This window comes from Schistocerca serialis, chromosome 3 (assembly GCF_023864345.2).
Source record: "Schistocerca serialis cubense isolate TAMUIC-IGC-003099 chromosome 3, iqSchSeri2.2, whole genome shotgun sequence".
Taxonomy (NCBI): Eukaryota; Metazoa; Arthropoda; class Insecta; order Orthoptera; family Acrididae; genus Schistocerca; species Schistocerca serialis.
Window position 1 is genome coordinate 243259989 of NC_064640.1, and position 72089 is coordinate 243332077.

The window sequence follows — 72089 nt, forward strand, 5'->3', positions numbered from 1 at the left end:
TCCTGTTAAGAATGGTCTGTCTGATCGTAATGCCCTGTTAGTTACAGTATATGACATAACTCCATCCAATAATGCAAAACAATCCTCCAAAATAGTGTGTTCAGTTAACAATTTAACAACTGAAAGTTTAGGGAAAGCTTCCAACAGTTAGACTGGGTTGAAGTGTACAGGGAACTTGATGCTAATTTAAAATTTAACCTATTTCATGATATCTTTGTGAGTATATTTGAAAACAGTTTCTCTAAGAAAACAGTGAGATATAATTGTAACAAACCATGTAGAAAACCATGGCTTACTAAAGGGACAAAAAAATCTTGTAAACAGGAAAGGAAAATGTATCTTATAGCTAGGAGGTGTAATGATCTCAAAACAGTGAAACATTATGAGAACTACTGCACTGTGTTAAGAAAAGTTATTAAAGAGTCAAGAAGTATATACATTATGTCTGGGATTAGAACAACTGATAATAAAATTAAAACAATTTGGAATATTGTTAAATGGGAAACAGGGAAACTACGAGCACAGGAAGACTGTATTTTTATCAAACTCAATGAAAAGTTTGTTAACACGAAGTCAGAAGTAGAAAACATTTTCAATAATCGTTTTTAAGTGTTTTAGAGAAAATAGGATCCAGCTATTCATTAGAAAATGCAAGGCAGTATATGAAAGTGATAATACCTATGCAATTTGACAAAATTTAAATTCAGCCTATTGAAATTAAGAGTATAATAAATTTACTTAAAAGTAAAAGCTCACAGGGAATTGATGGCATTTCCAATGCAGTGCTAAAAGCTTGCTCCCAAAAATAAAGTAGGATTCTGAGCCACATATGTAGTAGCTCACTGAAGCAGGGCATTTTTCCAGAGGGATTAAAATACATTATTGTTAAACCATTGCGAAAAAAGGTGATAGGTCTGATGCTAACAACTACCGCTCTATCTCACCTCTGACAGCTTTATCCAAAATTCTTGAAAAAGTAACATATTCAAGAGTAGCATCACATATTTGTAAAAATGAAGCGCTAACAAAATGTTAGTTTGGTTTTCAGAAAGGCTTTTCAACAGAAAATGCTATATGTCCTTTCACTGATCAAATATTAAACAATAACTGAACATCATCCATTGGGATATTTTGTGTTCTCTCAAAGGCTTTTGATTGTGTGAATCATGAAATTCTTCTAGATTATCTTAAGTATTGTGGTATGAGTGGGACAGTGCACAAATGGTTTAATTCATATTTAACTGGAAGAATGCAGAAGGTTGAAATTAACAGTGCAGATAGTCTACAAAAATCAGCAGAGTCCTCTAACTGGGAAGGTATCAAGAATGGTGTCCCACAGGGTCCAGTCTTGGGTCCCTTATTGTTCTAAATATATAGTAATGACTTGCCACTCTATATTCATGAATATTCAAAGCTAGTTTTTTTGCTGATGATACAAGTATAGTAATCACACCCAACAAACAAGAATTGACTGAGGAAATTGTAAATAACGTCTTTCAGAAACTTATGAAGTGGTTCTCTGCAAATGGGCTCTCACTAAATTTTGAGAAAACACAACAATTGTGTAGCGTAAATAGCATAACAGCATTGATAAATATAGACTATAAACAGATGTCTGTTGCTAAGGTAGAATATTCAAAATTTTTGGGTGTGCACATTGATGAGAAATTGAATTGGAAGAAACACATTGATGATAAGCTGAAATGCTTAGAGTCAGCTACTTATTCTATTAAGGTTATTGCAAATTTAGTAAATTAGCCTACTATGCCTATTTTCAATCACTGCTTTCATATGGCAACATATTTTGCGGCAATTCGTCATTAGGAGAGAAAGTATTTATTCTACAACAGCATGTAATAAGAATAATAGCTGGAGCCCACCCAAGATGACCTTGCAGACTTTTATTAAAGAACTCGAGATATTCACAGTACCTTCGGAATACTTATGAAATTTGCCATTAACACCCCATCCCAGTTCAAAAATAACAGTGAAGTGAATAGCTACAACACCAGAAGAAAGGATGATCTCCACTATTCTGGATTAAATCTCACTTTGGCACAGAAAGGGGTGAACATTGCTGCCACAAAAATGTTTGGTCATTTGCCAAATAGCATTAAAAGTCCAGATAGCTAAACAACATTTAAAAACAAGTAAAAAGAGTTTCTGAGTGACAACTCCTTCTACTCAATAGATGAATTTTTAGATATTATGTAGTAACTGTGTGTGTGTGTGTGTGTGTGTGTGTGTGTGTGTGTGTGTGTGTGTGTGTGTGTGTAAAGAAAACTTATGTTAAAGTGACGCGTTCCCACATCATTACGAAATGTCGTATTCATGATCTATGGAGCAATATTAATGTATGTATGATGTTTCATTTTCACATTATCGGATCTGATCCATATGTAGCTCCATCAAAATCCAAAAAGCTTCAGTGTCCGAATAATTCTTCTTAACTACGGTATTCGATGACTTTTTGCATGTCAAGTGTCGATGACTGCTCGAAATTTAATTTAACCAGGTTCTGTGTACTCATTTTTTTCCCTTGAAATCGGTATTGAACACTAGCCTACATAGCATCTGAAAGTGGCAATCGGCATTCTCGTTAACACAGTTGTCTTCTACACAAGCTTGAACGCTGAAAGGTTTATGGTTTAAAATACGTTTCCGTTCCTTGTGTGTACAATGCCTACGCATTCCAAAATGGGAAACGTAATCGGTTCATCATCTCCTTGCCAGAAGTTTCGTATTCACTTTTGACTCCTAGTTAATTATTATGTAGGTGAGACAGCGTTTATCCGCACAATCGAATAGTAATTGAAAGAGGTGAGTTTTCATATCGAGGAAATAACAGAATTAACGTTTCACAAAAAAATTTATATCATAATTTCTTGTTCAAAGCACTAAATGCTGCAATGATTTTTCTGAACTCGCACGTTCAAATGAAGTATTGGTATTATCAACGTTAACAACATGCGTGACAAATACGACCTTTGATACTTTTGTTTGTTGTCGTCTTGAACTTAACCTGAAGACTTTGTTGATAATGTTATACAACTCTTTACCAAAAAATAGGAAAGCTGATTCGGGCTCAGAGGTGTGACTGCACGTGGGGAAGAAGTGGCTTGAATCTCTGAGTCTGAAAACAGGGAGTTAGAGCCGGTATTAAGTTGAACGAGAAGGTAAAAGTCAGACTACAGGTGGTTTATTAACTATTTTGGGTATTATTAAATTTTACTGTAAGATAATCTAAACCATTTATATATATAGTTTTGTAATGTTCTTCGGTTGTATGTTTTGAAGAGGTGGTCACGAGGTGCTTAGTAAGTTTTAATGGCGGATTGTGGCGTCGTGTGACTCTACAGTTGTTTAAGAAAAAGGATCTTACTATCCTTCAGATTGCACCAGTTGTACTTTCGGGGTATCAGGTACAGTGCTAGTAGATGGTTTTTATGGAAATATAATGTTAACAATTATCAAATATCGATAAGGCGGGAACATGCCCCCTTTGTTGTTCGTTACCAATTGAATGTGGCTTCTGCGTAGCAGTAAGTTTTTAAGCATTGAACATGTAAAATAAGAACCTTGATTGTGTGTGTGATAGTAAAGAGACAGCTATGGCTTCTTCGTTGACTATATTATTACAGCTCGAATGATGATATAGTGTTGTGTATTTTACGCCATGCTGTTGGATAGCAAAATACGTACATAATAGTATTAAAGCCACCTTCCAAAATCTCTGCTCAGGCCATTAAACAGCATGTCACACTAATCACCAAAAGAGTACTCGTGGCCTCCCAAAGACTGTACTTTTAAGTTATGCTGCAGCAGAAAATGTATGACAATGAACAAACTGATGGCAGTCCGTTTCCTACCGCTTATGCACACGGGCAAAAGTTTCGTTTGCTAGGTTTTGTGTAATATACAGAAGGGATTAATTCGTCTATATTAATCGATACTTATTTATGCAGTTTCAGTAAAACTTCTTCAGATCATCTGGATTTAGTGTTTAGTGGGATGAAAAGTAGTTGCACAATGTCACAGTTGCCCCCCCCACTCCCCACCCCACCCCCGCCATTGGATATTAACAGCATAGTAGTGTATGGAAGTTTGTTTTATTATTGTGACTAATTCCTTTAGTGTTGGTCGTATTACTCTCACACCCATATTCCGTGACGAGAGGTACGTGAGATACTTGATAAAAGTAATTGTATAACACTAAAATTTTCATTTCAGTTTTCAGGGGACTCATCTGTTGTATTATTACAATTCTTGCAATATTAACACACAGAGTTACTCTTATGTAGGAATCCCTTGCAGTTAAACATCAAATATTATATTGATCGTGCATCAAAGTGCAATTGTGTCAGCTCCTCTTAGATCCATTTTTGCAGTGTTACAGAATTTTTTATTAAAGGCCTTCATGTTTTTGTGTGTTGCTGTCTGTTAATTTTTTGATCCACATTATTTATTACTTATAACTCAACTTTACCAAACTATGTAGTAGGATGTAATGATGAATAGTGGATCAGAGTAATCCTTGGTTATTTATAATGAAATCAGGTAGATTAGATCAATGAAAACTCATTCTTTTTTATAATGTAGGCATGCTGATTTGTAGCTTAGCATGGGCTATAAGTTAGGTTGTTAGTGAGAGATTGAGTTGGTGAAGGTACTGAATGCAAATGACATCTTTGATGTGGTGACATACTGATCTGTAGGTAGCATAGCTCAGGGTGTAGGCTGAATTGAAAAATAACTGTTCATGAGTTGGTGAAGCCTAGGAATGTGATGTCTTGAGAGTAACTAAAATTCTTGTTACTGTGTGTATTGAACCTGTGTTGGATTTCATATAAGTAGTTTGTGTCCATTATTTTAATTTCATTATATGTCAAAGCAGATGAGAGGTATTGGCAGGCTCAGTAATTCCCATGTAAACACTATTTTGTGACTGGTTCGGGCGTTTGAAGATGCATTATAGTCCACTGTAGGCAACATATGCTTCATGTTTGATACACTTTTGTTGTAAATATGTAAAACTCCAAGGTAAATTTAGGAACACTATAAGCCAGTAGAAAAACCTTTAAGTTTTCTGATTTTTATGTGCACGTATTTTATGCCAACAATGAACAATACGAAGGGAGCAGCTGTAACTTATACTTTATTTGAAGTATGCCATAATACGTTTTATGGCTGAGCCAAGAACAAGAGTGCTCATATCCTTGTGGCGATGCTATGAGAGACAAGTGTGGGATCCAGCAGTTGGTACTTAAGTCTCCAATGCATTATGAGCTTCTGTGTAATATTGTGAGAGTTGTGTATGATAATCATTTTTAAAGATTTTAGCACTCACTATTGATCAGCCTGGAATGGATATTTTTTCTCATTGGACCATTCATCGTTATTTGATCAAAATAACAACGTATAATAATTTGTCTGTGGCAGATGTGCTGTTCAAATATATTATCAGGTTTTGTTATATAAGACACTTTGTGTGTACTGTCATCTCTACTAAGGAGTTTCTCCTTAATGTATACACCATTTTTAAATTACAGCAATTAAGTCTGAATACAATAAGGGTGGCAGGGGTAACAGAGGCATGCTTCTTACATTTAGTGCTGCAACACATGGAAAAAGTAATCAGGATGCTGATTCAGTTCCTGTTAAACTTTGATTAACGTATTCCAGGTATAAAAGCAAATTTTTGAGACAGTGTAACAAAAATTACTCCAGAATGGAAGTCATGAGATGGGAAATATTAACATAGTAACTTTAGTTACCAGTTAAACATGATACTGTTAACAGCAGTGAAGTAAGTGACCCCAGTAAAGTAGCCATTTGAACCAACTAATTGATCCAGTTAGATTAGGACATACATTTCAAAATGTAAAACAGATAATGGTAAAATTGACGTATTTCCACATACGTAAGGAACTGACATTGGTGGAAGCCATATCGGGACTACAGAATTGTCTGGTTCCACCTGCCTGCTTTGATCCATGACATCATCAATATGGCAGAAATGGCTATTCTAAGAGTCTCCAATATGTTGCCTATGATGTCACTACATACACATGGCAAAAAACATGAAAATACATATAAATAAGAAAATATCTCCCTCCAAAAAATACCATCAAAGTAACGGGACAACTGGGGGAAATTGGGGGTTTTAGGGAGGGGGCAAGCTAAATATGCACCACGATCCCAAAACACACAAAATGACAAACAAAAAACTACAAAATCTATGAGAAACACACTTCCCTTGGCCTATATAGGTCAATTGCAGCTGACGATACCAAAACACCAATACCTACTTATAAAACTATATGAAAATTGTAATCGATCATTTCCCTTGATGTATATAAGTCAACCATAACCATTGATATGAAAAACCAACACCTACAACTACGAAAAACAGAACCAAAACCACAACACCTCAAAAATTCAAGTCAGGCATCCCTACGTAAATTAAAATATATTGATACACAATAAATTCACGAAACATTACAATTTGAGAAAAATAGAGAGAGAGGGGGGGGGGGGGCATCAAATACAACAAGATGACGTCTACCAATACAACCAGCTCATAAACTCTGCTCCGTAATGGCGTCACACACCTTTACGTCAGGGGTCGAAGCACACGGGTGGAATCAGACGCTTCCATTGACCTGCCATATCAAATGCAAGGGGAAAATGCCTCTATTAACAGGGCATCAAACCCTCAGCATTTGGTTTTGTTGTTTGGCATTTATTGTTACGCCACCAATGGAACCTTACCTCTCCTATAAAACTAAAAGTTTATTTCTTTAGATATTGCTTTCGGTCATATTTATGTGTTTCTTTTTTAGAGAAGTGCGTGTTGTCCACCTTTCTCTGTCATTAAAAAATAGACTCTGAGGGGGTAATCATCTTACAAGCAATTATGCATGACTGTTGCAAACAGTAGTTTGATGTAAAGTTAACTTACCAGCTCAGACTTGAGCATCATTTTGAGGAATAATGCTTCCTTGTCAATGCTCTGTATCTGTTATGTGCTTATTAAGAATAAGGATGTGAGATCTGGTTTTCTTCCTTCTCTTACAGAGCGCCTGCCCACAAGTTGGATTTGAAAAATCCAGTAATGAGTTTCATGAATTATGTAAAAATTTGAATTTAACATCACATTTCTTACGTGTTTATTGCTAGTCTTGACAGATACCCTACCTTTCTTTGTCACTGGTAAAGAGACATCTCTACAGATCTGCATATGTTTCACAGTGAACAGATCTGGCAGCATTGAAGTACTTGTACCAGACAAAAATAACTTGTAGGTACAGTGGTGGGTTCTTTTACTGTACTCTGGGAAGATATCAAGTGGATACTATTACACGTAAAATATTAGTTCTGTTTATTACAACATAGACAAGATGAATTACTTAACTTTGTACAATGCAGTTTCACAGGGATGTAATGAGTATTTTTAACAGTCACTGAATATTAGCATATCACTTGATACTGACAAGGTACAAGTCTCTTCACATGATGTATAACTGACAATAAATTTTATGTAGAGTTCTGAATAATTCAATGTTCACACTGCTAGCCTAGTTGGAAGACGATGCCATCATCTTCTTTGATGATCGTGGATTGGGTTGAGCAATAATGTGCTCGATTTTTAGTGAGTGGAAGCAGCGGCTTATTGAGACTCTTTTGGGGACTACACTGACAGTGCTCATTTGTTGCTGCAGCTGGCAGTGGCTGTCCTTATTTGTGGTTGCATCGTGAGGTACCAACCTTGCTTTGGGATCTTGCGCTTTGGGTGGCACCACTGTAGTTTTACTGACTTTATGAAGGTAACTTAGAAACGAGCAGAAAGATTTGATTATTGACTGATATTCTTGTAAAGGCCTTTGAGAAAAGTGTCTGCAGAATAGTTTGTATCAGAGTCTGCAATGTTTTGGACTGCAGACGCACAGTGCCCACTTCAGTTTCCAGTTAAAGAATGAAAGACATGATTTGTAGTATTGAAACGTGAGAACTTCACGTGTTTAAATATATTAGCATCAGTTGCTAATATCTTTTTGATGATTTATTAATTCATTTTACAGACACAAAATATCATTCATGGCTTAAGAGCATATATCTTCACAGATCTGTAAAATTTCACAGTGAACAGATCTGATCAATTGCAAAGAGTTGTGCTAAGATGTCTGGTTGCAAACAATTATTTTCTAAAAATGCACCTTGAAAGTCAAACCTGTAAAATTCTATGAAGAGAGATGAATAATAGTGATTGTAGATTGTAGCTGGTGAGCCTCTCTCTTATTGTGGTAGTCACACATTTCAATGAAGAGTGCACACATCTCATCTTAAATGCTGAAAAGTGGTTACAAATGTAGCATGGTTACAAATATGAAATGTGGCACTCAGTTATTCAGTATTTGTACAGTAGTTGAAACATGTTATGTAGTGTTCTGCATGTTACATTTAATTTTCATATATTTTGCTTGTTCCTTATTATTATTATTATTATTATTATTATTATTATTATGCCAGGCTGGTGGGTAGTGTAGTCCGAGGCCTAAGTTAGGTTGGAAGATGATAGCTTCATTGTCAGTTGGCATAGCCAATGAAAATGCAATGATAGTTAAAAAAAAGATGCATACACATTTCATATTTGTGTTTCCACTGAATGTGTCATTACCACTGTGGCCCAATATATGTTTTTAATACTTTGGAAAGTGTCGATAACCAAAATGTCCCAATAATAAAAATATGTATATTCCCTTGTTGAATATAGACAGTTAAATGTGTTTTGTGTAAATTTGCATAAATACTTGGTGTGACATAGGCCTATTAAATGAAAGACAGCATATTTACGAGGAGGAACAATGGCCTCTTTTTAGAGTAGCTGTTTTTTCACCTGAAAATGTTCATGTGTGTGTCCATGTGCACCCCCCCCCCCTCCCTCCTCTTACACACACACACACACACAGTGTAATTCCCATAATTATCGGTTTGTGCAGATTAGAACTAATTATAATTTGTTATTATATATTACAGAAAAAATGTAGAGTATGTGTGCGTACATCTTAATGTTTAATGTCCATGTTCCATGTCCCTGGAGGCTCTCCTTCATGGAGGGATTTATAGAACATGGTGTGTGAATGAAAGAACTGTGTTTTTTCTAAGCCTAATACAGTGCAGAAGCTAAAAAGTAGAGGCAAAATTAATCACTTACAGTAACCACTGGCATTAGGGATATGACATGAGAAACCTTGTGGTGAACAAAAAATATCTTAAATTAGCACTGTTTCAGACGATGATGTGATGTGAACATTCTCTCCCTCCCTCTGTGTGTGTGTGTGTGTGTGTGTGTGTGTGTGTGTGTGTGTGTGTGTGTGTAGATGGGTTTATCTTGATTCACTCTGAATAAGAACACTGATAGTCTCTGATGTCTGAAATATAACCTCTCCATTAATATTTTTTGTTAAAATTATTACCAACATGTGTATTTTACTTATTTTATTTACTTTATGCAACATATTTGATAGCATTGGATAGATTGTTCTTCTTGGATAATTATAGTGTCATTTAGCATATAACACACTGACTCAACAGCATATCTCCTCAGATTTATAAGGTTCTCACACATTGTTTCAGGTAGATTTGAGAGTATAAATGCCTGAATTGACTGAATTAGAGAAACCATCAACTTCGAAAGGAAAAATGCAAGGTGATGACTCTGCAGGAGGTTCTGGTACCGAGTCAGATTCAGAGACATCAGTCCCTGAACTTGAAGAGGCTGGTCCAAGTGGAGGATCAACAGTTTTCTCTCCTGGAACAGGGTTGCCAATTGACTTGGTCAGCAAAGCAAAACAAAGTCGTGGAGAGAAGAAGGCTCGAAAAATAATGTCCAAACTTGGGCTTAAGCAAGTGAGTATTGTTTCTAAGCTTTTAGAACTAACCTAACAAGGCAGAACTTTACATTAAATTCAAGAGGAAAAGCAGATGGGTACTTAACGTTCAATGCAGTGTGTACAGATGAGGCAGGAGGCTGTTGTGTTCCACGATTTGGTGGCCGAATGTCCGTGAAATACAATTTTGTATGGATTTTGTTCAGTAATAAACTGATACATATAAATCTGTGTTATGAACACAATTTCATATTTTTAAACTTGATACACAATGTGGAGTTCTACTAGATTTTTCATTGAATAATATATTTCTTTTAAATGTGGTGTTTATTTCTATTACATAAAGCCACAAGGGACTCGGCATTCATTTGCTGGGTACAGACTTGGCGACCCCGGGGTTCCTTGAGCAGCGGACTGCTAAGTGATGCCAGCCCTATCACTGTAAGCACTGAGCATGCTTCAGAGACCACCAAGCAGTGAGGCGGTGGAACACTGTGTGTCACAGGGACTGGGGATCTTGGCTTGACTGCCTGGATTGAGAGGATGCTAAAATCCTTAGTAAAAAAAAACCTTCAATCTCAAGGTCTGCTGTGAACCAATAAGATGAGATGCACAGGTTTTGAGGTGTAACAGTCATTAGCAGGTGACCTCTGGCAAACCTGCCACACCTCAGTTGTAATAGGTTTACCTAGGCATGTGGGGCTCTGTCTAGGTGGACTTTTATTTTTCTAGCTGCCCCGGGGACTGGATGACACCCTCAAAATCTGTCCTCATCCCAGCAGAAAGGGTGGACTGCTGGTAGGTACAATACCCAATTGCTCAAGAGGCCACATGTGACAAGCCCTCCAGATTCAGGAGTTTTTAAAAGTAGTTCAGTATTTAGTAACAGAATGTATTTTTGATAGTTAAAAGGTGAGAGGGAACTGTCGGGAAAGTGTGGCCTTTTTACATTCAAAAGGATTTAGAGGGCATTGCAGGAACATTAAAATCAGTCAAGTGGTTACATAATGGTGCACTAATGGTTGAAACCTGCAGGAATTGAAATGCCTATGAGAGTATGGCATTGAAACTGAGCTCCATACCACACTGAATTACAGCAAAAGTTGTGTGACATGCAGGGATCTGATGGATATTCCCAAAGAACTGGAAGTTGAGTGGGCCCAAGAAGGAATATTTAACGTGCAGAATATCATAAAAAGGGTGGAGGGTGATCTTGTCAAATCCCTCTTGTTTAATCTTTCAGCAGTATGAAACTTCTAGAGCAGATTAAGGCAGGTTTTCTTTGCCTCAATGTGCAGCCTGTGTCCTCAACATGTTGTACTGTTTCAAATGCCAATACTTTGGACGTAGTGCTGTAAGGGTGTCGTGGAGAAGTCACTTAGGACAAGTGTTGTAAGGCTGCCCACAAGAGTCATTTGTTCACATCTGTTGAAGTGTGTGAGCTGCTCTGAGGCTCACCCTGTCTGTAGTCAAGTCAGCAGCGTATATCTTGAACGTAAGATACTACGGCTTAAGACTATGAAGCACATCTCATACAATAAGACAAAAAGATGTATAAAGCCACACTGCTCTCATTGTTTGCTACTTCCTTTGCTGCATTTCTTTCACCTCCATTGCAGAAAGTAGATGCAGCTACACAAATGGAGATTGCTAGTGTCAGCACTAGTACTTGCATTTGTCAATGCATTTGTGCTTCTGCATCTGTTTAGACGCCTGCACCTCCCACCAGAACTTTCGTAGGGTCGACAGAAGCGTCTGATCCCACGCGTCGGCTTTGATACGTGACGTAAGGGTGTTGTGGTGTGTGACATGACGGCGTGGAGTTTGGTTTGTGTCTGTGGTGTGTTTGTAGATGTCGTCGTGTTGTGGTTTGTTGTGCCCTCTGGTGGTATGTTCAGGGCTTTCGTTTGTGTGGTGTAATGGGCTCAGTTTTTGGCTGTGTTTGTAGTGGAATTCGTTTCAGCGAGTTAATGATTTAGTGGTTTTGTGTGAAGGTTAATTTAGCGTTGTTCGCTGTAGGTAGTGTGGTAATTTTAGTGAGTTAATCGGTTGTTGTTTTTGTTCAGGAATGGATATGATGGATAAAATTAATAGCGCGTGTCTGAGGGAAATGATGGGAAACACCGCTTTGGAACTGATACAGTTGTTGCAGCTGTTTGGCTTAATTGCCGAGATCGTGAAGTGCTTTATTAGTCGTGAAGAAATGAAGTTGGCTAAAGTGCCGGCGTCTCGGACCAGGGACGGTTACATGTGGCGCTGTCGAAAGGATGACATTTGGCGTTCCATACGGCGTGGTTCCTGGTTCTAGGTCTAGGTTGAGCATGCGTGAGATTGTACTGGTGACTTATTATTTTTGTTATAGATCCCCACACAGTTTTTGCGTGCATGAGACTGGTGTGAGTGAAAGGAGTGTGCTTGATTGGTTTTCTTTTTGCCATGAAGTGTATTCAGAGTTTATTAAGTACAGGGGTAAGTTGGTGGGGGGGAGGGCGTGGGGTGGTTGTGGAGGTGGACGAGTCACAGTTCCGGAAAAGGAAGTATGGGAGGGGTAAGTATGTGGTTGGTATCTGGGTGTGGGGGGCTGTTTGTTCTGGGGGGTGGGTGTTCTGAATGTGTTTTTAGGGTTGTGGAAGGGAGGTTTAAGGCAGAATTAGTGGGGTTAATTGAGGAGTACATAGAACTGGGGTCCAGAGTAATTTCGGATGCATTTTCTTCATATAAGGGGTTGGGTGAGAGGGGATTCAATCATTTTGTCGTTAACTATGGCTTAGAGTTCAAAAATTATGAGAGGGGGGGGGGGGGACTTGCACAAATACAACAGAGGGGATGTGGGGGGCTATTAAGTCAGTTCTTGGGAGGGGGAAGAGGCGCTCTTCCAACCTTCAGTCTCATTTAGATGAGTACTGTTGGCGGAAGAGTGTCCCTGAGGGCTATTGTGTTTTTTGGGTTTTTTGAAGGGCTGTTAGTAAAATGTATAGGCCGAAAGTGGTTGGTTGGGTTGTTTTGGGTGGGTGAGTGGCTGCGGCTCAGGGTGGGGTGGGTGGTTTATTTCGTGTTAGAGTTTGTGGGGGGGGGGGGGGTGTTGGTTTGTGTTTTACTTGTGGAGGATCTATTTTGTTGAAGTTATTTTTGAGTTGTAGTGTGTGATTGAGTTTTTTTATGTTGCATTTGGTATTTGCTTGTGGGTTTTTTATTTTATGGCGGGGGGGGGGGGTGAGGTGTGGGGGGGAGGGCGTAGGTCAGTTGGGTCTTTCTTTAGGTTGAGTATTTTTTCGTTGGTGTGTGTGTGTGTGTGTGTGTGTGTGTGTGTGTGTGTGTGTGTGTGTGTGTGTGTGTGTTTTCCGATGTATTTTCGTCTTTATAATGTGTACTTAACGACTTTATATGCGCCATATTGGAATCGTGGTTTATGGTCGTTTCCGCCATATTTGTGATGTCATGGGTCAAAGCAGACGGGCGGGATCGGACGCTTCTGCATTTCCCTTTCGGAAAGGCTGTGGTTGTCTACATTGCAGAGCTCCTTGCCATCCAAAGGTTCAGTCTGGTACACTGCCCAGTGCTACAACCACATAGCTGCAGTTGTGGCTCCGAAATCAAAGGCAAAGCATCCACTACTGATATAGTCAGAAGGTAAACAGCCCAAAATGTCGATGTCATTCTCTCTGAAGTCTCTCCAGATTCCCACATGATGTGGGACTGGGGCAATCATCCCCCCCCCCCCCCCCCCCACCCGATTGGCCTCCACCCAATGCAGGCTCCCCTCCCTGGCAGAAAGTCAGAATGAAAGTGATACTCCTGTGTTAGGTGGCTCCCATACTGCAGTGGAATGTTAATGAGTTCCGGACATGTGTAGGAACTGAAACAGCTAAAGTGCGCGTCATATATCTTGGCGGCCGAGTTTAGGTTCGTTCTGCGCATCTGACGTCACAAAACACAGTCAGCCAATGAACAGAGAACGACGTTGCCAGATCTCGACTGCAGTGCAGAGCACGGACGAGTGTCTTCAGTTTTAGAAACGTTCAGTCATAAATAAAGTAATAGAACAAAAGCAATGTCTTGATAGCAGACTTTCTTTTATAGAAAGCTTGGAAAAAGCATTCTTTATACCAATTGCTTCATATTCTATTAATTAATTAAACCAAACAAGCAATAAGACTCCTAATTCAGGCGATAGCAAGGAAAGGTGTTTGTTTCAATCTCACGAACTGCTTTCTCGCAATAAAGAACAGGGGTGATTGTTTATTTCCTATTGTACTTCGACGAAGCGTGAGTAATTCATAGTCATACAATAGTGTTTATAAGTAGTTGCGTGAGGTGTTAGAGTCCTTATGGAGTTACACTGTTCGATGAGCTGAGGTAGCGGAACGGTTAAGGTGTTGGGCTGCCAAGTGAAAGGTTATGAGTTCTAACCTTGTGTGGTGCTTAATATTTTCTTTATTTAAAAACAATATTGGAGTGCCTTACTTCACGAATTTTATTCGTTTGAATGAAATTTCTAGAGCTTTGCCTCTTCAATAACTTTTTCGCTGCTGCAGACACGTGCTCCCCCGCATTCCGCGCTGTGCGCGATTTTGTCATCACTGCACTTCTCGCCTGTGCAGACACATGGTGTTCCCACTGCTTTGACACACTTACCATTCGATTTCACAAAAACTATTTGGCCAAAAAATTTGATTTTTACACGTCTTCTTGACTGATACCTTCCCCCCATAAATGACTTAATTTTGTTTTGATGTGCAGCATTAAATGTAGTAAACCATTGCACGAAATTTTGAAGAGTTTACAGAGGTAAAAGTCCATAGTGTATACTTTCCGTATCGTCGATTTTAGTTGCCACAATGTTGAGAATGAAATGTGGACAAGATACCTAAATTTCATATAATATTTAATGTATAACAATATCTCATTTAATTTAAGTACCACATAGGTGTCGTATGTAATATTGAGAAATATTCCATCTTTCGCGACTGTAATAAAAGTTTTATTTATACAGGGCGCGTTTGGCTTTATTTTAAAGCACTTCCATCGGTGAAAGGTATGGCACATACACAATGGTATTCATGTTCTATTTCTTGTTTTTGTTCCACAGTCGCAGTTTTACCAATGGTATTGAAATATATCCCTCTTCTGCAACTGTAATAAGCGACTTATTTAGACCAGACGCGTTTCTCTCTTTTGAAGCATCATAAGAGGACTGTATTTTGTGTCCTCCATTGCCAAGTCACCTTTCGTAGTTTTGTGCTGCGGTAGCACAATATTCAACGTTTTTGTTGGCTCATCAGTGTTTTAGCAAATAAATGCTGTTTGTGTGTGCCACACACAAAATTATATTTGACATAGCTCTGAGCACTTCACTGACAGACGGTATATTCAAGTCCTAATATTTTTGTAAGTCCACAGTTTTGTTTCATGTATTTTGTCTACTTCCTTTTGATTGAATGAAGTGCTTTAAAATAAAGCCAAACGTGCCCAGTGTAAGTAAAACTTTTGTTACAGTCGCGAAAGGTGGAATATTTCTCAATATTACATACGACACTTATGTGGTACTTAAATTAAATGAAATATATAGGTATCTTGTCCACATTTCATTCTCAACATTGTGGCAACTAAAATCGACAATCCGGAAAGTATACTCTATGGACTTTAACTCTGCAAACTCTTCAAAATTTCGTGCAATGGTTTACTATATTTAATGCTGCATAATAACTGCGTTGAACATCGAAACAAAGTTAAGTCATTTATGGGGGGAAGGTATCAGTCAAGAAGATAGGTAAAAATCTAATTTTTGAGCCAAGTAGTTTTTGTGGAATTGAATGATAAAAGAGTGTCAAAGCAGTCGGAACACAATGTGTCTGCACAGGCGAGCAGTGCAGTGACAAAATCGCCCACAGCGCGGAATGGAGGGAGCACGTCTTTGTAACAGCGAAAGGGTTAATGCGGCCGTGGTGGCTTTACTTCATGAACTGCGCGCTCCCCCCTAAACGTAAGCTTGCGAACTATGCTATACTATGGCGCTGCTTCTCTTGGCGCGTACGTCGTGTGCAACTGGCAACACAGCAATCTCCCGCGTCTAGGCGGGCATGCGCGAGCTGCCAAGATAAAAGAATTGAACTATAGTGTAGGAAACACCCCCTGTATTTGTATTTGCAGGAAACATATTTTAAAGCATTTGATGTCCCTGTCCTACAGGACTGTACACACTACTGCAAGGATGACCTGACTGTGGAAGGGTGAAGGGAGGGGTCGCCTTCTTTGTCAATAACGTGCACTACTCCTCTGCTCTCCCTCTACCTACTGACCTGCAAGCAATTACACTTGTAGTTCATGTATGTAAGAGGATCACAGTTTGTTCACCATATTTACCTCCACATGATGCAATTGACTCTAAGGCACTAACATGTCGAATAGAACAACTCCCGTGACCATTTCTCATACTGGGAGACTTCAGTGCCCGTCATATATTGTGAGGTTTGACCTCTACTTGCCATTGGGGTTGGGTATTGGAAAATCTCATGACGTCTCACAAGCTGTGCATTCTCAACACAGGCACTTCCCACTCATTTCTATGCTATTACTGGGTCATGCTCAGCCATCAACCTCTCTTTCTGCTCTCCAGCCCTTGCAGACTCTGTTCGGTGGAAAGTCACTGATGACCTTTGTTCCATTGACCACTTACCACTTCATATTCACCTTCTAGGTGGAGTTCTCTCTGAAAGGATGCAGCCATGGTAGAGGAGAAGAGTTAACTGGAGGCTGTTCAGCCAACTGGCTGTGTTTGAGTGCCATGACACCATCCAGGAGTGGGTGGACCACATCTCATGAGTAGTCCACCACACTGCTGACCTCTCCATCCCAAAGTCACATCATTGTCCTAAGAGGCCACCAGTCTTTTGGTGGACTAATGAGTGTCATTCGGTCATTTGGGTCTGTGACAGTTTGAGCCACCTGGTGGTGCAAAACCTCACAGGCTTTCAGCTAACAAAGGCAAAAGCTAGATGTGTCATCAAGGAAAGCAAGAAAAGCTTTTGGCAAGTGTTAGTGGACTCTTATCGGCCATTCCATGTGTTCTACTATGGTATGTGAAGCCATCAGTATGGTTTCCAGTAAAGGTAGTCATTGTTGAATCAGGGGTGTTTTCAAAAAACACCTGGAGACAATGCACATACAATGGCAGAGCATTTTGCACTGACTACTGCCACTGCCAGCCAGGATCCATTGTTCTGTCATTACCGTGCCACCATGGAGAGGCTGAATTGAACCTCAGGTCTAACAATTCAGAGTCCTACAACCGTCCGTTCTCCATGTGGGAGCTGTATTTGGCTCGTCTGTGGCTCGTGATACTATGCCCAGTCAGATACAGCATGCTGCGGAACTCGCCACCAGTGTCAAAGGAAGTTCTCTTATGATGTTTTAATTCGATGTGGTCGACAGGCAATTTTCCCAATTCATGGAGGGAGGCAATTTTGATCCCACTTCTCAAACCATTAGAGGCAGACATCTCCCAGTAGTTACCAGAGTGTCACCTTTAACGAGCTGTGTAGAAAAGACCTTGGAGCGAATGGTTAACGGTCATCTGGTCTGGATGTTTGAGACTAGGCAGCTCGTAAGTTGCTTTCACTGTGGATTCAGGAGATTTTCGTCCAGCATCAACATCCTGAACCTGCTAGAGGTGGCTATTCAGCAAGCTCACCTTGATCAACAGCATTATGTAGGTATATTTTTTAGTAAGGTGTACGATACTACTAGGCACCACAGTATTCTAGGGCAGCTCCACCAATTGGGCATCTGTGGCTATCTCTCAATGTTTATTCAGTCCTTCTCATCAAAGTGATTTTTTTCACCCAGTTTGAGGACGTGAAGGTGTTGAACATTTTGTAGTGTCTTAGCCATAGGTCTTAGGGAGCAGGGAAGGCACATCTGCTCCATTTTGTTTATAGGGCTTTCATTTGATTGCGGCTGGACTATGGGTGCACAGTGTACAGGTCAACGAGGCCTTTGTACTTGAAAATCATTGACGCTGCACACCGTAAGGAGATCACGCTTTCACGGCAATTGTTTGTGCCGAGGCTAATGAACCCCTACTTACCATCTGATTGCAGCTTCTCATGGTGCATCAGGTATGTCAGTCCCTCGCTACAGCCAATTCCCCAGCATAGCATACTGTTGCTCATCTGGCCTCTACCAATCATCTGCAGGCAACAAGACCATTTGGGATCTGTGCAAAGTGTATGTTGGAACCCTTTGGTGTCGGGCATGTATGGGCTCAAATCTGGGTCTTTAACCAACTGCCACCTTGGTTACTTCAGAGGCTCAGATTCGTTTTAGGTCTGATGCAGTGGCAGGAGGGATTATTGCACTCCTGCTTCTGTTTTTAATAAGATATTTTCTGACATTTTAAATGAGGAACCTGACTACGTAGCTGTATTTTTGAATGGGTAAACAGGTGACTCCATCTGTTGCTCTGCTCTGTTGTCTTCACGGATCGTGTTCTCATGATTTGGTTGCCACCGAAGTTCACTGTATTCAGTGCTGGAGCAGATGATTTGTCCCATGTGTGCTAAATTCCTCATCTGTTCCTATGTCCTTCAGTCTACACCACTTGTATCAAGTGATAAAAGTAGTCTAGGATATCCAACATGCCCTCCTCCAGCTATGAAGGCTTGGCAAACAGGTGTTCTGCTGGGTGCCAGGGCTCATGGGTGTTGCAGGAAACGAAAGGGCTGACATAGCAGCCAAGGAGTTGTCGTGTTCCTCAGTTAGTTCAGTGTGCCATACCCCTGCATGCTATTGTCTCACTGTTGAGGTGTAGTGTTGCATCAATGGGAAATGAATGGCTGGAAGTGACAGACAACAAGCTTCATTTTGTAAAGCTGACAATGCAGCTATGGTGTACCTCCTTCCAGATGGGACGAGGTTGACCTTACTCATTTTCGCATAGACCACAGGCCTGGAATGCAGGGTTTCTTGCTCTGGTGAGAGGACCCTCCAATGTATGGTGCTTGTGGCATGCAGCTCAGTGTGCACCGCATTTTTATTAGACTGTGTTTTACATTCCATCCAGCAGGCTGCAGCAGATTTTCTGACAGATCTGCCATCTGTTTTAAGTAATATTCACACAAATGCGGTAACAGTTTTAATGTTTTGTGGTTTGTCCAGCTTGCTTCCAAAAATTTTGAGGAGAACTTTTTAATGTGTTACAGTGTGACTGCCTCATCCATGTTTTTTGTAATTGGTCAGCCAGTCACATTTCTCTGCCTTTCTTTTAGCTCATCTGTCATCTTACTTCTGTTTTAATCAAAGGCATACCACCTTTCACTGTTGTAAGGTGTGTGAGGTAGTGTGACTGTGTAGGTCAAAGTGAGTGCATGAGTGTCATTTTGTAGGTTTCCACCTCACTCTGTGACAACTATTTTCATTGCATGCCTTGCTGTTGGTTGATTGCTTTTAGGCCCTCCACACACACACACACACACACACACACACACACACACACTCTCTCTCTCTCTCTCTCTCTCTCTCTCTCTCTCTCTCTCTCTCTCTCTTTCTAATTGTTTTCCTTGGTCATATGCATTTTGAGACAAGTGTCAGTATTGTCAATAAAATTCTCCTGGGTATATGACTGCATTGTCAGTGTGTGAAATTTTCCAACATTCTGGTCACTGTTGCAAATGGCCTTCCTCAGGGTGTTTTGCTAACAGCTGAATGAGTAAAGTTTTGGCTCTTATATACTGGCAGAAGAGGTTGTTACCATTAACTGATAGGGTATTGAGGATAAGTGCACATACAATTTCACAATACATTCCCAACAAATGTTCAGAAATGTATTCCTCTCGTAAATTTGAAAGGCATTCCTATTTCATAAATAATCTACAAACTACAAAAGTTACCATGTGGTTTCACTTAAATACACTGTTATGTTCTTTCACTGAACAATACAGAAAATTAACTCTTTTCAAGCTTAGAAACTGACTGAAACAAATCACTAACGGTTGCCAACAATGACGTAAATGTTTCTATATTCTTAATGGAAAGTAAAGAAATTTACTTGTATAATAACCTTTGCTTCTCTGGATGTCCTGGAAAACTACTGCAGATACACATCCGGAACAGGTTTTATTAGATTCACGAGACCAATAACAACAAAAAAATTGAAAATATGCTTTACTTTAACCTCGTACTGTTTTGTGATGGCTACGTATTTGCAAAGTTGCTAAATTTCAGGCAAAATCTTTTATTAGTTGTAACTCCGTAAGTAAACATTTGTGGACATATGTTTATATGAACTTGTTTTCTTTAGTTTTACTTGTAGAATAATGTGTTAAAATATTTGCATACCTTCATGAATCACCCTTTATAAGCTCAAGAAGCAAGAAATGCATATGGTATATCAGATGCAATAACTTTCCACTCACACAGACAGAAACCAAATGTACCAGTGCCACAACTGCAGGTAACATATGCCATGACCAATAGAGCGCACCTTGGGCGAGTAGAATACCAGGTGGTGGAGCCATCAGTATCATGAGGAAATTAGTATAAATTGTATATCCAGATTACTAACAACGATAAAAGCAAAACTCAAAGGCATAAAATCGTGTAAGATATGGCAGCAAACATTACATATGTGAAAATTACAGCATATTAAAAAACTCATCAGTGCAGCAAACATCACCAAACATTTGGTGTTATAAACAGTGGTCGCAAAGGGCACACCATTTTTACTTCCAGTGGCAATTGAAGACATTATCAAAAATGAGAAAAAACCAGTCTCTTGTTCCAATGATCTGCTCAGTAAGTAAAGGTCATGGAAGCGCCGTCTGTGTTTGAAAATTTCTAGGCCTTCCAAGATATCCAAATAAACTGCTTTATTTTCATGAATGAAGAATCTGTAAGTTGTTTTCGGTGTCACAAAGCTGGTGACTCCACTGACTAAATGAGCTCCTAGTGGACTGTCACAGCTAGGATAACCATGTTCCCTATATCGCATTCTGAACTCACTCCCAGCCTGTCTGATGTAAAACTTGTCACAAGCTCCACACTTCATCTTAGACACCCCCCCCCCCCTTCTCCCTCCATTGCAAAATTTATTAACTGGCTGCTCTATACTATGTCTGATTTGTTAATAATTAAACTTACTTTCTGAGAGGGCGGGAGAGCTGTTGACAATATATTCATCATTTTTAATGATAGTAAGGATGAGACACTGAAACTACAAGAAATTTTTTACTCTTTACATCATAAATTTAGTTTGAAATTGAAGGTTTACTGAACTATTTGGATTTATTGATAAATAGGAATGGTCAGTGTTTAGAATACGAGGTTTTTTGTAAACCGACACTAACAGATGTCATTATTGATGCAAATTCTAATCATCCCCCGTCACAGAAGAAAGCTCTTTTTTTTTTTTTTTTTTTTTTTTTCCTTCTTCACGTCTTTAAAAAAAATTGCGCTTGACTAGAGGCCACTGACAGGGATATGACCACCATTGTACAGATAAGGATTGCAAATGTATTTAGAGAAAGTGATATTAGGAAAAGGGTGAAAAAAACTGTCACAGACTGCGAAGGAACTGGAGTAAAAAAACGAAGAAGTTAGACATGTCTGTTGGCACAGTGTCTGAAGTGTTTAAGAAGCATAACATAGTGATCTTCCCCCCATGAACCATGGACCTTGCTGTTGGTGGGGAGGCTTGCGTGCCTCAGCGATACAGATAGCCGTACCGTAGGTGCAACCACAACGGAGGGGTATCTGTTGAGAGGCCAGACAAACGTGTGGTTCCTGAAGAGGGGCAGCAGCCTTTTCAGTAGTTGCAAGGGCAACAGTCTGGATGATTGACTGATCTGGCCTTGTAACAATAACCAAAACGGCCTTGCTGTGCTGATACTGCGAACGGCTGAAAGCAAGGGGAAACTACAGCCGTAATTTTTCCCGAGGGCATGCAGCTTTACTGTATGATTACATGATGATGGCGTCCTCTTGGGTAAAACATTCCGGAGGTAAAATAGTCCCCCATTCGGATCTCCGGGCGGGGACTACTCAAGAGGATGTCGTTATCAGGAGAAAGAAAACCGGCGTTCTACGGATCGGGGCGTGGAATGTCAGATCCCTTAATCGGGCAGGTAGGTTAGAAAATTTAAAAAGGGAAATGGATAGGTTGAAGTTAGATATAGTGGGAATTAGTGAAGTTCGGTGGCAGGAGGAACAAGACTTGTGGTCAGGTGACTACAGGGTTATAAACACAAAATCAAATAGGGGTAATGCAGGAGTAGGTTTAATAATGAATAGGAAAATAGGAATGCGGGTAAGCTACTACAAACAGCATAGTGAACGCATTATTGTGGCCAAGATAGATACGAAGCCCACACCTACTACAGTAGTACAAGTTTATATGCCAACTAGCTCTGCAGATGACGAAGAAATTGAAGAAATGTATGATGAAATAAAAGAAATTATTCAGATTGTGAAGGGAGACGAAAATTTAATAGTAATGGGTGACTGGAATTCGAGTGTAGGAAAAGGGAGAGAAGGAAACATAGTAGGTGAATATGGATTGGGGGACAGAAATGAAAGAGGAAGCCGCCTGGTAGAATTTTGCACAGAGCACAACATAATCATAACTAACACTTGGTTTAAGAATCATGAAAGAAGGTTGTATACATGGAAGAACCCTGGAGATACTAAAAGGTATCAGATAGATTATATAATGGTAAGACAGAGATTTAGGAACCAGGTTTTAAATTGTAAGACATTTCCAGGGGCAGATGTGGACTCTGACCACAATCTATTGGTTATGACCTGTAGATTAAAACTGAAGAAGCTGCAAAAAGGTGGGAATTTAAGGAGATGGGACCTGGATAAACTAAAAGAACCGGAGGTTGTACAGAGATTCAGGGAGAGCATAAGGGAGCAATTGACAGGAATGGGGGAAATAAATACAGTAGAAGAAGAATGGGTAGCTTTGAGGGATGAAGTAGTGAAGGCAGCAGAGGATCAAGTAGGTAAAAAGACAAGGGCTAGTAGAAATCCTTGGGTAACAGAAGAAATATTGAATTTAATTGATGAAAGGAGAAAATATAAAAATGCAGTAAGTGAAACAGGCAAAAAGGAATACAAACGTCTCAAAAATGAGATCGACAGGAAGTGCAAAATGGTTAGGAGGGATGGCTAGAGGACAAATGTAAGGATGTAGAGGCCTATCTCACTAGGGGTAAGATAGATACCGCCTACAGGAAAATTAAAGAGACCTTTGGAGATAAGAGAACGACTTGTATGAATATCAAGAGCTCAGATGGAAACCCAGTTCTAAGCAAAGAAGGGAAAGCAGAAAGGTGGAAGGAGTATATAGAGGGCCTATACAAGGGCGATGTAGTTGCGGACAATATTATGGAAATGGAAGAGGATGTAGATGAAGATGAAATGGGAGATATGATACTGCGTGAAGAGTTTGACAGAGCACTGAAAGACCTGAGTCGAAACAAGGCCCCCGGAGTAGACAATATTCCATTGGAACTACTGACGGCCGTGGGAGAGCCAGTCCTGACAAAACTCTACCATCTGGTGAGCAAGATGTATGAAACAGGCGAAATACCCTCAGACTTCAAGAAGAGTATAATAATTCCAATCCCAAAGAAAGCAGGTGTTGACAGATGTGAAAATTACCGAACTATCAGCTTAATAAGTCACAGCTGCAAAATACTAACACGAATTCTTTACAGACGAATGGAAAAACTGGTAGAGGCCAACCTCGGGGAAGATCAGTTTGGATTCCGTAGAAACACTGGAACACGTGAGGCAATACTGACCTTACGACTTATCTTAGAAGAAAGATTAAGGAAAGGCAAACCTACATTTCTAGCATTTGTAGACTTAGAGAAAGCTTTTGACAATGTTGACTGGAATACTCTCTTTCAAATTCTAAAGGTGGCAGGGGTAAAATACAGGGATCGAAAGGCTATTTACAATTTGTACAGAAACCAGATGGCAGTTATAAGAGTCGAGGGACATGAAAGGGAAGCAGTGGTTGGGAAGGGAGTAAGACAGGGTTGTAGCCTCTCCCCGATGTTGTTCAATCTGTATATTGAGCAAGCAGTAAAGGAAACAAAAGAAAAATTCGGAGTAGGTATTAAAATTCATGGAGAAGAAATAAAAACTTTGAGGTTCGCCGATGACATTGTAATTCTGTCAGAGACAGCAAAGGACTTGGAAGAGCAGTTGAATGGAATGGACAGTGTCTTGAAAGGAGGATATAAGATGAACATCAACAAAAGCAAAACAAGGATAATGGAATGTAGTCTAATTAAGTCGGGTGATGCTGAGGGAATTAGATTAGGAAATGAGGCACTTAAAGTAGTAAAGGAGTTTTGCTATTTGGGGAGCAAAATAACTGATGATGGTCGAAGTAGAGAGGATATAAAATGTAGGCTGGCAATGGCAAGGAAAGCGTTTCTGAAGAAGAGAAATTTGTTAACATCCAGTATTGATTTAAGTGTCAGGAAGTCATTTCTGAAAGTATTCGTATGGAGTGTAGCCATGTATGGAAGTGAAACATGGACGATAAATAGTTTGGACAAGAAGAGAATAGAAGCTTTCGAAATGTGGTGCTACAGAAGAATGCTGAAGATTAGATGGGTAGATCACGTAACTAATGAGGAAGTATTGAATAGGATTGGGGAGAAGAGAAGTTTGTGGCACAACTTGACCAGAAGAAGGGATCGGTTGGTAGGACATGTTCTGAGGCATCAAGGGATCACCAATTTAGTATTGGAGGGCAGCGTGGAGGGTAAAAGTCGTAGAGGGAGACCAAGAGATAAATACACTAAGCAGATTCAGAAGGATGTAGGTTGCAGTAGGTACTGGGAGATGAAAAAGCTTGCACAGGATAGAGTAGCATGGAGAGCTGCATCAAACCAGTCTCAGGACTGAAGACCACAACAACAACAACAACATAGTGATAGGTTTGTGCTATGAACAAATTTGTGAAGCTGCTCAGACATAATGTAGAGCAGCTGTTAATAAGTTTTATATTTGAAAGAGGGGGGGGGGGGGGTGTAAGTGTAATCTTGTCACAAGTTTTACATCAGACTGGAAGTGAGTTCAGAACAGATGTGGAACACGGTTATCCTAGCAGTGGTAGTCCACAAGGAACTCATTCATGTCAGTGCAGTCATCAGCTTTGTGACGTCGAAAGCAATTACAGATTCTTCATTATGAAAATAAAGATATGTGTTTGTTTTTTAATATGCTGTGATTTTTACATGTGTAATATTTTCTGTCTTGTCTTACGCAGTTTTATGCCTTACAGCTTTGCTTTTGTCATTTTTAGTAAACTGGATTTACAATTTATATTAAATTTCCTGATGATGATGATGATGATGATGATGATGATGATGATGACTGTGCCACCTGGCATTCTGCTAGCCCAAGGTACCCTCTCTTGACCATGGCATATGTTACCTGCAGCTGTGTCGCTGGTACATTTCGTTTCTGCCTGTTTCAGTGGAAAGTAATTGCACCTGATATACCATGTGCATTGTCATGAGGACACAGCAAAGGATATATATCAGCATTGGATTGTGTAATAACTGAGTTTTTTAAAATCACCACAGGGGTTTAATTTACCTGTAGGATGTTTGCTATTACCGGTGGTGCTGCGCTTTTACTTGATTTTTGTCAAGTTTCCGATACAGGGCAGGCTTAGGAAAAACAGTGACAGGCAAACTGTTTCATTGTAATATGAGCCTGAAATTCTGTTGCACAAACCAGTCCTGGAGAAAATAGAGACACAGAGAGCAACTAACTGTTGATATGGAACTTGATCAGAATCCAAATGCACTTAATCATCGATGGAGAATCCAGACAGTTTAAAAGCATGCAAACCAAATAGATTTCCATTGTAAGCATTGTCCACAACGCGGAATGTTAATGAACGAATAACTGCCAAAGAATGGGAATCTGTTGTTTGCTATAATGCGCCAGCCCCCATTACACTGGAGTCAGACGAGAAGAACCCAAATTCAGACGAGAAGAACCCAAATTCACATAAGTCTGAGAATTTACCAATGTTGCTGCTGCACCCATGTCCACCTGCGTTCTCAGTGTTTGTTAAACACATGCACTTCAGTGTATAACTTGCTTTGAGACACCATCACTACTGACACTTTGTTTGCATCCATGTTGGTTTCCGCCTCACTCATGTTGGGAAAGGAGCTGCATACAGGAGCCGTGTGTCCTTTCTTATGACTTCTATTACATGTTGCCCAGTGCTTGGGACACACGATCCATTCATCTTAAATGAAGCAGTATGGGCATGAAGGCAGTGGAGCTCAAAGGTGTTGTTGTGACAGACTGTTGTTGCAAACAATAATTATATTTGGAGTCGCAAATGATGGCGGTCAAGTTCAGGTTCATTCTGCATACCTGTGTCACAGTCTCTGACAGCCAATGAGTGTTCAGTAGTGCTCTGAGCTCTATGCTGTGAATATTGTGCCCATGCTAGCATTACACATGATCATAGTGAGTTATTTAGCGAATTTTTATTCCATTTGTTGCGGGTTGTTGTGGCTGATGGGGGTGGTAAGCGAAGCAATGGATGTGTGTGTGCATACCACAACTGTCGCTTTTGAACCAGGAACAATGCAGTCACCATCCGTTTGTCAACCTGTGTGAACTGCCATAGTTCATGGGCCAGACTATATGTATATGATACTGGGACGTCTGCTGGACTGCTGCAGTAGTGTCTACATTCCCTGCGAACTGCAAGAAGGCTGGGAGGAGTGAGAGGAACTGATTCTGAAACTTTGGACCAGGCTTCTATTGGACAAACTGCAGCTCGTGAAACTTCAGACGACTGAACTATTTTCAATACTTTGTAAACTTAGGGTTTTTCACACTGTAGAGCTCACTTTTGAACTCCTCCATCGGGAGAAAAACGTTTGATTGCATCATGAACCATTTGGCTGCACACGATTCTTTAAAGACGTTTTGCCACAAAATTACAACAGTGGCTAAGTCCACGTAGTTCTGCTGCCCATGCCCTGTATGGCTGTTTTGGTTGCTTTTGGCAGCAGTCAAATTCCACTAGCCGCAATAATGCGACTACATTTACAATGGTAGGTGGAAGATAACTCACACGTCTGATCAAAAGAAAGACTTGAAGGTTCTCGTAAGGTGTTGAGGGGTTGAGCTGACAACTACTGATGCCCACGAGACAACAAGAAAAGGGGCTTGGACAAGTTTACGTCTGTTACTCCAAATGCCTGGAAATGTTGCCGCAGGTGTTTTTCGTAAGAATCCCCGTCCTGCGAGTCGTCGTATGCAGGGAATGGTGGAGCATATGTTGTTGGCAGGGCTGCAGGTTGTGCCAGTGTAGTCATTAAACTAGAAATAGTAACTGTCAGGGCGTGCTGTTGCCTGAAAAGAGATTTAAACACTGGCTCCATGGAAATTAAAACCCAAAGGACCAATGACTGAAGTGGAACACATTGAGACGAATGCAATACTCATCACTAAAAAACTGTTCTAATCCGAGAACACTAATTTATTGCTCAAACAGTACATACATGTGGAAGACAAGGTGCAATACAATTAGCAGAGCCTAGTGCTCCGCCCAATATAGACATCAGTTCCAGCAGGGGAGCAGTCGGCAGACTGCGCTTACAACTGCTGTCATATTAGCAGACGGGGTAGCCTCTAGTGGCAGAGAACATACTGTAAAGCGGTGCACACATGTAATAGATAGTTACAGCACTGTTTCCATAAGTTTGAGGCAGTTTTTACCCATTGTAGCTCTGGACAAACAGATTATTTTGTTGTGTAAAACACAAGAACCAACCTGTATGAAACTTTAAATTTTTATACAAATTATTTTGCAATCTTCAAACTGAAGCATTTCAGTTGTAATGAAATATCCACACTTCCTGTTTCGAGCTACAAAATTGAGTGTATTATTTCCTCATCTGTATATTTTCACTTTTGCCCCTGAAATTAACACTGATTTTATGAACTGTTTAAGAGTTCCTCTTCAGTTGCTCACCACCGACCAACTTTTTTTTCATTAACATGAAATCTACATCCAGCTTCCCACTTTCTGTGTTCCTTTGCATAGCTGATCACTTTAAGGTCAAATTTTACTGTGTAAGTAGGCCTCTGCTCTTTTCCCATAGTCACTCACAAACTAAATGATAAACTTTTATCTCATCCTCAGCTTTGATTTTCCTTACACTGTGTCTTAAATTAGTCCCACCACCTGATCTGTCTTGTTGGTGATAAGTCGTCCTTAGTTTTTTGTGTGGACTAGAAAATGTAGCATCTATTTTTTTGCAAAATTCGCTTGTGTATTGGTCGAAAATCACATGTTTAATTTTTTTTTAAATGATTAGATGCACACATTTAAAAGATTGTCACATTTGTGTGAGGGAAGACAACTAAGCCTTCGTTCTTTGAAATTCACTGTTGGTGGTTTTTTCGTACTGATTGGGAACTTTTTGACTGGTAGATTTCTTTATTTGGCTGTATTTAGGCTTTCAACAAATGATTGTTCTATTGAAAAGAGTAGTGGTTTCCTACGAGTGAGCTTGAATGTGTCTCTTATTGAAGATGTTTCTGGGCATTACTTGCCTTTTCCTGCCCAATTGCATGATTCCAAAATCTGCAGAATATTAAATGTTACATTTTGTGGGAATTTGTTGCTTTGTGACCCATGCTTGACGATGCTACAGATAGTAACTCTATTTTAATGTCAGGGAAAGAATATTGGCGCAGTCGAGAAACATAACATTTTGTTTTCCAGTCACTTTAGTGCAGTGTGTGTACACTGTATAGATGTAAACAAATTAGATTAGATAGATGTAAACAAATTAAAATTCTGACTGTCGGAGGGGAGTAGTAGTGCAAGGAAACAAGTCCTGCCTCCCTCTTGCAGGGTAGCAGCCTACACTTGGGTTCTGCGAAAGCAGAACTGACTCGGGGATCACCGATCTCTTCTGGTGTTGTAAGGGTCGCCCTCAAAATCTGTGATGGGCCAGGCTTAGTCACTTTACTCATTTCAAAATAAGAAAGAACAACACACAATACAAAGGATTCAGGAACAGTTACCATGCAATTGCTTGTTGAGGATGGTGGAGTGTTGTTAATGATGTAGTTCAGTCCAGACCTCTAGCAGTATTTGAAGCAACTAAAGGTCAAAATATCTGTCATCTAATTTTCCACATTAGACTGTGTGCATTATACAAATTTTTGAACTTAGCTAGCTAACAAACATATGCATTTCTTTGTTGTAAAATGCTAAGTTCCATGGTTGAGCACTACATTGCATTACAAGGTGTGTATTTTAAATGAACCATCCAACCACCCACAGTTGTCACAGCAAAAGAGCATAAGCACATTGATACATTGCATTCATGCACATTTTATTTTGCAAATGGTTTCTTGTACACATTATCTTTCCAAATTGGGTTTCGCCACATGATGTATGATAGCAGTAACTGAAAATTGGTTACATTTTAGATATTTGTATGCAGAAAATAAAACTATTTCAAACTATCTCTGATAAAATAGTTCATTTGGATACAATTCACTATGAAATTGTGTCTGTTAAGTAATTCTGTTTTTTCACATTTAGGGACAGAATTGGCATCTATTTTGCATTTATTGCAAAACACTAATTTTTCCTGTGCTTAGATATGTGGGGAGGGAAATAGATGCAACTCAAGGTTCTAAGTTTTGCTAGGCAGTTGTGAAGAACGTTCGAAATGTTTATAAGAAGTTATCAATCAATTCCCATAAATTTTTGTATGAATTTGTTATTGACTTTCCTTCTAGAGAAGTGTGTGACCTAATTTCGCACACTATGAAATACTAATAGTGTGTGAAAGATAAAATATAAACCAACATTTTTCTTCTTAAATAGCGTTATGAATACCATGACTACACTATTATCAATACCTTGGATACATGTGTAAGCTGTCTGTGAGCTGTTCCCTTGTTAATATTCTTGCTGTTTTTTTTTTTTATTCTAGAGGTCTTGTGCCTACTATTCGACTGAATCAGTACAGATCTTTGCCATTTATTCATAAAGGTAGAAGTAGAGAGAGGTGCGTGTATATGGCTATTTGGCTGCAATTTTATTAAATAAAATACTTTTTTTTTCCAGTGAACAAGTTTCTGTAGGTGTATGGTGTGGAACATGTTAATTAGTTCATGTAATTGTAGCAGTCTTACTTTTAGTGTACCAGTTTGTGAATAGTTGTTGAATTTACTATCATTAACTTAAGAATATTGGTTACACATTTTGCAAGAAAGTCATTGTGTAGACATTTCTTGTGGAGGCTCTTAAATATGATGAAATTACAAAAATATGCAAAGGTGGTTTGGTGTTCATTAATTCATATAATTCTGTTTCAGGTGCAAGGTGTCAATAGAGTTACAGTAAGAAAATCGAAAAATATACTGTTCATTATAAACAAACCAGATGTGTATAAAAATCCAGCATCTGATACATACATTGTTTTTGGTGAAGCAAAGGTAAATATTTTGAAACTGTGTTTGAATTTTTATAATATAATGTAATTCAGTTGCCACGGGTTCTGGAAATCGGGGAATATCAGGGAATTTCAAACACATTTGGGAAATTTGAAAACCACCGGAAAATCTAGTTTTTGTCTTAGTAAATGAAATGGTTTGTTTGAGGCATCATGCTGGCTTGGTGCTGCTAAGTATGTACACCACTTCCCTACCCCCTCATTCTTGCTGCTTCTCCCCTCCCTACCACTCCCTTCAGCTAGCAGTCAATGCTGCCACCACATCTTGCCACTAGCGTAGCAGCTGCCTATGAGAGGCAGGGAGGCATGAGGATTGGTTTGTTTGGATCTGATCCTCAGAAACTGTAGACACAGTGCTCAGAGACAGCAGTCGTGTGCGTGAGTTTTGTCTGAGTGATTGTGTGAATGTGTGTGTCTGCTCTTGTTTCCTGACAAAAGCTATGGCTGAAAATTTAGTTGTCAGAGTGTGTTTGTCTCTTCTATGTGGCTCTCTGCAGCTTAGAAATCATCTTCGGGGTGAGTTGCTACCTATCCTCATTATTACTGATTCTCAAAATAATTGAACAACCTATCCATTGCACGGATTGATCATCATGGTCTCACCTCATCCACATACTGTCCGTGGCTCATGAATAGCTGGCCACACAGTTGAATTTCCACAACGGGCCAAAACCGCAGGTCATTTCTGATGGTATTTGTAACATGCAGGCCCTGTCCATTGGATCTAGTCTCACCGATCTGCCCTCAGGTGGGTGTTTTTGTGTGTGGCGTAATGCTGCGGATTTTCATGGTTTATCCATGTACCCAGGACTTAGATGATCCTCAGCAGCCCAGAGGCCACGAGCGATGGATTTTGAGAATTGTGACTGTCTCACTGCAAGTACATTGTACAGTGTGGCATTCTATATACATTTCATTTGTTGTAGTACATTTTTACACTTCAAAAATACCGTATTCACTCGAATCTAAGCTGCACTCGAATCTAAGCCGCACCTGAAAAATGAGACTCGAAGTCAAGGAAAAAAAATTTTCCCGAATCTAAGCCGCACCTGAAATTTGAGACTCGAAATTCAAGGGGAGAGAAAAGTTTCAGATCGCACCTCCAAATCGAAACAAAGTTGGTCCATTGTAATATGAGATACAATTTAGCTTGAATGAATGACGATACAGCTACAGTGGTTTGGTTCGAGTCGTAAGCTTAGCAGTTAAGTTTTACCAGGTAGCCATTGCTATGCGTTAGGCGCCCTGTCCGTATTTATACGGGTACCCTTCCTTTTTCACGTGCTTCGTCTGGTTAGAATTGATTGCTTATTTTTCTTTGATCTCATAAGTGCCGTTCTCTTTGTTTACGTCACTCTAAGGTGAAAATGCATTACTGTACTGTGTCATTCATTGTTTGTAGCATTCTGATAATGAGTGTTTACGGGCGACGGCCTGTCACCGCTCGCGGCATGGCTTGCTTTTGTGCGTGCTACGACCGCTTATAAAATTTTTTTTTTTTTTAAAAAGAGAGGAATCATCTCATTGGCGAAACAATGGCAAGAGACTGCTATTTGTTGTTACTTACACTGCTGCTTTTTTTTGATAATGATCAACAAGCACCAAATAATAGACTGCGTGTGATAATGATGTTCTGAATGAGAGTTTAGGGAAAATTTTTCTCTGTTTGAAAATCTTTGCAGGCGCCTCTTTAATACATTACATTTTGCACAGAAATTAGTCATCTTAGATATAAAAATTTAGTCAATTGCCGTGCTTCATTTCTGACTGTATCACTATTAGGCATAAGAATAATACGAATATAAACATGACATGATATGTATATTCTTGCGCGTTTGCTGTTGTCTCACTCTAGTTTCGTAGTTTATTAGGCAGACAGGATTTGAATGATATAGCAGCAAACACGAAACAATACATGACAAAATGTATATATTCATATTATTCTTATGGTGACGAGAATATGCATGTGATTCGCAATTCATAGAAGTTCCTATTAGCAACCATCTCTTCTCACAGGTAGCAAAAAATTCAGAATGTAGAATTGGCCATATTGACAAACATCCCAAACAGTCTTGCCAGTCTGATTTTCGTAGTACATTGAAATGCTGCTACATTTGAAGATGGACAATACGGAATTTGTATTTACTTCGTTGGATAATGTATGAAAATGCAGTGGTCGAAACTCGGGGTTGAGAAAAAAGATCGTCTTCCACTTTTTTTTTTTTTTTTTTTTTTTTTTTTAGTGTAGCGCTACATATATTCGATGGCAGAAGTTAGTTGTGGCGGCACCTACCAACATTTTGCAGAACTTCCGCTTGCTTTGCACTCGATTACAAAAACCGGAAAAAAAGTGCGGCTTAGATTCGAGTAAATACGGTAGTTTATATGTTAGAAAGTATGGACAAGAAGAAGAAGAAAATTGTGAGTCACTGTCACTGGCATCATATTTCTTGAAAGAAAAATCACACAATACTTGTAAAATAATAGATATAACACAGTGGGTAATAACCCACTGGCAGTCACCTACAGTGTTGGTTTACACAATTCTTCCACACCTTTTACACTTCTTTCAAGAGGCCTACTTGTTTCTGAGATTCTGAAATCAGTGAAGGTATTTTAAAACTGTCTTGAAACTCCAAGGAAATGTGTATTTTTGTCATAAATGTGTTTTGTTTTATTCATTCATTTCATTTCTGTGTCTGGTCAGCATTTCCAAAAAATAGTTTCGTTTTATTGAAATAAAATATCATTTGTCTTAATGAAACACAATACCATTTGGCTTACTTCTCCATCTAAAAACAATTCATTACAAAAGATGTTCATGTTACTACTTAAGATTTTTGCTCATGTCAGGAAATGCCATCTGCTTGGAAGTGTTTTTTAATATTTCCTTGTTTGCACTCTTGTTTCTTATACTGTAGCTGCAAAAACAGATTGTCAACTTACAACCTAACTTACCCGTGAGATCTCAAAATTTGTCGGGGAACAATGCTAAAATTTGTCTGGAAATGAGGGAAATATCAGAGAATTCCACTTGGGGAAACCTTTGGCAATCCTGATACTAATACTTGTACGAGCAATTAAATAATAGTTCAGATGAGTCTGTTTTGAATAAATGTTTCTTCTTGGAAAGTAAAGAGGTTAAATGTGAAAGTTCATGTGTTAGGTTTTGTCAGTCCTAAATAATGACAAGGTATTGAAGACTGAAATCCATATGAAAAAATGAACAGAAAATATTCCAACAGAGTGGTAGTTACTTAACAAGTAAGAATCAGTGACAATAAGTATTGATAGTGAGTGGATCGATGACAAGCTGTCAGTGATCCACAGAAAGGAAAATCGGAAATTGTTTTGTAGGAAGTTCTGGAGATAATTCACGCAGTAACAGGAATATGCATTCACTATGTTGTTGATTGTAAGAATAATTCTTAATATTACCATTCCAGATAGAAGACCTGAGCCAGCAGGCACAAATGGCAGCAGCAGAGAAATTCAAAACAGCTGAAGTGTCTACTGCTGCAGAAGCAAGCACAAATGCAAAAGTAAGTGCAGTACCTTTAATAATAATTTGAAAAACATATAATGTACACGGTATGTAATCATTATTTGCTATGGAAGTTATCACACCCAATAGTTAACTTCTTAGTTTTTTAGAGAAAACATGAGTCCTTAACTATTACTCATCTTCTTTACGTGTTATTGTTTTGCAAATTCTGCAAAATGATCACATTGTGAACAGAAAGAAAGTTAGTCTACCATGAAAATACATGTGGAATGGGACAGAATTTCATCTGGAAGTGCATCTCAGGGTTAGCAACTTATGGAGTAAACTAATCTGTGGGCTATTCCCAGGTGTGTGTGTGTGTGTGTGTGTGTGTGTGTGTGTGTGTGTGTGTGTGTGTGTGTGTCAGGAGTTTTTAATCAGAACAAAATTAGTGAGCTTTGGGGGGGGGGTGTAAAAAGGAGTAAGAATATGCCCTGGGCTGTAAAGATTGATTCCAGTTGATTTATTACAATAGTGTTTTAAAGATTGGAAATCTGTTACGTTGATTGGACAATTTGAAATTATTGATGTTTCACTCATCTAAAGAGCTGTAACTTATTTCTGCATAAATTTGACTGACAGAAGTGACCTTTCAACTCCCTATTATGTAACAGCTTGTTTCTGTGTATGGTGAAGTGGCATTGAAATGTGCTGCTTGAACAGAGGACCCCATAAAATTCATTAGAGTTGGGATATGAAGTGTTATTTATCATATGCTTAGTATTATTACCCCTTTCAGTGCTGTGGGCATGGTTCTCTCTCCTGCTACACAGTCTCCCAGGTGCTGTGAACATTTATACGCATGCCGCTTGGGTTTATATGCATTCAACTGCTAGTGCTGTGAAGTGGATTTTCTCATTTTGAGGGTGCTGAAGGAGGGATCTGTTTTACGTGCTGGGGGGGGGGGGGGGAGGGGGAAACACCACTCAATAGCCTAGATTGCATAAAATGTTCCTTTATTTAAAACAATCAGTTTCAACAGACTTCACTGTCACCTTCAGGTCTTAAAAATCTTTGTGTTGTGAAACATGTTCGTTTTACGTTGATTCTCATGCTATGTTATCATGTTCATAAGTCAGCAAATTATGAAAGGTTTGTCGTAACTAAAATGTTTAAAAACATAAAGTACCGTGTGCAAAAGGCCATGGGCACAGATGCTCATCACATTACAAAAACACAGTCCACAGTTGCACATCTGTTTAAATAAGCTGGACATATTCAAGAAAAAGTTGTAAGGATGCTTTCTTAGGCAGCTATGAGGCAGCTCAGTTTGCTAAGTAGAATGACCAAAGTAGGCAGTTGTGACAGAATTTCATAAATAAAAATGAACTTTATCTTCAGTTTGTGGCAATATGTAAGTAACATCAAGATGGGGAGCCTGATGAGGAAATTAGATCCAAATAGAAACAGTTTTAGCCACAATTTCACTTTTTGTGTGTTGTATTTTTCTAGTCTAATGCAGAAATTGAAATAATTCCTTAATAAATTACTAGCCTTCAGATCCATATAATGTTTTCAAACAATACTCCAATTTTTTATGTAATTGTGAATTGTGCTTATAGTGCTTTTGACGTGCTACATGGTCGTGGGCTAAGCAGGCAACAAACTGTACTCAGATTAAAATTACTTTGATCACATTTTCAGCAAGTTGAGTGGTAGGGGCCAGCCACCGGCCAGTCGTAGTTTGTTCTCTTTCACCACATGCTCACTTTGTTGCCTGGAATCTCTCTGACTGGTACAGAATTGTTCTCAATGATAAGTCCCACTTTGAATTGAGCCCCAATGTCCAGCAAAGACATGTCTGGAGGTGCCCCAGTCAGCAGTGGTGTGCCAACCTTACTGTTGCACCCATACGGCCATTTCTTTTCATAGCAGGACCACGTACAACACAGTGGTATGCTGTTGATATTTTAAGCCTTATTTTGTTGCCCTTCATGGCAAGCCATTCTGGGCTTACATTTTAGCAAGATAATACTAGCCTACACCTAGCAAGAGTTCCTACTGATTGTCATCATGGTTGCAAACTCTATGTTGACCAGAAAGGATGCCAGATCTCTCCCCAATTGAGAATGTTTGGAGCTTTATTGGTATGGCTCTCCAGTCACCTTGGGATTTAGACAATCTAACATGGCAGTTGGACAATTTGGCACGATATCCCTCATGAGGACATCCAACAAATCTATCAATCAGTGCCAAGCCAAACAACTGCTTACTTAAGGGTCAGATGTGGACCAGTGCATTATTTACTTGGTCAGTGGTGAAGCTCTTTCTCTTGAATAAATCATCCCACTCTTTCTGAAATGGTAATCACTTGTTTTACCGTAAGTTTTCCATCTCATTTTTTGTGGTTCCTTCATGGCGTCTTTTTTTTAAATGTAGAATGAAGTAGTTACTAGGAATATGATTATGAAAATTGGTGAATAACTTTTTAGGACTGTTATATAGGCTAATTTTTGTTTCATATTTTTCAGATTGTTCCACCAATTCAAGAAGAGAGTGAGGAGGAAGAAATTGATGACTCAGGTGTTGAAGAGAAAGATGTTGAACTTGTTATGTCTCAAGCAAATGTCAGCAGAGGAAAAGCCATAAAAGCATTGAAAAATAATCGCAATGATATTGTCAATGCCATTATGGTGAGTATTTTATTTATGTAATATGTGTGATGATATATCACTGGAATAGCTATTGAATTAGTTCATATGTTCAGATTTAAAGAACTTGGACAAAGTTTGGTAATAAAACTAACAAATATTCTTTTGAAAATTATTATTTGGTATTCTTTATTGTTGCAGGAACTGACAATGTGATAATCAGGGTTTCTTGATTCTGTGGTGTGTGTAATTCGGATGCACAGTAGCCTTTTATCATCAGGGTGTGTGGAGTCAATGATGTCACTGTGTACGTGGTCATATCTGTTTAAGAAGACACTTCTGTTGACTTTTACTCATTAACTTCTATGCTGAGTGGAACACACTATGTGTTTTAAATCATTTTTGGGGGTCCCTTATTCAGTGAGCATTGATTTTGAAGGAAAAATATACAAATACTTTGGATCCATGATACCTCTTAGTTCTAATCATAATTTGGTCTTTAAATACTTAATGGTTGTGAATCACATTACATGCATTAAACTATGCACACCCACCCCCATGTGTTCTTTGCTCATTTCTGATTCTGCTTATTTTATCTGTGTTTATGTTTTCGTTCCATGTTGCAAGATATCTTACGTCAGAAAAAGAAATAGTTATTCTATTTGAGTACAATGTGTTCCACAGTTCTGTCAGGTGTACTGTAATAGAAAGCCATCTATAAATGTTTGTGTAGGTAAACAAACAAAGTTATTACAGTGAATCTTTGTACATTGTGAATCAGCTCTTGCCTTAGGACTCAAAAGCTAGGTGTGTGTGTGTGTGTGTGTGTGTGTGTGTGTGTGTGTGTGTGTTTTGTTTTCAGTACTTACGATTTGAAGCCAGAAATTGGCTACATTGTTGTTTTTTCCTCTGTGCCACTTTGTACGTTTTATGAAATAAAAACTGTTAATATTTACATGATTTCTCAGAGTGCGTCATTACTTTGACCTCATTTTGACTGCTGTGTTGTGGATGAAATTTATAAATATGTGCTTTGTGAAGTAAGAAGTATTATTTTGTTATAAAAGTTCTCGCATATGGATGTTGCTGTTATCTTTCAATTTCTAACAGAGATGGAGCTCCCAATATAGGACATGGAAAAACAACATAATCTGCAGTGCTTATAATATTTAATTTGCAAAATATTTGAGCATTCTTTCTTTACACGCAGATAATTAAGAACTGTTTAATATTTCAAGTGTTCAATACGCGATGATGATCCATTTTGGGGTGTATTTGACACAGTGTCTTCTGATAGCTTATCTCCATGTAGATTACTTTTAGATCTCTGTACTTTGGACATCCAGCATTGTTACTTACGTGATTTTGACAGAGTAGTGACACAAAATATGGAATTACAAGACTACATTGGGGGGGGGGGGGGGGGGGGTTATAGTGGAATAGCCCTACAGCAGAAAAGTTTTTGACAGCATAGTGATGGATGTTTAGAAAATGGTTCCAGTTTATTAAAACACTGTAAATGACCCATTAGAACTAGTGACAATAAGTACCAGTGGTAGATAGGAAAACTAAACTGTTGGCCTGAGTCAGCTTAGAGTTCGAAAAATAGGCAGTATTAGTAACAGCAACACACAGGAGATAACTGATACCCACTGCACCTGTCATTGAATCAAAAAGTACTGTCACACCTTGTTTTTCATTTGTGGTCAAACAGTGAAAACTGTTGTCTGTTGTTTTCATATGGGAACAGTGAACAAGTCACCATTTCCAGAAATAATCATAGCAAACTTGAATTTTATGTATGTATGTACATGGGTTTATTTAGACTGTCTTCTGCTAATCCTGGGGTAGACATGTATATAGTCCATCATAGAGCAATCTAGGTAGTTCATAAAAAGGGTATCATTCACATCAGAAGTGTTCCAGGTTCAGTTCCCAATCTATTATACAGGTTTATTATATGGAACATGGTGTGAATTTTATATCTAATAGTTCTTAGTGCAAGTGAAAATGGTAAGATGCATTGCAATTGTGATTCTGTTTTCAATGGTAGGTCTCCCTCATTGGGGCTGCTCTCAACTCGGACTAAGGCAAAGTGCCATGTCTTCTAAAAAGTTGTGATGCCCAAACCAACCTTCAGCTTGTGATGGTTGGGTTGCTTTCAAATACTGATACATCCAAAAGTTGATTTAGAGTGAGAACTTTTAGCACATAGTGATTGAGAGTTTGAAAGTGAGAGATGTTTACTCTCTCTCTCTCTCTCTCTCTCTCTCTCTCTCTCTCTCTCTCTCTCTCTAGTGTACTCTGTTGTTATTGTTACTACTACTACTATCATCATCAAAAACAAAATAGCAGTTACAAGCTAAGTGAGCTCTCATTTAATGATCTCCTTCTCAGCCGTCTGAATGGGATTCCACCACCACCGTCTTGATGTATCAGCTTCTTATGATCTCATTACTTGGCCAACCTTCTTAATCCTTTTATTTTTGCTGTAGTGTCATATTCTTTAAGGAGGTCATATTGCCTCACCTCACCCCCCATCATCAGGATTTATCATTCTTCACCGATTAGGTCCTTCACTGCTCCTAAACATTTTCTGTAGTATTTCCCTGTTGAAAATATTCTCATAGCTTCATCTTATATATTTAAGGTATTTGACACAGTGTAGTATGTTTTGTGTGTGTTCTGGATCACAAATTGTCTTGTTGTCACATATGTATGCCTTCCTGCAATGTGATCTCCTGCTGTGAACCATTGGCATAAAAACTTTTTCAAAATATCCTACAAAATTGCATTTCAACTGCCATCCTTTATTTCTCGTGTTTACCATAAATGTTTACTTGTATGTGAATACTGTGTGTGATGATAATGCTGTAAAATGCACCTCTTACTCCACATACGAGAGGTTAACAGCATAAACTGGTTAGCCTTGTATTTAATTTCTGTAACTGAATTTGTACCTTAGCAAAATGTAAGATTTGGCTGTTGTAGTTGTTATAGAGTGAAACAATGAATGTTCCCACTTGTGGCTATTTTTAATACTACCATATTGATTCACAGAGGTTTGTAATATGTTCATCAATGTCTGATGCGTGTAGAAATGAAGTACATTTTAAAGTTGTGGATACCACTTTTTTGACGTGATCTGACCAACTGCTTATACAAATTAGCTAAACACACACACACCACACACACACCACACACACACACACACACACACACACACACACACACACACACACACACACTGATCAACTGCTTATACAAATTAGCTAAACACACACACATACACACACACACACACACACACACACACACACACACACACACACACACACACCAACTGAAGCATAATGCTGCATGTATTTACTATTAGTAGAGCTAATTCTTATAGTGGAATAATTATAGTAGACTAATTCAGACCAAAAAGTAATGAGGAGGAGCAGAAATGGCAGTAAGAGTGAAAGTCTAACATAAAAGTAGATAACTGGAATTGAAGCAAAAAGAAGGTATTCTGTGTATAGGGACGAGAATAGTCTAGTAGTCTGCCATGAAAAATTATATCTGAGAGGACTTTTCATGTGCATCTGAGTGATGGTTTCAGTGTAAGTTACTTTAAGTAACTGAGTAAGGTTTTTAGTTACTAATTTTGTCACAAATCCTAAAAATTTAAATGAAGCTTAGAAATTTTTACACCAAAAGACAGTAATAGTAGGACATCTTCAACTGACCAGAATTTATCTGTACAAATTTCATCTCAACATTGTGTGATATGTCTCCAATTACATTCCATTGAGACACTGTTTTGCCCACTTTCTTTATTCACATTTAAAATGAACTTCATTGGGCCATATTGCATGTGACACAAAGATAATGTGACCAGTACATTGAATGATTTTGGAATGGACTTCAACCCTAAAACAAATCAAAACTTCATAAGTAGGCTGCTGTTCAGTGTCCCCATAAATATGAAAGCTAACGAGACTTGTTAGTGCTAGGTTAATAGCCTCTGATGATAGGTACACTCCAAACTGGTCAACAGAAATATTGAAGGTAGATGAAGTCCAAGCAGCAGATTCAATAATTATCCAATTACATAATATTACGGATTCATTATAGAAATGTGAATTTTGTCAAAATAATTATTGACAAACCGATCTTGAAGAGTTAGTTTTAAACAAGAGAGATTCGTTGGTGAAATGATGTGGGTTCAGTACAACACAGGATTGTAATGGAAACTCTAGTTCCATTACAGAACATTATTGCGTTGATTATAGACTGAAAATTTTCTGTTACTTAGCAGCATAGACTACTCAATCAGTTAATGTCATTAAGCAAGGAATAAAGTTATAATCTCACCATCATCACTTCACAAACAGCACTGGAATCATTTTTTGGCATCTAATTGCACTGAACATTTAATTTTGTAATAAAGAGTAGTCATACATGCAGGATTATTATTTTGAAGTTTGTCACACTACCATTTTACTAACATTTGTATTCATTCAGTGCTTAGCAAATGAGATGCCTAGTTGTACAGCCAAATACACAGATAATCACTGTGAATTATTGAATGATGTGGCACTAGAACTTATGAAATGGCAGTCAGTCCATCAATAGCTCCAACTCTTTCTAAATTTCTTTCTTCTTTTGCATTGGTTATTTCTCCCCCCATTCCCATTCTCATTAGCATATGTAGGGTGTGGGCAGAAGGACAGCACATCTCTTCTGCACCGGGGATGATGTGCTGTGCTAATGACGACTTTCAGAGCAGTCTCCAATGCTTTATTCATTGCGCTGATACCCTGCTGGTAAGTGATTTTCCATCAGCCACTTAACCAATGAGATGTTAAACTTGTAGTATGACATTCGACAATAGTGAATGCAACCAGTTACCTGCATTCCAATGAAGGCAATTTTTTTTGGGAATAAATATATTGCTGAAAGTCATAAAACCCTGACAATCAAAGATTATATTGTATCTATCAACAAAAATAGTATCAAACAGTAAGAATTTAGTTAACTGAAGAAATTTTCTTTCAGAATCATCGCACAAATACAGTCCAGCCTAGTGCATTATGCACTGCGAAGAAACGATTTAAGTAAAACAGACTTTTGATTGCAGTGAAACATCACATTTTCTGACCATACAGATAATCTTAAAAGTGTATAATCATTTCGTCTGCTAACGTGTGTCTGATAGTCACGTTTCCTTTAATAAGTGCTTGCTATTGATGGGGTTGAAGACTGCTATTGTCTTCGTAACACTGATGACCATGAGAATGATGTAAGCATTTCATTGCTCTGTTGAATATTGATCTGTATGGTAACCACTAACCACTGTTTAAAGGAGGAACAATTTTTCTGAAGACAGTGAGTTGATGACCTAAATAGATATCCTTGTGAGTGTGATGACCATTCAACTAGCAACATAACTGTTAACATAGGCATCCAGTGATTGCCTGTTGGTAGACTCGTATAACCTCATTCATGGACGGTGTGCATCAGTTGGATAAAATACATTGTGTATCGACGTATTTGAAGACATCGCAAACTGTAAACACAGACAAAACGTAAGTACTTGCAATTGTCTCGAGCATAGTTAAGTACTAGCATTAAATTAAGGGAATATACACAACATATTAAAGACAGGAACCCTTCAATGCAGGATCTGAAGGCACTCAATAGAGCAGCTGGTTGCCGGAAGTCAATCACAAGACTACTAGCTCGACAACCAAGCAAAGGAGATTCCAGTGCCCAGAGTAAAAAACTCAATACATTATTCATCTATGTAATACTAATCAGACCAGAAAAGGAGATGATGTTCCTACCTGTTTGCTTTGCAGACACGGACAGTGAAGATTTACAGTTTCTCATAGTGAAAAAGTGTTCCGAAGTTATTGTGGGTTTATTAATGATGCAGACACAAAAAACTTCACTACAAGTTGCAGTATTAGATTTATTATATGTGTTATAGTTAGTAGAAATGCACTTAAAACAACAGTACACCATTTGGCTTAACACTGAACTACGATGGGAAAAGGTCTTCCTACTTGTTCTCTTCACCCCTTACTTCAGCGTGGGAGGAATGGTGGATGGATGTGGGCTGTTTTGAGTGCTTCTTATCTTGTACTAGTCTGTTAGTTGTGTTGGTGTTTTGTCATTATTTATTTAGACAAAATATGGTGGTACTTCTATTAATTTATTTTTAAGGGAGTTTTGGGGACAGCTTTATTATTTGGCCTACAACCAAACCAAAAACTCTGGTCAGACCTAAAGTAATGGAAGAATGACAGCACACCGAATTTCACATTCTGAATAAGTGATATTTGTGAAAAATGATTACTTATTGAAATTTCCATCAAAGTTGAATATTATGTAGCAAATCGGATACACAGTGAGATTGTGTGGGTACCAAACAGAGCTTTTTATGTTTAATCAGAAGGAAAAAACCACACACACACATACACACACAATGTGTATCTGTAGTGATGAGCATTCTCTTGTCCAGTATGCTGAAGACCTCACAAAGGTCTTCACAGACAGGCATCAACCCCCAAACCTAGTCCGTAAACAGATTTCCTGTGCCGTATCATTACACTCTCCCAATCCTCCAACACTCCCAAGAATCAGCTACAAAGGACCCTGACCTGGATCAACTGAATAACATCTTTTGCCAGTGCTCTGATTATCTCTCAATCTGCCCTGAAATCATGGCCATTCTACCCAAGATCCATCCCCCACATCCTCAAAGTGATGTTCAGTCACCCACCCAACCTACAGATCATCCTAGTCTGCCCTATGCCATTCCCACTCCCAACCTTGTGCCACAGAAATCATATGCCTGTGGCGGAGCAAGGTGCAAAACCTGCCCAATCCACTCACTCAACACCACCTACTCCAGCCCCATCACAGGCTTATTCTACCCCATCAGAGGAAAAAAGCCATGTCATATATGAATTCTGCTGCAAACACTGCACAGCTTTTTATGTTTGCACGACTACCAGCCAGATGTCCACAAGGATGAATGGCTGCTGCCAAACTGTTGTGAAAAACAAAGATGACAATCCAGTGGCACAACATGCTAAATTTCAGTGGCTGTTCTTTGAGTTACGAAGATTGGAGTTATTCTTAAAACACATTCTCCCATCCTGTAATCATCCTGGCCTTAATGCCAGGTACCCCATCTAGCCACACCATCAAGCAAAGTCTCCCCCCCCCCCCCCCTTCCTCTTTCCTGTCACTCCCACTCAACTCACGTTGCTTCAGCATATGCTGCTTTCCAGTGGTTGCTACTGCTACAATTGTGCCAGCATGTGTACCACCCCAAACCCCCCCCCCCCTCGGCCCGTTATCCTAGCTGGCAAACCAGCCACCTCCCTCAGAGCTGCTAACCCCCCTCTCTCTCTCTCTCTCTCTCTCTCTCTCTCTCTCTCTCTCTCTCTCTCTCTCTCTCTCTCTCTCACACACACACACACACACACACACACACACACAGTCCTACTCGCCACCCTCTCCCTCTACCTACTTCACCCCCCACCCGCAACCAGTCCACCAGCAAAAAATAGTGTTGGCAATGTTAGCCCAGACCCTGCCATGTAGGGGACTAGGTGGGGTGTGTGTGTGTGTGTGTGTGTGTGTGTGTGTGTGTGTGTGTGTGTGTGTCCTTAAAAATCAGGAATCACAGGAAAATTCTGCAGAACTGCACATAAAAAATGCTAAGTTACAAACCACCTCCATAACTGCACAAATTGTGATGGATATTTTTATAATAAAAGATTATGTCACCCTACTACCATATAATACCAAGAAATACAAATTAGTCACAAAATATTTTAAACTTTCAATTATTGATAAGTAGTGTAATGAAATAATTGATTTATAGACCCACTAGTTTTTTTGGCATGCTCCTTACAGATGAGTTTTGATAGAGACAAACAGGATGTAGTTATGACACATGCTAGTGATAATTTCATTTTAGTTAATTCTGTCATAAAGGTCTCTTTCCATATGAGTATTTAACAGATCAAATAAATACTAGAAACATAACTACCTACCTCAAAGAGGGCATTTCAGAAGTCTACTTACTGGTGATACTGTTACCAGACAGAGTATAAACATACTTGTGATGCATGGAGAGTTTTTTTTTTAGTGTAAGACTTCTGGAAATTACTAAAATATATACTTGCAATCTTGTTATTTTATTGACTGATGTATTTGAAAACTTCAGGTTTTCTCTTGAGACTTATAAATTAGCCCTGGCCATTGTGTACTATCAGGACCTAAACAAACTCAAAACACTGTTGTCAACTCCAGACTTACTGAAATTAAACCCTGTCCAAAGGCCTCACCTTCAGGTGCAGACTCAAATTCAGCTATGCTCTGGGCTCCTCAAACAACTACTCTGCTTCTTCCGATGCCTTAAGTAGAAACACTTCTTTGCTACTGGTCTCTCCAACCAAAGGCAGCCTAATCCCGAGACTGGACCTTGCCTCATCCAGTTCATACCACCATCCAGCTGTGAGCCCCTGCCTTTCCCATTTAACCACTCCAGAAATTCCTTACCTCCAATTTGGCTTCACCATCCTTCCCCAGGCCTTTTCCCAAGAACAAAAATCCCACAACATAAGAAAGAATAGCCATCCAGAACCTCAACACAGACCCAGATTTAATCATCCTCTCTGCATACAAAGGCTCCACCAGTGTCATGGTGAATTGCAGTAGCTACCTGAAGGCAGGCTTCTGCCAACTGTCTTAACTATTCACTTAAAAGCTCTGTCATAGCGATCCCATACTAGAAGTCCGGAATAAGCTCCAATCCCTACTCAAATCCAAAGTCTTATCCCTGATCTTTTCTCTCAATCTCTCATCCTCCTCATTCCAAAAACCCACCTTCTGCATTCTTCCCAAAATCCATAAACCCAACAACCCTGGACACCTTATTGTAGCTGGTTATTGTGCTCCAAATGAAAGTATACCTACTCTTGTCTATCAACACCACCAACCAATTGATCACAGTGTAGCATCTGATATTAAAGACATCAACCACTTCCATCTCTGACTCTCAACCATCCACATCCTACTATCCCCCTTGCCCACGGTCTTGCTGCCGTCTGCATCTACATACGCACCCCACAAGCCACCATATGGTGCATGGCAGAAGTACCTTGTACCACTACTAGTCGTCTCCTTTACTGTTCAATCTCAAATAGAAAGAGCAAAAAATGATTGTCTATATGTCAATATCAAATTCATGTCGGGTTTCGTGTCTATATGTCTCTGTACAAGCTGTAATTTCTCTTATTTTTGTGGTCCTTACGCAAAATGTACATTAACAGAAGTAGAATCAGTCTGCAGTCAGCTTCAAATACTGGTTAGCTACTTTTTTCAATTGCATTCCCTGAAACGAACTTTCCCTTCCCTTCAAAGGTTCCCATTCGAGTTAGTGAAGCATCTCGATAATAATTGCATGTTGTTCAAAACTACCAGTCACGAATCAATGTCTTACTCCAATCTGAACTGGTGGGGATCCCAAACACTTTGTGATGCACCCTCACAGCTTTACTTCCGCCAGTACCTCGTCTCCTACCTTCAGATCAGCACACACTCCGCTGCTGAGTCACAATTTCATTCTGGAATATCTACACTGCTCAACGTGGTGCAGCAGCTACTGGCCAATGCTGCGTGCCCAACAGAACAAGCACCGCCTGCTACAGCTGCTCTACCACCTTTTCAACAGTTTAGTGAACAAGATGAGGAATGGCTCGAGTGGCTGCACCACTTCAATGCCCATATGCTAGCTCACAGTGTCCCAGGTTCTGTGCAACCTCCGTATCTATTATTCACGATAGGAAGTGTAGTGTTCAGATTAATTCAAAAACTCTTCCCTAATGCCACTCTGAGTGAACTTGCTTATGATGCAGTGGTAGACTCACTATCAAACTATTATGAACAACAAGTGAACGTGGTAGCATTCTTCAATTGCAAAAAACGTTCAGAACAAACTTATTGCGAGTGGTTAATAGATTTTCTGGGTATGACGAGGAGATGTAAATTCAGATGTGCTTGTGGTGCTTTATATTCTGATGTTATGTTGCGTGATGTGATTGTGTGCAATGTACCTGATGTCAAACTTGGAGAACAGATTTGAAACAGTCCAAGCCATCATTTCAGCAGGTAGTGCAAATACTAGATCAGTATGATTCCAATGTCTTGCCGGCTCATACATTTGAGCAGCCAGCTATTTGCTGTGTTGAGTCCCTTGCTTGCGATCACCCCATTCCACACCGGCAGCTTGCGCTAGCCAAACCGAGTAAACAACGCTGCATGCCGCATAAGCAGTTTGCTACACGGGCGGCTACACAGGTGAACAGAATAAAATCTTCCCTTATGTGTTATAGAACATACATAAAAATTTGACCCACTGCTAAAAATCTAATCACAAGGCCCATGTCATTAATGCAGTATATTCCAAGTCTGCAACTGGAAAGTTGATGATTGAAAACCTAAATCTGGATAGCCAGATGGGGATTTGAACCATTGTCCTCCCAAATGTAAGTTCAATGTGTTAACCATTGCACCATCTTACTTGGTGCACTTTGCTTGAAAAAATTTATGGCCTAGCACTTCTTTATCTAACTAAAGTATCTGGGCAAACTTATTTGGAAATACAGGACCTTTAGTTCCATCTACATTTGATATCTGAAGTAGCATTCTTTGACCTTCAGTATGAGCTAGAAACGCTGCTTTTATAAGAGATTCTAGTGCAGTTGTTGAGTAGACTGTGGTATCCTGCCCACTCGTGTCTTGTAGGGCACCTATGTAGCTGTTTTCTCAGATAGCTATACAACACACAAGAAAATTCTATAAATGGTACAGTAATTGAATTAACAGTACTTAACTTTGGGTCGCAAGCAAATGGTGACATGCAAATAACCAATGTCATTCACTATATACAATGTCCAGGCAAGTAATGTACCCAAGTTCATAAGTCACTGCTATTGTTAATATCACTGCGGTTCTTCTAGTGCCTCTCTTCTAGTCCATCATCTAGTGCCGGTCTACCAGTGCGCATATTCTAGGTGGTGCGTTGCTTTTATTCTCTTCATGTAGATACCACTCCTGCCATGGTGATGTCCTAGTCAGCATGCTATTGGCTGACATCATCTCACAACCCTCTGTGCTGTATCATTCTTGATCTTCGTATTGGTGCATGTCATTATGCCAGAACATAGACAATACTATAAACTTTTAGAATTGTATTAGCATTCTCAAACAAATTCACATCTACATAAGTTGCAATATTTTGTGATTAATCAATGAGTATTACATTATTCATTCTGATAAACTCCATTCTTTAGTTAGTTTTAACGATGTGGCGGGAGTTACAATTTTATATGTGCTTTATTGCACTGTTTTTAGGGAGGGTCAAGTCAATGATGACATCATTTATCACAAACTGTATGCATTGTGTTACTGTTGAAAAGTTTGTTTCTCTCTCAGTCTTCAGATCAATTATTGAGCATTTTAATGATTCATTTTTATGTGAACAGTCAAATATAGGGTTTTTATTAAATTCAGTAGAGTTCAAAAGTAGTTTTCTTCACCCACATTTCATGCAATATGATAGTTGAAATGTTAAATATAAATCTTATTCTAGTTTAGTTTTTAGCATCCCAAAGAAATTTCTCTTCTGGAGGTCCTGTGGAATTTGGGTATACTTTGAGATGTTTTATATGTATGAAATTAAATTACTTTGAACCTTTGTCAAATGTTTCTCTATCAACCTGAAATACTAAAATCACACATCTAACATGAAACGATAATTAAATCGACACCCTAGCTGCAAACAGGTTTTGATATACTACATTGGGGACAAGTTGAAAATGTGTGCCCCAACTGGGACTCGAACCCGGGATCTCCTGCTTACATGGCAGATGCTCTACCCATCTGAGCCACTGAGGGCATGGAGGATAGTGCACCTGCAGGTACTTACCCTTATTCTAGAGAAGGTGCACAGTCATAAATGGTATCTGTTCTTTCAGGAACAGATACTACCTTCATATATAGTTAAAATATGGCTACCCAGTCATTTACCTTGTGCGAACGCAACTCGTCCGGGACTTGGTAGAGTAATCTGCCACGAGTAATGAGTCTGATGGGAAAACATCTATTAGGCGCACCATGAATGTAGTGGTGTGGACATGTTGGGAATGTGGGTCTCACAGGGAGTGTGCAAGGGATAAGTCCCTGCAGGCGCACTATCCTGTGTGCCCTCGGTGGCTCAGATGGATAGAGTGTCTGCCATGTAAGCAGGAGATCCCAGGTTCGAGTCCTGGTCGGGGCACACATTTTCAACATGTCCCCAATGATGTACACCAGTGCCTGTTTGCAGCTAGGGTGTTGATTTAATTATCATTTCACTCTAGAGAAGCTGCACGGTCATCAATGGTATCTGTTCTTTCGGGAACATATACTACCTTCATACATAACTAACCATTTATATAGATGTAGCGAGTTTCAGTTTGTTGTGACCAAAATTGACAACAGGTGCTAGACTTTCCTTTAAATCCAAGTGATGAAAAGTAAGTCTTAATCTTTTATAATTTTTTCAAGATATTTCAAAATGGAATCAGCATCTTATTTGACACATGCCTGTGAAGCATATTCCACCATACTTTTTCCGATATTATTTTTTCTTATGAATCTGGTTTACCGAATATCAGTTAAGACATGTCATGACTCTTATGAATTAAAACTTCCTCATGCTGATAATTGAAAATAATCATCTTATATTATTCACAGAAACCAAAAATCAGTTTTATGGGAACCAGAATTTTAAAACAGCCATTATCGACGACTAGATTTTTCAGGGTTCAGCTGATCACCATCTTTCATTCAATAGAATAATCTGATGTTAAAGATGTGCTCTCTTTCAGAAGCTCAAAAGCTAATGAGGCTTTTGTGGTCACTTGTTGATGTATTGTCTGTAGGCTTTTGTTTCGGGATTCTCAGCTAACATCTGTTACACAATTTTTCTGATATTTTGCCAGCACAAGTGTCTGGCATTGTCAAAGGTTCACCATGCATTGCTAGTGGCAGACTGGAGTCTCTCCAGCTGCAGGCTGAGCTGCAGTCTGCCACCAGCAATAGAGGATGGACCTTTGAAAATGCCAGCCTCTTGTGCTGCCAGAATGTCAGAAAAATTGATAAACAGATGTTGGCTGAAGATCCCTAGATGAAAGCCAACATATAATGTCTTTTAGAATTGTTACTTCAGGACTGTGAACATGATCAGTACTTTCGTTATTAAGATGATACTGAAGTTCAGAAAATAAGTGCATTTAATTGTATCACCATTTATAATTTTTGTTTCACTTCTTTTTTCTGAAGGTGGTAACTGTTTTTGTTTTGTATGGTGATTGATGCTAGTGCAACATACCCCAAAACTGCTTGTCCGTAATTTTCAATGTGATGACTTTTCAATGTGATGACTTGAATCAGTGTTTAGCATTTCATGTACAATTATTGACATTGTTTAGAGTGTTAAAATATTTTTATTAGTTTTTAACACACTAATTTAAATAATTGTTTACTATGTTTACCATAAGCTGCTTTTTATTTACCTTTTTTATTTTTTTCTCATGTACTCCACTAGTTTTTCTAAAATAGGTGTTTTCATCATACACTATTCCCATTACTATATTCATTGCAGATTGAGTCTTGCTCATGTAGTGGTACACTAAATGCGTATCTCTGCCAACTGTTTGCTTGCAGCTTTTCTTTCATTAATTGCTTTTCTTATTCCAAAAGTTCCATCTGCAAGGCTGAAAGAACTGCCAAAATTGTATAAGAGAAATGCCATCACTCCTTTTTTGCAATAAGGAGTTAGTTGGCTAGTCATTTCCATGTTCAATGAATCATAATTGCAGTCTCTCGCTATTATGTAGTCAGTTTTACAGTTATAGTTCTCCTCCTCAGGAGCAAAAATGGTAACAAGCAGATCATGTACATGATTTCTTCAATGTTTTTTATGACTCTCTCTCTCTCTCTCTCTCTCTCTCTCTCTCTCTCTCTCAACTTATGTCATTCTCATCCCCAAAATCTGATGTTATCCACAACATTACATAGCTAAGGCTAATGACCTGCAACATGTGACTTGCAGTTCAGTTTCTTATCAACATAAACACTTAAGGGGCTCTGGAAAGGCTCAAAATCATGAAAAGTTCAATTTTTACTTTTTTGCGTTTTCTGAATCTGCAGACTATTACCTTTTAATAGATATATAATTTATTCAATTCCGATGACTACAACTATTTTTAAATATTTTTTGAAATGTGTTCTACATGGGCGTGACCCACTGTGGCGCTGTTAAACTGCTGTCAAATGGTGTTATTATTAACGTCCGTGTTCATCAGGTACATTTTAGTGATGTGAGATAAAGTATGTGTTGTGGCTAACCTGTGATGGTTCAATATATATCGCTGGTGTGATTGTCGATTGTTTCATGTTTATTTACTCTGTCATTATCTCGAAAATATTCGTAATTAATTCTGTTTCTTGTGTCTCTGTTTTGTTGAAGTATAATAATGAGTAAAAGTAAAGTTATTAGAAATCCTCTGAAGGCTTTTAAGAAAAGGAGAAATGTTGGAAAGCCAAAGGTATGTGTTATTACTGTAAACAATAAAGACGATAACCAAGTGAGTGAACCTAACCTCTCAAGTACACCTGCCGATAGTGGTCAAAGTGGGAAAGAAAATACTTCACAGAAGAAGCTTGGTTCAATGAGTGAAAACTATGAATGTTTTATGGGCGAATCGGATGTGAATGAAATATTTGATATGTCGGTTCTCAAAGGAATTTTTTCAAACTGTGTAAGATGTATTCATTGTAGTGAAGTTGGTCTGGAACTCTCCATAATAAAGCACGTAGGACTTGCTAGTGAAATACAACTGAAATGTGATAAGTGTTCATGCATGACCACCTTTTGGAACAGTGTTGCAGTAACTGCAACTGAAGAAAATGGTAGCAAAATCTACGAACACAACATTAGATTTGTTTATTCCTTGCGTTCAGTTGGTAAGGGTGCTACTGCAGGTGCAATTTTCTGTGGCATCATGAATCTTCCAAATCCCCCAACCAAGTTTACGACCTATAATAAATTAATAGGGTCTAAAGTAGAAGATGTCTGTATAGAATCTATGAAGAACCCTGTGGAAGAGGCAGTAATGGAAAATAATGCTAACAGAGATTTGACTGCAGCGTTCGATGGTACCTGGCATAAACGGGGACACACATCTCTTCATGGTGTAGTATCTGCCACCAGTATGTATACAGGGAAAGTTTTAGATGTAGCAGTAATATCAAAGTATTGTAGATGTCCACAAAAATATAAAGGTACACATGAAAATAATTGCAAAGCTAACTATAGTGGCAGTAGTGGAGGAATGGAAGTGGCTGGTGTTGCCAGTATATTCCAGCGTTCTGAGGCGTGTGATAAAGTGCGATATGTTAATTACCTTGGTGACGGTGATTCTAAAAGTTTCAAACATGTTCAAGGACTGAAGCCCTATGGTGGTGATGTTGTAGTGCAGAAATTTGAGTGTATTGGACACGTACAGAAGCGAATGGGAACAAGACTTCGGCGACTGAAAGCTTCGTACAAAAAACAAAAACTCAGTGATGGTAAAGGGTTGGATGGGAAGGGAAGGTTAACTGACAGTGTAATTGACAAAATACAGAACTATTATGGAATGGCTATTAGGCAAAATACACAAAGTGTCGACGAAATGAAGAAGGCTGTTTGGGCTCTTTTTTTTTTTCATACTTCTTCAACCGATGAAAATCCCCAACATAGCTTGTGTCCCAAAGAAGAAGACAGTTGGTGTAAATATAACAAAGGATTGCTAACTGGTGAAGTGTACACTCATAAGCATAGTCTGCCTCATGCAATAATGGAGGTGATAAAACCTATTTTCAGAGACTTAGCAGCACCTGAACTGTTGAAAAAGTGTATTCACGGAAAAACTCAAAACCCCAATGAAAGTGTAAACAGTGTTATATGGTCGAGAATCCCCAAGACTGTATTTGTTGGAATAGAAACACTTCACTTTGGTGTGTATGATGCTGTTGCGACTTTCAATGATGGCAACATTGTAAGGTGCAAGGTATTTAGAAATATGGGAATGAAGATAGGTTCTAACATGGTACGAGCGATGCTTGCTTTAGACAAGGAACGCCTTCGGGCTGCAGACAGGGCTGTAAAGAGTCTAGAAATACAAGCAAGAGTAAGCAGGAGGAGGAACAAGAGGAAGCTGGAGGAGGAGTTTGCAGAGGATGAAGATAATCCATCCTATGGACCTGGAATGCACTAAAAAGTTAATCCAATCTTTGTCGCTCGATTCCCAAAACTTTTATTTTCTCATACTAATTACATGTTTTCTAAGGATCTTCCAAACATATTTGTTTCAAACTTTCAGTAAATGTTACACAGTACCTTCTGCATAATTTAACACAGCCTTTTTCCAAAAAACTGTATATTTTTGAATATATAAATAAAAAATTGCAAAAAATGTTGTGAATTTTCATTACAATTGAAAAAAAATCATCTTTAATAACTGAACTAAAATTTTGTAAAATCCCTGTGTTAAGTTGTAGCCCATATTCCAATAAATAATCTGTAAAAAGTTCAACTTCCTACCTCAAATACTTTGTGAGGAAAGATGTAATTTATAAGCGTTATTTTAACATTGCAAGTATAGGGCGTTCCGGAGCCCCTTAAGAATTTATCATATTTTGTTTCAATTATTGATTTACCTTAATGTATTATGGTAAGGCCATATGCTGTATTGAATTGCATGTATTGTGTTTTATCCAAATTCAGTGACAGTCCATTTGCGGAGAACAAGTTAGTAATTTTTAAGAAACTGTTGCTTACATTTTCAAGTGTTGAAGTTATTTCATTAGGCTTGATTATAGTAATTGCATTGTCAGCAAAAAGAACTATTTCTGCTGCCTGGATATGGGATAGCTGTAGTGATTAGTCCCCATTCTGAAGATCTCTGTAGGGGTCCCATAGTTCTTCAGTGGGTATGTTTGTGGCATGCATAGGCCATGAGATATTGCAGCCTCTCCTCTCTTTTGGGCAGTATTCCCTCCCATTATTGACTCCTTCCCATCCTAGCTCCTTCCCATTGTGCCCCCCCCCCCTTTTCCCCTCGGTGTTTCCCTTTATGACAACCCGTCTATTTCCTCGGTTCCACCGCTCCTTTTTGGTCTTGCATCTCATGTTTCTACTCTCCCCCTTTCTTTTTCCCCCAGCTTGTTCCGGTCCCCCTTGGGGCTTCACCTCTGTTTTTAAATTCTGATTCCTTAGCATGGGCCATTTGGGAAGAATTCACTCCCTAGGATCTCCAGAGTGAGTTCCTCCTCTCCCGTACTTCACTACTTCCTTCACCACCATAGTCCTCTCCCTTCCACTAGGTCACCAGCACACATAACCAGTCCATGTGGTGAGGCTGTTACGTACCCCTCTGGCTGAGTCCCCTGACAACACGTGGATCACACTTCTGGTACCTGAATGCCACCACTTTGTGTAAATGCAGGAGTGGTTGCTTGTCTTTTATACCTAGGAGTGGTTGCTTGTCTTTTATACCTAGGAGTGGTTGCTCGTCTTTCCGGCGTATTAAAACTCCCAGCAACAACCACCGTCCCAGGCAGCCCTTGCCGCAGCTTGGAGGCGCCCCTGGTGTGAGGCCCTGATCATAGTGGGTTGTATGAGGGCAGAAGCTCTGCACATGCTAAGCTCCATACTTCTGGCTGCTCTTCCACGACTGTTTCTTCAGACAGGAATGGTTCTCTCTTTGTTCCTACTTTTGCTTTATTAGCCTTCCCATCTGTAGTCACCACCTGGTTAGAGGGCCATGCCAACCGGTTTGGGGCAAAACCCATTCCCCATTACTTGGTTTGTCCCAAGATGGATGGGGAGACTCACTGCTACCATACTGCTCTTTTTGTAGAATATAACAAAGATAAGTTTGGTGAAGTTGACACAGAGATTTACAAGTATTATATCTCACTTTCCATTCACTGTTTCCAATATTTCCATTTTGGTCAGATATCTTTGCAATGTGAGGCAAATCCTATTTTCAGTGACTGTAGCTGCCCTCTTCATATGGGGAGTCCTTGCAGCCCACCGCCAAACTGCATAAACTGTTCAGTCCCACATTGTCCATGCTCACCGGATTGTCCAATCTATAAAAAGGAAAGGAAGATTCAGAAATTCAGAACTCTTGGCCATCTATCCTACTCTGAGGCCTGACAGAAACTCAACCATTTCCACTTGGTATCTTTGATGTGTACCTTTGCCTCTGTTGCACTGTTTACACCTCCTCCTCCTCCTTTTCCACCACCTCCACCTCCTTAACTCCATCATGTACCCCTTTCCTTTCCTCCTCCCTAGTGGTCTCCCCCCCTCCATTTTCTCATGGAACTGTGCCTTCTCTTTGTCTGGAGAAGAAACCACTCTCCTCCACTGGATCTGAAATGGTTGCTATCATCACCTCCCAGAACTGCAGTCTCTTCTCCCTCTCTACTGTTTAGCTTGTACTGCGTTGCAGGAATCTCGTTTTGTGGTTACTCATTCACCAACTGTTCATGATTTCCAAGCTCTCTGCCAGAACTGGGTTGGCCTTTTGCAAGTCATTGGTGATGTCTGTACATTGGTCTGCATGGACATTGTTGGTTCCTGTGTTATTCTTCATATTGTGCTGGAAATGGTGGCCGTTAGAATCCATTTAGACTCTGTGGTAACAATAGGCAATCTTTACCTACCACCAGACTGGCTCTTTCTTCTCCTTGGGTATTTTAATGCCTACAACCTTCTGTGGGATGGTAGTGTGACCAATGACCGGGACAGGATTGTTGAAGACCTGCTGGCAGGGTTTGATCTCCCCAACACAAGCCTCCACACACTGTTGTGTGACACATGGCACTTTCTCAGCCATTGATCTTTCCATCTGTATCCCTTGATTCCTCCCCTTCATTCAATGGGGAGTTCATCATGATTTATGCAACCACAATCATTTTCCAATCGTAATATCTTTTCTTAATCACCACTCATCTGGATGCCCTCCCAGGTGGGCCTTTACTAATTGGGATGCATTGTCCTTAGCTACCATCGTGACCGGTCCACCACACAACGGCTTTGATGAGTCCATACGGAGTTTGACCAATGACATCCTTTCAACAGCTGCTTTGGTGATTCCTTCTTCCTCGGGTTCTCCCCAGCAAAAGACCATACATTGGTAACTCTCAAAATTGCTATGGCTGCTAGACTGCTGTCGTGACCTTCAGTGCTACAAATGGCATCCATCTCTTGACTACCTCCTGGCCTTTAAATGGCTTTGTGCACAGGCCATTATCTTCTGAAACAGCAGAAATGGATTTGCTACAATGATATGTCGGTGCCATATGGCCACTTACACCCTCTTCATAGATTTGGGCGAAGATCAGGTGCATTTTTGTCAAGCATCCACCTGCATGTATCCTGGGAATTTCCCTGAATGGTGTTATCCTCACCATTGCAGATCCTGTCCCTGAGCGTTTTGCCCAGGCCTCAGCATAGGTCCACTATCCACTTGCATTCCATCTTCTCATACAGTGTCTGGAATGACCCCCTCCGATCTTTTGTTCCCCACTGCCTGGAGCCTTATAACACCCCATTTAGCAAATGGAAATTCACCAGCCCCTATGCGCTCTGCCTCAATATGGCTCCCAGACTAGACTGTGTGCACAACCAAATGCTTCAACACTTATCAGTGGCTAGCCAGCATCATATACTTGTGCTTTTTAACCACCTCTGGAGTGAGAGGGAGTTCCCTACCCAATGGTAAGAAAGTGTCATTATTCCAGTTTTGAAATCAGGTAAACAACCTCCCATGTGGACAATGATCTTACGATCTGTTTAACAATGCCCACTGCAAGTTGCTTGAAAATATGGTGAGTCAAAGGCTGTATTGGATTCTTCAATCCTGGGACCTTTGGGCTTTGATCCATGGTGGTTTTCCCCAAGGCTGCACTACTAACAATATAGTCCACCTGGAGTCTACTATCCAAACAGATTTTGCTCAGCATGAACACCTTGTTGCACAGTCTTCTTATGTCTGCATAAAGCAAATGATACCACATGGGGCCATCACATCCTTGCCACTTTACATGAATGGAGCCTCCATTGCCTGATCCCAATTTCTATCTCGAACTTTTTTTCATGTCACACTTTTTCAGTTACAGGTTGGCACCTCCCGTAGCATTACCCCTCTGCAGGAGAATGAGGTTCTGCAGGGTTTTGTTTTGAGTGTACCTCTGTTTTTAGTGGCTGTCAACAGTCTGTTGGTGGCTGCAGCACCTACCGTGTTCCCCTCTTTGTATGCTGATGATTTTTGCATTTATTGTTGTTCATCCACAATGGATGTTGTTGAATGTAGACTGCAGGGAGCTACACACCCAGCACATTCTTGGGCCGTCACTCGTGGCTTCCAGTTTTTGGCTGCCAAGACCTGTGTTATGCACCTCTGTTGTCCCCATAAAGTTCATCCCCATCTGGATCTGTACCTTGATGACCATTCCCCCTGTATGGTGGACTCCCATCGTTTTTTGGGACTGGCTTTCGATGCCCAGTTGACATGACTTTCTCATCTTTGTCAAAGAAAGCTGACATGTTGGTCTCACCTCAGTGCTCTTCGATGCTTCAGCAGCACCAACTAGGGTGCAGATCGCTCTACTCTGATATAGCTCTAGACAGCATTCGTAAAGTCGTGTCTAGATTACAGGAATCTCGCATACGGATCATCAGCACCATCAACTTTACAGATGCTGGACCTGATAAACCACAGTGGGGTATGATTAGCAACTGGTGCCTTTTGGACTACCTCCATGACCAGCCACCTAGCAGAGGGAGGGGTTCCACAGTTTCAGTTCTGCATTAACAACAGTTGACTGCTTATGCATTATGCATCCACTGGTCCCCAGAGAACCTGAACTACCATCTCCTTTTTCCATATACAGACAGGTCCATTCACGTACACCTGCACTGTGTGTTCCACATCCACAGTTGTTTCCTGACATATCACAATATCTGAAAGACTCGGTTCATCCTGAGGCCTTCCACCGCCAATTCTTCTCCATTCTCGGCCTGTTTTGGGGTTCAGCAGTAGTCTATACTGATGTCTCGATGGTTGCTGGTCGTGCTGGCTTCGCTTACGTTCGTGAGGGGTGTAATGAACTCTACTGCTTGCTGGATGGCTGCAGTGTTTTCACTGTGGAGCTGGTAGCCATACCTCATGTTCTTGAGCATATCCATTCCTGCACCGGTGAGTCCATCATCTGTTGCAACTCTTTAAGGAGTTTACAAGCTCTTGACCATTGTTACCCTTGCCGTCACTTGGTCCTGACTATCCAGGATTTTCTTATTACTCTTGAACAATGTGGATGCTCGTTGGTCTTTGTCTGGACACTGGGTCGTGTTGGGATCATGGGGAATGAACTTGCTGACATGCTGGCCAAATTACCTACCAGCAAGTTGCCTCTTGAGACTGTTATTCCGGAATCAGACCTTTAATCAGTATTATACCGTCAAGTTCTAATGATCTGGAGTATTGAATGGCATACTCTGACTTTGCTGACCAAACTATGGGTGATGAAGGAGGCCACGAATTTGTGAATCTCCTCCATGCTGGTCTCTCCCAAGGACTTCATCATCCTTTGCTGGCTCCACATCAGCCATACTTGGCTAACTCACGGTCATCTCCTCCACTGCGAGGATTTGCACCATTGTCACTGTGGTACCTGTTTGACAGTGGTCCACATTCTGCTAGACTGTCTTAACCTAGCCACCCTGTAGTGGACTCTAAATCTGGCTGACTTGCTACCCATAGTGTCAGTAGATGATGCCTCAGTGGCTGACCTAGTTTTGTGGTTTACTTATGAAGGGAGTTTTTACCACTCTCTCTAAGGGAGGACATCTAAGCTTTGTCAGCCCATTGAGGTGTTGGCATGATTCCCTGGTGCCTGCCCTAAACAGGCAGCAGTTCTCTGGGCTATACAGATCACCCCAGACCTCACCCTACCCACTATTTTGCTCTTCTTCCCCCTTCGCAACTGGTTCTGTTTGACTTGGCATTCTACTTCATTTTTCTTGTGCTTCTCTCACCTTGTCTGTATTGCTAGTCTTTTCTGGGTATTTTTGGATAGGGTGCCTTAAGCAAGTGGTGGGGGGTATGTTACCCATCATACTTTCTACCTTTGGGGGCCTCTGGCTGCTCCCTGGATGGAGCATCTCACCTGCCTTTCTCCTTTCCACACCACTTTTCTTTTTCCTTGTTCCTTTCTCTACACTATGTTGGTGGTAGACCTTGGGATTTTCTTTCCATAGGTTTCACACACAAGACCGTTCTTTGGGGTACACTTTTGTTGACTTGCCTGTTCCAGGTAGGATGGACTGGTGACCTCATAGTTTGGTCCCTTTAATCATTAAACCAACCATCCAACCATTCTGAAGATGTGGAATGAATTTTATCTTCAAAACTGCTTGTTCCACCAATTTGGACACTGTATGATGCCAGTGGATGATTATCTGGAAATTTTTCGCAGGCTATGCATTGATCATTACTTGCATGTTGTAATGGATTCATACCACAATTGCCACATTGCAATCTCTTGTTGTGTTTTGGATGAAGACCACAATAATTGTAACAAAGCAAGTGTAATTTTGTAATGACTCTTTTAAAAGCCTTGTCTAAAAGACCTCTGCCAGTCCTCTGAGAACTGTCTGGCTTTTGAATGATGAGGCTGTTAGAAAAACAGACCTCTATATGCACTCAAATACATGTAAATGCACCAGTTTCCATCCACATGCATTTGAAGAAGCATGCACTCCAGTTAGCAGTTACAAATATTACTTTCAAGAATGATGCAAACAGCAAGAAAAAACATGGGAATTTGTTACCCAGTACTGTTCAGTGCATTATTTGTGGCCCTTCACACTATGAAAAGCCAATGTTAAAGTTTCAGAGCCATGAAAATTCTCTAAAATTTCAAAACCATTATCTGTATTAAAGTCCATTTCATTAGTCTCAGTATAAACGAATAAATGTTGTCTGAAACTTCCTGGCAGATTAAAACCGTGTGCCAGATCAAGATGTGAACTCGGGATCTTTGCCTTTCGTGGGCAAGTGCTCTACCACCTGAGCCACTCAAGCATGACTTGCGACCCATCCTCACAGCTTTACCTTCACCAGTATTTAACTCCTACCTTCATCTACATCTACATATGTACATACATACTCCGCAATCCACCATACGGTGTGTGGCAGAGGGTACCTCATACCACAACTAGCATCTTCTCTCCCTGTTCCACTCCCAAACAGAACGAAGGAAAAATGATTGCCTATATGCCTCTGTATGAGCCCTAATCTCTCTTATCTTTGTGGTCTGTCCGCGAAATGTAAGTTGGCGGCAGTCAGCCTCAAGTGCTGGTTCTCTAAATTTCTTCAGTTGCGATTCACGAAACAAATGCCTCCTTTTCTCTAGAGACTCCCACCGAGTTCCTGAAGCATTTCTGTTACACTCGAGTGATGTTCACACCTACCAGTAACAAATCTAGCAGCCTGCCTCTGAATCGCTTCTATGTCCTCCCTCAATCCAACCCGATAGTGATCCCAAACGCTCGAGCAGTACTCAAGAGTAGGTCGTATTAGTGTTTTATAAGCAGTCTCCTTTACAGATGATCCATATCTTCCTAAATTCTACCAATGAACCAAAGACGACCATCCGCCTCCCCCACAACTGCCATTACATGCTTGTCCCACTTCATATCGCTCTGCAATGTTACGCCCAAATATTTAATCGACGTGACTGTGTCAAGTGCTACACTACTAATGGAGTATTCAAACATTACAGGATTCATTTTCCTATTCCTCTGCATTAATTTACATTTATCTATATTTAGAGTTAGTTGCCATTCTTTACACCAATCACAAATCCTGTCCAAGTCATCTTGTATCCTCCTACAGTCACCCAATGACGGCACCTTCCCGTACACCACAGCATCATCAGCAAACAGCCGCACATTGCTATCCATCCTATCCAAAAGATCATTTATGTAGATAGAAAACAACAGCGGACCTACCACACTTCCCTGGGACACTCCAGATGATACTCACCTCCGATGAACACTCAACATCGAGGATAACGTACTGGGTTCTGTTACTTAAGAACTCTTCGACCCACTCCCATATTTTGGAACCAATCCCATACGCTCGTACCTTAGTTCGGAGTCTGCAGTGGGGCACCAAGTCCAACGCTTTCTGGAAGTCAAGGAATATGGCATCCATCTGATACCCTTCATCCATGGTTCGCAAGATATCATGTGAAAAAAGGGCAAGTTGCCTTTCGCAGGAGCGATGCTTTCTAAAGCCGTGCTGATGCATGGACAGCAACTTCTCTGTCTCAAGGAAATTCATTATCTTCGAACTGAGAACATGTTCGAGAATCATGCAACAAACCAATGTTAAGGATAGTGGTCTGTAATTTTGAGGATCCGTCCTTCTACCCTTCTTATATACAGGCGTCACCTGCGCTTTTTTCCAGTCGCTCAGGACTTTACGTTGGGCAAGAGATTCGCGATAAATGCAAGCTAGGTAAGAAGCCAATGCAGTAGAGTACTCTCTGTAAAACCGAATTGGAATCCCATCAGGACCTGGTGATTTATTTGTTTTCAACCCATTCAGCTGCTTCACAACCCCAGGGATGTCTATCACTGTGTCCTCCATACGGGAGTCTGTACGAGACTCAAACGGCAGTATGTTTGTACGATCTTCCTGCGTGAAAGATTTCTCAAATGCTAAATTTAAAATTTCAGCTTTTGTTTTGCTGTCTTCCATTGACAGGCCAGACTGATCAGTGAGTGACTGGATGAAAGCCTTCGACCCGCTTACCGATTTTACGTAAGACCAGAATTCCCATGGGTTTTCAGCAAGATCTTTTGCTAAGGTATGACGGTGGTAGTGGTTGAATGCTTCGCGCATCACTCTTTTTACAGCAGCACCTTCCGAACTTCACAGAAGCTGTCCTGTGAAACTTCACAGACTGTGAAGTTTGGAAAGTAGGAAATGAGGTACCGGCGGAAGCAAAGAATTGAGGACAGGTTGTTAGTTGTGCTTAGATACCTCATTTTCTGTTGGTAGAGCACTTGCCCGCAACATGCAAAGGCCTCAGTTTCGAATCTCGGTCTGGCACACAGTTTTAATCTGCCAGGAAGTTTCGTATCGGCACACACTCTGCTGCAGAGTGAAAATCTTATTCTGGAATTATTATCCGGACTTGAAGGGATCCAGTTTTTCCCATTTTCAAATTGTAAAGATAATGACCTGATAAGCCTTTACCAGTTTCTGTTTCTGTTTCTGTTTCTGTTTTTGATATTGTTGTGTGTGATAAACAGGACAACATTAAGGTTTAATTTTGTATGGAACAACATTATGATATGGATTCCTTCTATATATGTGAAATATACAGTCAAATTCCAAACCAACAGATTCAAGTTAGTGCCTCCTTGACTGTGTGCCATTCAAAAAATATGAGCATAATATGGATACCTTGTCACCCTCACAACATCCCTACAACGACCCCACTAAATTTTATTTACATTCCCTCCACAAACATGCCTTCACACTGAGCATAATATGAGGCATGTATGCAACGATCATGTCAGTAGAGATATGGATGATGCACAGTTCCAAAACTTCCATCAACAAGTTTGTAATTTAGTTATTTATTTGACATGTCCAGGACATAGGTAATAGAAAATAATAAAAATAATGGCGTAATTGTGGCAGGCACTGCTGTTTTCTATTAGATGAATGTAAGCTCCAGAATATCTCCTGTGTTGATGGCCTTATCACTTGATGCATATAGATCTTCTGTGGTACAGGAATCGGACAGGTTTCTGCAGACTAGGAGATGATGTCGGTCGTGCAGGTCATCACAATCACAGGACTCATCTTCAGTCATCAAGCCCCACTTCCTGAGCTTCGCATTGTATTGTGACACTCACTCCTCAGTCAGTTTAATGTCTTCAGTGCCATATACAGCATATGAAAGCCCTAAGCATGTTCTTCTTTGATATTTTCCCCAATTCTTTTGGTTAATGAATTGTTTGTAGCCCTGTTCGGCAAGTTCCAGGTGCTAACAGAATTCCTGATGAAGTGCGCCTGAAGCTCCTCGTTGACCTCAACCTAGGTTTTTGTGGTTCATATCAAGAAGCTGTGTCTAGAATCGATTTAATGCTTCTTTTTCTCCATTTCTGCGACTACTGTTCTGTGGATGTCAGGTGGTATTACACCAATAATTTGATAAATTTTCGTGACAGGAGTTGATTGTAAGCAGCCACACCAATGTGTTCAGCCTCATTCAATGCCATATGGCATGTATGGAATTTCACCAAACTGGTGTTGCATATTCTGTTGCAGAGAAGGATAATGCCATGGCAGATATACAGAGCACATTTGGCTGGGAACCACAGGTGGTGGCAGTAAGTTTAAGGATGATGATGTGCTGCGCAGATACTTGAAGCTTTTTTTCTTGGCAATGATCTCTGAATGTGAGACTATGATCCAGCTTTACTCATTTTACTTCCAGGTAACTTTGAATCTCATAGTGGAATAGTTGTTGCCCTATCCATGTAATATTTAACTTCCACCTGACTTCCCAGTTTCTCAGATGAAAGGGACAGACATGTGTATGTCCAGAATTTAGGTTAGGTGGTTATCATCATAATACTTGCAAGTCTTCCAGGGCTGCTGTTTGTGATACTGCAGCATATAAAGTTCTAGTTAGCAATTAATGTGAGTTATAAACCATGGTCATAATCACAAAACATTTGATGAATACTTCTGCATACTCAGTCTGCATGATGGTTTCTTCTAGAAATGTCCAATTTATTTCTTCTGAACCAGCAGGTGTGAGAAATATAACAAGACAGTGTCTAGATTTTTTTTATGTCAGCTAAGAGATTCTCCAGTTAAAATTATTTTTCAGTATATTAAATTTCTTTCCTAATGCAATCAGTTTTGGTAGCAAATGTGTTTCTGGTTTACAAGATCCATTAGAGAACCTTGATGAAACCATTAAAAAGGACTGCAACTGCTCCTTAATTGGTCTGAAAAGGTTACTGATGTTATAGTAACATGGAACACGCTTAGTGGTATTTGAAATGTATTTAGTATGTTTAGTGATATTGTCAAACTGAATTAAAAATGTGCTAGTGATGTTACTAAACTTACTGACAGTAATTATGTTTGCACAAAAGTATGTATGGATGATTCTTATGCACAGCTTGAGAAGACATTTCTTGGTGTCATATGTTGGAATTAATAAAATAATATTTAAATGTAAGCGAGTTGACCTGCAGATCCATTAACCAGGAGTGACAAATATACTAAAAAATGTAGATGGATTTTGTAACTAATTAAAAGTAAAAAAAAAAAAAAGATTTTTTCTACACTTTTATACGAGTACTCAATATGATTTATTGTACCGTACTGTGTAACAATTACGGAGGGAGTAACATGAAAAAGAACTGTGTATTGCAAATTCTTCTGAGTCCATTTATATGCATTATGCTGGTAACAAGAAATATGTTGTGGTTATTGTGAAAAAAATTGTTAAGTATCATCTCTAATGAATAATGAGAGTGACATTTAGTGAAAAATGCAGTCTGATTTAAGTATATTCAGCGTAACAGATCAAGAATTTGGTGTAAAGAATAAATGCCTTATACATTTACAAGAACCAGTACAAATTAATACAGCCAATGAAGGACATGTAGATAAAAAATTATCATTAGAAAGTCAGAAATTCATTTTGAGGGGAGAGGAGGGAGACAAATTTTATTTCAAATAACATTTTGAAACTTTTGTAAAAGGTGATCAACAGATGCAGCCAACAGGAGCTTGCCTCGGTTTATTCACAACAAAAGATAGCTACAGAATGCTTCTCAGAAATAGTGCACGCTATCTTAAATCTGCAATTCAAAGCAGGCCCAGTCCACGCCATACCAGATGTGACAAATAGAGTCCACAGTATCAACACTTCAACCATACTGATTCTGGTGTGATCTTGTCAGAGGGCAGTGCTCTCAAGATAGTGGTGCTACAGTGTTTGACAGTAATGTTGTGCCAGCTACTCAGTGTCCATAGTAATATGTTGCCACTATGTTGTCCCTCCCAAGCAGCAATTGCTGGGGTGAAGACACAAGTGGTGTGTGGTCTGGGTGAGCCACCAATGGGAAAGGTAGAGGGTCAAAGTCCATCAGCATCACAGCAAAAAGTCAAGACAGGATGAGGCTTGATGGAAGACACATGAGTCACAGTGGGGCTGGAGGGTCCATTGGGGACAAGCAGGTGACTGCCGTCTAGTATGCTGGAAGTGAAGTTCATTTTGATGGTCTGGCAGAAGTCTGTGGACAGAGACTCAGGTATATATAACAGACATGTGGAGAACGAAGATTGTTCCGCAGGGTACAGCCTGTCATAGAAGGCACAGTAAGCAGCTGCTCCGCTCAGCTCTGTAAGATGCCAGAAAACTACAGAGTGCATTAGGTGCCATGTTAGGCATAATTTCCATGTGGAGTTGGGTCTTGAAGCTCCCTGCCGCCATTGTGTAAGCAGCAGCCAGCAGCAAGTCATACTCTTAGCTCACTTTTTTGTTTCATAGCTTAATTCTTAATTTCTTTGCATGTTTTTGGGTACTTAATTCAAAAATTTCGGGCGTGTTATAGTATTTGAGAGTTCTAGCATCAAGTTTTAGTACCCGTATAGTGTAAATTCGCGTAGTAGTCAATCATCTGTTTGTTTTGTACGGCTTGTGAGATAAAAGAGAGGAAAAAAATTGTTAGGGATGGATAAGGACTGCGCCTGTTGTGTACAGATTCAGGGGGAATTGGCCACCATCCATAAACAGCTCGAAGCTGTGTTGGCCGTGGTCGACAGGCTCCAGGCCATTGGCTTGGGCCGCATTGACATTGGGACAACTGAGGCGAGTGCTTTGGCGCCTCTGGAACCTGTAGCATCGCCTGGGATCTCTGCTGCCACTGTGCCCTCGGATTCGGACGTCCCTGCCGGACGACACTTGCCTGACGGTGATTTGCGAACTGTGGCGGGGTTGCAAATCCCTAGGCGGAAGGCGAAAGTTGGTGTTGGCCACAAGGCTGTAATCTTACGCTTCTGTAACAGGTTTGAGGTACTGCCCACTGCTGAAAGTACTTCTGGGCCAGAAAGGGCGACCTCGCCTGTTGCGGCAGTGGCCAGTCTTCCTGAGAGGTCCAGACAAGTGCAGAGGGTGGGATTGCTTGTCATTGGAAGCTCCAATGTTAGGCGGGTGATGGAGCCTCTTGGGGATATGGAAGCTAAGGACTGAAAGAAAGCCAATGTGCACTTCGTGTGCATACCGGGAGGAGTCATCCAAGATGTGGAAAGGGTCCTTCCAGATGCCCTGAAGGGTACAGGGTGCAGCCAACTGCAGGTGGTGGCTCATGTCGGCACTAATGATGTAGATCACTATGGCTTGGAAGAGATTCCATCTGGTTTCTGGTGGCTATCTGAGTTGGTGAAGACTGCCAGTCTTGCTAGCGAGATATAGGCAGAGCTCACCATCTGCAGCTTCGTCGACAGGACCAATTGTGGACCTTTGGTACAGAGCCAATTAAGGAGTCTGAATCATAGGCCAAGACGGTTCTGCGACTGTGTAGGCTGCAGATTCCTCGACTTGAGCCATAGGGTGGTGGTGTTTTGGGTTCCGCTAAATAGGTCAGGTGTCCACTACACACAGGAGGTGGCTACATGGGTAGCAGGGGCTGTGTGGCGTGGACTGAGCTGTTTTTCAGGTTATACAGTCTCGGGAAAGATCAAAAAGGGCTCCAGTCTCAAAGGGTACAGGGCAAAGAAACGACGAGAATCGACCAAGCAACAGTCGGTATTGTAGTTGTAAATTGTCTTAGCTGTGTTGGAAAAGTTCCAGAGCTTCAAGCACTGATAGAAAGCACTGAAGCTGAAATCGTTGTAGGAACAGAAAGCTGGCTAAAGCCGGGGATAAATTCTGCCGAAATTTTTACAGAGGCGCAAACCGTGTTCAGAAAGGATAGATTAAATAAAGTAGGTGATGGCGTGTTTGTGTCTGTTGGTAGTAGTTTATCTTGTAGTGAAGTTGAAATAGATAGTTCTTGTGAATTACTATGGGTAGACGTCAAACTCAACAGCTGTACCAAAATAATAATAATTGGGTCCTTCTACAGACCCCCCAACTTAAATGATATAATAGCCGAACGGTTCAAAGAAAACTTGAATCTCATTACAAATAAGTATCCCATTCATACAGTTATAATTGGTGGAGACTTCAATTTACCCTCGATTTGTTGGCAAAAATGCAAGTTCAAAGCCGGTGGTAGACAGAAAACATCTTCCAAAATTGTACTAAATACTTTCCCTGAGAATTACTTCGAACAATTAGTTCATGAGCCCACAGAATTGTAAATAGTTGCGAAAACACACTTGACCTCTTAACCACAAATAATCCTGATCTACTAGAGAGCGTCATGACAGATACAGGGATTAATGAAGACAAGGTCATTGTGGCGAGGCTCAAAACTATGTCAACCAAAACCACTAAAAATAAACGCAAAATATATCTATTTAAAACAGCAGATAAAAATTCGCTTGATGCCTTCCTAAGAGAGATTCTCCATTCCTTCCAAGCTAATTATGCAAGTGTAGACCAGATTTGGCTCAAATTCAAAGATACAATATCGACAGCAATAGATCGATTCATACCGCATAAGTTAATAAGAGACGGGACTTATCCACCATGGTACACAAAACACGTCAGTACACTGTTGCAGAAGCAACGAAAAAAGCGTGCCAAATTCAGAAGAACGCAAAATCCCCAAGACTGATTAAGTTTCACAGAAGCTCGAAATTTAGTGCGGATGTCAATGCAAGATGCTTTTAATAGTTTCCACAATGAAACATTGTCTCAAAGTATGGTAGAAAACCCAAAGAGATTCTGGTCGTAGGTAAAGTACACCAGTGGCAAAAAAACAGTCAATACCGTCACTGTGCCATAGCGATGTTACGGATGATGGTGCCACTAAAGCGGAGTTACTAAACACAAGTTTCCGTAATTCTTTCACGAAAGACGAAGTGAATATTCCAGAATTCGAAACCAGAACAGCTGTTAGCACAAGTGACATAAAAGTAGATATCTTAGGTGTCGCGAAACAACTCAAATCACTTAAGAAAGGCAAGTCTTCTGGTCCAGATGGTATACCAATCAGGTTCCTTTCAGAGTATGCAGACACAATAGCCCCTTTCTTAGCAATCATATACAACCGCTCACTTGGTGAAAGGTCTGTTCCTAAAGACTGGAAAGTAGCACAGATCACACCAATATTCAAGAAAGGAAATAGGAGTAACCCATTGAATTACAGACCCATATCACTGACCTCAATTTGCAGTAGGATTTTGGAGCATATACTGACCTCGAACATTATGAATCACCTTGAAGAAAATAACTTACTGATACATAACCAACACTGATTCAGAAAATATATTTCTTGTGCAACACAGCTAGCTCTTTATTCCCATGAAGTAATGAGTGCTGTCGACAAGGGATCTCAGATCGATTCCATATTCCTAGATTTCCAGAAGGCTTTTGATACAGTTCCTCACAAGTGACTACACTCCTGGAAATGGAAAAATGAACACATTTACACTTGTGTGTCAGACCCACCATACTTCCTCCGGACACTTCGAGAGGGCTGTACAAGCAATGATCACACGCACGGCACAGCGGACACACCAGGAACCGCGGTGTTGGCCGTCGAATGGCGCTAGCTGCGCAGCATTTGTGCACCGCCGCCGTCAGTGTCAGCCAATTTGCCGTGGCATACGGAGCTCCACCGCAGTCTTTAACACTGGTAGCATGCCGCGACAGCATGGATGTGAACCGTATGTGCAGTTGACGGACTTTGAGCGAGGGCGTATAGTGGGCATGCGGGAGGCCGGGTGGACGTACCGCCGAATTGCTCAACACGTGGGGCGTGAGGTCTCCACAGTACATCGATGTTGTCGCCAGTGGTCGGCGGAAGGTGCACGTGCCCGTCGACCTGGGACCGGACCGCAGCGACGCACGGATGCACGCCAAGACCGTAGGATCCTACGCAGTGCCGTAGGGGACCGCACCGCCACTTCCCAGCAAATTAGGGACACTGTTGCTCCTGGGGTATCGGCGAGGACCATTCGCGACCGTCTCCATGAAGCTGGGCTACGATCCCGCACACCGTTAGGCCGTCTTCCGCTCACGCCCCAACATCGTGCAGCCCGCCTCCAGTGGTGTCGCGACAGGCGTGAATGGAGGGACGAATGGAGACGTGTCGTCTTCAGCGATGAGAGTCGCTTCTGCCTTGGTGCCAATGATGGTCGTATGCGTGTTTGGCGCCGTGCAGGTGAGCGCCACAATCAGGACTGCATACAACCAAGGCACACAGGGCCAACACCAGGCATCATGGTGTGGGGAGCGATCTCCTGCACTGGCCGTACACCACTGGTGATCGTCGAGGGGACACTGAATAGTGCACGGTACATCCAAACCGTCATCGAACCCATCGTTCTACCATTCCTAGACCGGCAAGGGAACTTGCTGTTCCAACAGGACAATGCACGTCCGCATGTATCCCGTGCCACCCAACGTGCTCTAGAAGGTGTAAGTCAACTACCCTGGCCAGCAAGATCTCCGGATCTGTCCCCCATTGAGCATGTTTGGGACTGGATGAAGCGTCGTCTCACGCGGTCTGCACGTCCAGCACGAACACTGGTCCAACTGAGGCGCCAGGTGTAAATGGCATGGCAAGCCGTTCCACAGGACTACATCCAGCATCTCTACGATCGTCTCCATGGGAGAATAGCAGCCTGCATTGCTGCGAAAGGTGGATATACACTGTACTAGTGCCGACATTGTGCATGCTCTGTTGCCTGTGTCTATGTGCCTGTGGTTCTGTCAGTGTGATCATGTGATGTATCTGACCCCAGGAATGTGTCAATAAAGTTTCCCCTTCCTGGGACAATGAATTCACGGTGTTCTTATTTCAATTTCCAGGAGTGTATTAATCAAATTGCATGCATATGGAGTATCGTCTCAGTTTTGTGACTGGATTCGTGAATTCCTCTCATAGAGTTCGTAGTGATAGACAGTAAATCATCGAGTAGAGCAGAAGTGATATCATGCGTTCTGCAAGGTAGTGTCATAGGCCCTTTGCTGTTCCTGATTTACATAAATGATCTAGGTGATAATGTGAGCAGCCCCCTTACATTGTTTGCAGATGACGCTGTAATTCACCGTTTCGTAAAATCATCAGACTATCATTCCCAATTACAAAATTATCTGGAGAGAATTTCTGTATGCTGCGATAAGTGGCAATTGGCACTAAACAAAGAAAAGTATGAGGTCATCCACATGGGTACTAAAAGAAATCCGATAAATTTTGGGTGTACGATAAATCGCACAAATCTAAGGGCTGTTAATTCGACTAAATAACGAGGAATTACAGTTACGAGCAACTTAAATTGGAAAGGCCACATAGATAATATTGTGGGGAAGGTGAAACAAAGACTGCGCTTTGTTGGCAGAACACTTAGAAGATGCGACAAACCCACTAAAGTGACAGCTTAAATAACGTTTGTCCATCCTCTACTGGAATATTGCTGGAGGGTGTGGGATCATTACCAGGCAGGATTGACTGAGGACACCGAAAAAGTGCAAAGAAGGGAAGCTCGTTTCGTGTAATCGCGAAATAGGGGTGAGTGTGTCACTGATATGATACGCGAGTTGGGGTGGCAGTCATTGAAACAAAGGCGGTTTTCTTTGTGGCGAGATCTGTTTACGAAATTTCTATCACCAACTTTCTCTTCCGTATGCGAAAATATTTTGTTGACACCCACCTACGTAGGGAGTAATGATCATCACAATAAAATAAGAGAAATCAGAGCTCGATCGGGTTTAGGTGTTCCTTTTTCCCACGCGCCATTCGAGAGTGGAATGGTAGAGAAGTAGTATGTAAATGGTTTGATGAACCCTCTGTCAGGCACTTAAGTGTGAATTGCAGAATAATCATGTAGATGCAGATGCAGAAATAAAATGTTCTGATGGAGGCTGAAAGGGAATAGTGCAAAGGTGTTAAATCTTGTTATGTGTGCAAAACCATTCAAAGTCATAGGAGGTAAATACCAGCCCATTACATAAACCGAGATGAATGGAGAGTGCCGTCAAGGGAAACATTTTTTTAAGGTCGTGATAGTAGCAGTAGAAATGATCTGAGAGGTGGAACGCCAAAGAGGAGTGAGAGAAGGAGTCAGTCACGTCCAACCTCAAGGGGCCATGAGATTGAGCAACAGAATGTAAGTGGATGTGCTGCCACAGCTCTTGGGACAATTAGAGAGCAGCTGAGGAGGTGTAACTTGATGGGCCTGACAGGCGGAACAGTGGCGGACCATGTATGTGATGTTGGAATCAATATTTGGCAGAATAAGTGCTGCTGTGTCAAACTTTTCTTTTGGGGTATTCCCCATTGGGCAGTGTGCAGAAGTCACAGTACTCACACACGAAGAGAGGGAGGACTCAGGATGCAACAGTGATCCGTGTCTGAGACCCACAACAGAATGCCTTGTTATAAGTGTAGTTGATGCTGACATAGTTAGTAGAGATGAAATTCTGGTCCAGGAGTTACGTCTGGTCATCTGTATTGTACAAAGTGACTGGTGCAGTGTAACTTTGGATTCTCACAGATGATAGCCACGATGTTGTATGATATTAAGGGAAAGTTTGGAACAACTGAACTCAGATCTGAATTTAGATGGGAACACAGCAGTTCATGTTGGTCAAAGGATGGGTTAGATATCATGAGGAACCACGTAACATTGCTGCTTGACAGCGGATAGAATAATGAAAATTAGACAAGTGTAGCACTCTCCATTGGATGCCATGGGCAGTGATGCTTAGGACTAAAGACAGAGAGCAACAGGTGATGATCCATGATAAAACGAAATTCCCCCCATAAAGGAATAATCTAACTATCTGAACTGCATAAATGATAACAAGGACCTCCTGCTCTATTTGAGACTAGCATTGCTGAAGAAAGATCTTAGAAGCGTGTGCATTATAGGGTGCTCAGTGCTGTCAGGGTATTGGTGAGACAGGACTGCACAAATACTATGGCTGGACATGTCATTTGCTACTACTAGAGGTATATCGTTTGTCAAAAGAGTTCAGAGACTGATTTGATTCCCGACATAGAAGTGACGTCAGTGGATTAACTATGTTGACAACTTGAACTAATAACTATAAGCAACATGTGCATTCAACCAGTCAGTTGTGAGCAGGCAGTACTGAGTAGTGGATGTGCGCTCACAGTGAGTTAACATTGTTG

At 40.3% G+C, this 72089-nt stretch overlaps 1 protein-coding gene and 1 non-coding gene across 6 annotated transcripts; both read left to right on the top strand.

The window, feature by feature from the left end:
• The first annotated feature begins 2954 nt into the window (after window positions 1-2954).
• On the top strand, window positions 2955-37522 carry LOC126469990 (nascent polypeptide-associated complex subunit alpha-like). Of its 5 annotated transcripts, none has more exons than XM_050097441.1 (6): window positions 2955-3194; window positions 9641-9909; window positions 30291-30410; window positions 33874-33969; window positions 36443-36604; window positions 36764-37522. In XM_050097441.1, the coding sequence occupies exons 2-6, from the start codon at window positions 9655-9657 to the stop codon at window positions 36776-36778; spliced, it is 648 nt and encodes a 215-aa protein (XP_049953398.1). In that variant the 5' UTR covers window positions 2955-3194; window positions 9641-9654; the 3' UTR covers window positions 36779-37522. The 5 variants fall into 5 exon arrangements, with proteins under 5 accessions (XP_049953398.1, XP_049953394.1, XP_049953395.1 ...); XM_050097437.1 differs by having other exon boundaries at window positions 2956-3176; window positions 9637-9909; XM_050097438.1 differs by having other exon boundaries at window positions 2956-3176.
• Window positions 37523-48833: 11311 nt separating this feature from the next.
• Trnat-ugu (transfer RNA threonine (anticodon UGU)) lies at window positions 48834-48908 on the top strand. Its single transcript has one exon. It is a non-coding gene; the product is annotated as a tRNA-Thr (tRNA).
• The last annotated feature ends 23181 nt before the right edge of the window (window positions 48909-72089 follow it).

Excerpts from the sequence above, each read along its gene's own strand:
- LOC126469990 (XM_050097441.1), top strand. The coding sequence starts at position 9,655 with ATGCCTGAATTGACTGAATTAGAGAAACCATCAACTTCGAAAGGAAAA. Across the intron at positions 9,910-30,290 it reads CCAAACTTGGGCTTAAGCAA|GTGCAAGGTGTCAATAGAGT; the intron begins GTGAGTATTGTT and ends ATTCTGTTTCAG. Across the intron at positions 33,970-36,442 it reads AAGCAAGCACAAATGCAAAA|ATTGTTCCACCAATTCAAGA; the intron begins GTAAGTGCAGTA and ends CATATTTTTCAG.